At 34.9% G+C, this 72,089-nt stretch overlaps 1 non-coding gene across 1 annotated transcript; it reads left to right on the top strand.

The window, feature by feature from the left end:
* Positions 1-32,044: 32,044 nt before the first annotated feature.
* Positions 32,045-32,151, top strand: LOC117066332. Its single transcript, XR_004430292.1, has one exon. It is a non-coding gene; the product is annotated as a U6 spliceosomal RNA (small nuclear RNA).
* The last annotated feature ends 39,938 nt before the right edge of the window (positions 32,152-72,089 follow it).

The raw sequence follows: 72,089 nt of genomic DNA, 5'->3' as shown, positions 1-72,089 counted from the left end.
AAAACATTAAGATAAAAAGCAACTCTGGGTCACAGACATCTTCACTGTACACCTTGGTAAGCCATACAAATACTTGAAAATGGCAAATTTGGCCTGTTAGACTCTCCACTTTGTTGCTGCAACAAACAAGCAACAACAACAAATAAACTTTTATTCTTTTTTGTTAGTTTTTCTGTCTCTGCCAACGGGCAGACACGATCAGTCAGAAACAAGTAAAAGAAAGGATCACTTGCATAGAAGTTCTTTAGTTTTAAGAAAAATCTTAAACTACTTTATTATTGATATCAAAATGTTTTAATTCTTAATTAACCATTTGCTTCTAAATTATTTGGAGACCTGTTACATTTACTAAATGTTATCAACTGTACAGAGTAGCACACAGACTTCATCGATTTTCCTTGACTTTGAGGTTTAGGAGCTCTTCCTTTATGCCTACCAACCAGTCTCCCCTCCTCCCATGCAATATTCAGATCCTTAATCTTTTATCAGAGAAATGCCATTCATGTTGGCAGCTTCTCCTAAAAGAACGACGATCAAAAGTTGTGTTCAGTTTTTAGTAATGTTTTGATCATTCTATACACAATTTTTTGAAAGTCAAATTAAAAACAGAAAGATTCATATAAAAATCTAGATTTCTACCTTATTTTGATAAACAGAAATCTCTGTTAACACTTTCTCCATATTCTGTATGGTAATGATAATCTCAATGGAACAGAAGCTGCACTCTTTGACACCGTGTTAATTTTATCATTGACTACATTCTTCTTATCCCACACTTCATAATTTATTTCTGGGACCTATGTGGTCATCATATATATATATATATTTAGATTATGACGCAAAATGATATAATCTGAGATTGATACAAGGTCCTTCCTTTCCCCAAATCTCCCCTATCATCCTCCGCAGTGCTTGGGATTCCCTCAGTAAAAAACATGTTTGTAAATAAAGTATCTCCAATGTGCCTTTGAGAAGCTGAAAATGAGCAGTATTGAGTCAGTAGGATGTATTTAGTCAGTGAGGCTTGTATCACAGGTATTATTGCTTTAACAGACTCCTGAAGAAATGGGGGCCTAAATAGGAAATTTTAGATGCAGATGTTTGAAAGAAACGTTTCCTTCAAAAGGCTAAACAGAGAGATTCTGAGAGGGCTGGATCTTGAAGATGATGTGTGAAGGAAATAAACATTGCTTTGGGGTGCTGGACTCAGATGAAAGATTTAGGCAGAGAGTAGAAAGGTATCTAGATGGATGATATTTTAAAGAAATAGAATGTATTCACTGAGCCTGATTCACTTGCATTAAATATGATCTGTCCCAGCAGCCCTTTGATGTTTTCTAATCAGCCTTTTAAAACTGTTTTCTTAGAAAGAAAGCTATCTCTTTGGAGCACTTATTGTGGAAAATCACAAATTCATTCTCACTTTCAGAATGAATGGATTTCAAGGGGCTCGTAAAGTTGAGAATACGTACTCTACATCAATTAAATATTACTTGCTGTTATTTATTTTTTGTAGGTGATATTGTTACTAAATTACTAGGAAGGAAGCCTTAATCTTACCATTGTGTAATAATTTAGTAAAAGCTTATGAGTAGATATACTCTATTTCCTTGGCTGCTTGCAATTATTTGAAATTGGAATGTACGTTTTTTCAGAATCATGACTAAAACCTTTTATTCTCTACTATTCAATATTGTTGAGCAGGGCAAGGGAGCCGTTCATATAACTATCTGAGTATCATGGCACCATTGCTTCTTAGATCGGGCCTCAAGAATGATTAATGTACTCCTTTCTGGTGTTCATGTATCTAGAGTATCTAATGACATTGCTTGATATAGCTGTTATTTTCATATATACTTTGGTGAAGTTCTACCTAAAAGAAGTAAAAATGGGCCAAGGCCAGGACTATTTTTCACTCTTTCCTTATAGTAATTATCCAGGGAATTTCAGCTTGCCAAAAATTTTTTTTATGAAGTCCTTTTCCTTTTTTCGTTTTGAATGATTTAATCTTCTTATTTAAATAGTCTTTTCCCAACCTGTCTCCTTTCCCTAACCTAAATGAAGGAAGAGATCTTTGAAAAACCTTTCATTAAAAAGATGACTGCCTAATCCCTGAGTATTCTCAGAACTTTTCATGATGGAGCCTTTGAGAATGTTTGGCGCCATCTGTGCCTCGATTTTCCTTTCTTCTGATTTTTCTTTTTTTTTTTTTTCTTTTTTGTCTATTTTTTTTTTTTTTTTTTTTGAGCTGAGGTGCCAGCCGAGCCAGCCTGTGCCTCTGTTTTCTGCCAAAAAGGAAAAAAAGAGAAATGCCATGAATACTAAAATAAGACATTTTTTTCAGTGTTTCTGGTATAAGCACTGTACATTTCAACTGAGTTTTCTGTAAGAATCTGTTTTTATCATCCTTTACAATAGAAAACCCACAAGAAAACTTGTGGTCTATTAGCAGAAAACAGAGGCCCTGGCAAGCTCCAGAGCAGCACAATCCTACAGTTGGGAAGCTGGGCAAGAACCCAAGTTTGTCCACGCCTAAGAACAACACTGTCTGCTAAAATTACAGTTTTCCCTTTTCACAAACCTCAAAGTTGTGAAACTTTACTAACTTTAAGAAAAGAACAGTTGGCCATACAAAAGATACACTTCCAAATCCATCGAGCAACTTACTTATACTTGCAAATGAACCACTTGGAGTGAGTCTTAAAATGTATTTGTTCCAATTATTCTGCTAAGGTAGCAAGCAGAAAGTAATCATTTTCTATGTATACTGTGAATAAGAGACTCCAAATGTTGGTTCCAAAGAAAGAATTTGACCAATAGTTGGTAAGTGGGCGTGTAAGAAAGGGTGCTATAGAAATGATAGCCACATTTTAAAAAGTACAAAGTGTTTTCTCGGTTCTTATATCTTCAGGATGATATAATGCAATGAAGTTAGAAAAGTGTCTTTTTTTTTAAGCTCTGATGTTTTCTGTTTTTGTGATTCTTATAGAGACAAGTATTGGTAATTAAGCATTGCCATGTAACTCATCAATTCAGATACGTCAATGGAAGATACAGGTCGATGTAGGGTGACACTCCATCAACAAATTGAATTACATTGCAGAAAGTTTTTAGCAAACCGGAGCCAGTTATTAAATATTTGTATCAGTTAGAGTTCAAACAGATGACTCAAACCACACTGGTTACTGAAATAGAAAAAAAAAATAATAGAGAAGATTGTGTTCCGGTAGAAGTTGGTTAATTGATGAGAGGAGGGAAAAGGACACTGGAGGTCGAGAGATGTAGCAGATGCCAAAGGACAATTATTATATCTAGGCCAAAGAGGAGAGGACAGCAAAGGAGCTAAGAACTGGTAAAATCCCTTTATTTATATGCTGTGCTTCAGACCTCTTCAGAAAGAGCATGGCTTCTACAGGGAGCTGGGCTATGCATGTTTTCATAGGGTGTGGTTGACTCTGGTCAATAGAAGTAGTGTACTGTTGTTCAAGGATGTGGGAGGAACAGACCTAGAAGTAGCTACAGGTGGGAAGAGGGTGTTGCTGGAGCTTCTCAGGGTCTAGCTGGAGCTTCTTAGTGCAGGCAGCAGGACTCTCATGCTGAGTCACAATAACTGAGCGCCAGACTTGCAAGAGAAGTATCTTTTTGCTGATAGTGGCTTGCTGAGTCAATACAGGATAGACTTGATAGCTTGGCCTCATGGCTTTAAATAGAAGTTGCAATGTTCATGAACTATAACATGAAAAGATACTGCTTCCATAATAACAAAGCATAAAAATCTTTATTATGAATAATTCAGAGATTAATTGCAGAATTCATTTTGCTGGCAACTTGTGACTTATAATAAGAAATATATTACTTACATCCAGTATATTATAAGTTAGTCATGTTACTTTTTCACTGTAGAATTAACAAAATCATCATTTTCTACCTTTATATATTTTAAAGTACTATTAAGGATGGTTTTAGGGTTTCAGTCTTCATTTAAATTACTCCAATTTCCTTTTACTCTTCACCAATCTCGTATTACAAATAACTAATCTTCTAACTTCTCACATGGAAACAGTAGTGCAGAGAATTACTCTATTGTGGCCTAAATAAATGTAGACTTTTAAAATAATGTTTTCAGGAGACTTATTGTAACAAAATGCCATAGGCCATATTATAGTAGATAATTTTCTACAACAAAATATTTTCAATCTGTGAGATAACCCATTTATTTCCAGTATGATTCAAACAACTAAATTTCAGTACAACTGGGTAATTTATTTAGCAAACACTTATCAAGTGATTATTACCAGCAAAATACTCTGCGAGACTCTTTAAGACAGAAATATATAAGACCTTGGTCTTAAGAAATTGTATATAATAGATATTAGTCAGTATCAGACACATTTGATATCTTAAGACAAATTTATACTAAAGATTTTAATTTTAATTCTATTTTAATGTATATTCAAAGTGCTGGATCCCACCCATCACATTCTCAAGCATTATCCTGTTTTGCAGTTCTAAAATTTGTGCTTATTAAGGGTATTATTCTGATTCAGGCTTCCGTGAACATTATTTTGTTAATTACTTTTTCTCTCATATTTTAAAGTTGAGCGTAAAAGGTGCATCGTACCTCGGCATCAAAACTATTCATAAAATCATCAGTCTACTGCTCTCAGGTCAGACTGTTTACTCTTCGTATTTTAGTGAGTCTTCTGAGCTGACTTTATTACTGAATCTTATATTTTGAGCAACTATTCAAACATCAAACATCTAAGTGTTTTTATAGGCATTGTTTGTACTTTTTGTTAGTAAATCTATAATACCAGGCAGCCTTCTAAACTAATGATAAATCCATTTCTTCTCCCTATCTACATGCTAGAGTCGATTATGTCAATCAGTCTTACTGAATGTATTTTTCAGTAAAAATACATTTAAGAAATCTAAGTCAGATTTGATAAATTTGTTAAATTTAAATAAGTTTAACAAATCTAAGTTAAACTAAAGTTTTTATAAGGATTTAGACAAAAAAACTTTATTTCCACTTTCCAATATTTCTGTCAGTATTAGAATTAAGTTCATTTGCTTTTACTTTTTTTTCTCTTGTTACTTAATACAGTAACATTTGAGTACAATAGCTTGTATATATTCTTAAAAGTATAAGAGCTAACTCATTTTTCAATTACATTTAAGAAATAATAGCTAAAGGAAAACTAAAGTAATTAAATAAACTATCTGCTATTTTCTAGAAAGTTTCAATGACCTATTTTTTTCTCTGCAACTTTGGAATAGCCTGTAATGTGAAGGGCACCATTCTTAACATTAGAAGAAAAATTAATGTTAGCTCACCTTTCATAATAGCCCTGCTACATACTAGGATCAATACAGAAAAACAAAAATAATAATCACTGTAAAACTTTATTGTTTTATATGTGTGTGGTTCATATTGTTGTCTTTTTGAGTAATCACAAAAGCACGTCACAGATTCAACATAACACATTCAACATTAATTGGATGCTGACTCTGTGCAGGACACTCTGAACCAGGAGATACACAGAAAAAGCAAATGAAGATCTTGATCTTGAGGAGTCCTTTCTTGGAGAGTGTAAATTATCACAATGAAATGTTTGTTGCCAAGAATTGAGCCTGCTTATCCAGTGCTGATGCTATAATGGTGCTGTAGAGGTTAATAATGAGAGTAAAGAAACATATGGGCGACTAAGGAAAGGCTGGATGTTGCATTTGGGCTTGATTTTAAAAGATGATAGATACTGATCCAGGAGAGAAAGATTGGCAAAAGCAGAATAAATGGAAAAGCTTAGAATCTGGTGTCAGAGGAAGGTATAAACATAATGTTAAAAGGGTAGTTTAAGGACATGTAAGAATTGGCCTTTATAGCTGTACTATTTCTAAGATGGTATACCTTAATGTGTAAGGAATTATGGAGGGCTTCTTTTATACAGCATCCTGTTTATGAGGCTCATCCACGTTGTTGTACACATTGTTTTAATGTGTCCTTTTTATTTTGAGTAGTATTCCATTGTGCAAATACTCCATTACTTGCTTATTCAGTCATCAGTTCATAAGCATTTTGGTTTCTTCCAGTTTTAGAATAATGCTATTATGAATATTTGCTTACAGGTATTTGTGTAAACATGTGTTTTCATGTATCTTGGGAAATGTCTAGAATTAGGATGAATAGATTGTATGGTAAGTATATGGTTAACTTTATTAAAACAAAACTATCAAACTGTTTTTTAAGATAACTGACCCACTTTGCAATCTCCCAGAAAAGTATTCAATTTTGAGTTTTATATCTTTGCCAACACTTGGTATTGTGAACCTTTCCAATGTTTGTAATTCAAGTATAATGACATTTTATTATGCATAGTTTAGTCATCCTGGAGAGACATAAAGGGATATGGAGAAAACATGGCAGATCAAAATTTGTTCAGAGGTCCTGAGACATCAAAATGTAACTAAACCAAAGGCTAGGTCACAGTTAGCTGCCTGACCCCAACATTACTTGGAGAAAGATTAGATTCTTACTAGGCTCTGAAGGTTTACTGCATAATTTCTGAACTTTCCATGTTTGCTTTGACTATGTATTCACTCTGGGACTGGATTTTTAGCTTTCAATTTTAAACAAGACACAAAACTGTGAAGAACAGCTCTCTGGGATTCTTCCTTCCCAATGACTAGTCTTTTTCTTATAGGACACTGCCTCTGCTTCACAGGTCCAGCCTTTATGACAAAAATTTTAAATTCTTAACTCAGTCTGTCTTTATCAGGGAGAAGGGTACTAGGTGTGGGACTGACCCAACACAACTCTCACATTACTGTTAAGGACCTCTGACTTTCTCAGCCATGCCCACCCTCCATATCGGCAGGGATTTTCTCCCTCCCTGCAGTTAAGTTTCCTCTGCTACTCCCTCGTATAGTACCCGTCCATTTTATCTGTGCATGCCTGAATCCAGATTATGAACACAGATCAAGGTCCATTTCCCTTCACATAAAATGTCTTGTCTTTTATATAAATATCCCTTATCATTTTATAATATCTTACAACATTTATAAAGTTTCCCCCAAACAGATGTTTCTTTGTAACCCAAAGAGGACTGCTAGTCTTCCATCATAACCTGGGTATAGCTTGGTCAAACTAGTCTGCTACTGTTTTCTTTTGACCATTTCTCATGTCTCTTCCAACAACAGGAAGTCAGATTGTTGTCCAAGCCCAAGGAAAACTAACCCTCAGAAATCTAGACTAAGGTCAGTTGATTAAAACAAATTTCAAGATTAATGTAGCACAGAACAGCAACTACTGCTCTTCCCTTCCAACATGACGATCCCCACTATTATACATCTGTGATATTTGTCATAGAACACTGTAGTGACCAGGTTTATCTTCAGTAAAGTCTCCAAATCATAGATAAATATTTCCAAATACCTAGACTGAGTTCCCTGGCAAGCATTCATACAAGTAAATATATCAATCTTACTTTCAATGCTGCGAAAGAGTATGGGAAGACCCACTAATAGTAGGATATTACCTTCTGATCACCCCACAATTTACGCATATCTAGAAAGGCACTGTTCGATTAAGTTGTTAATCAGAACTTACGAAGAAACACACAGTGTGTGTTACAAGTCTGATTGTTAAAAAATATGAAGATTACAGGATTGTGAGAATACTAGTCATTCTTTCTCTCTAAAAAAGAACATTCAAGATATTATATTTTTTTCCAAAGTCTTGGGTATTTATTTTGTGCTTTTATAGTCATATATTTAGAAAAAGAGATACAGCTTGATCTTTTATATTTCGATAGCACTATAAATTTTATAGAGCACTTGTCTGTACATTACCTCCTTAATCGATTATAATCTGAAAAATATTGGCACATTTCAGAGTCACAAGTTCTAAAAGTGTTTCTGATAAGACTATTGATTGACTTTCAGAATTATAAATTAAATTCATAATTTTTATACCATTGCAAAAACATTTTGAACATTTTTAGTACATATTTGTATGTTTTCACTTTGAAAAGAGCTAGAGTATATAACTATTACTATTGACTACTAACTTTGGAACAAAAATAAGTTAATGCAGCAGTAGATTTTATTTGGCATAATAAAGCATTTCTATCCTTCATTATTTATAATTTTATTGGGAAATATGTGCTAATGCAAACAACTTTCATACATGAATAAAACATAAGGTGGAGCAGTAATTAATATAAAAGGATTCAACAGCACATAAAGGTGGTTAATATATCTACCTCTTCATATATCAACGCCACTTATATTTTGTTGGGAGATACTAAAGATCGAAAATCAAGCATGCTAATTCATTAGTTTCATTCTCAGTTAACTTGAAGCTTTCATATAAAAAGGAAATCAGGTTGACTGTGAGCAAGGAGAATGAATAGTTCAGATAAAAGGATCAAGAGGAGAAGGGACACAGGAAGGAAAGGGAAAGAATGTCAGCATACTTAGCAGAATAAAATGTCTCCTTTAATGACTCAAAGTGGAACAATTTCCCCTATCCTGTCACTGAACACAGGGAGAGCTAGAAGGCAGAATGCATTATATACATGGAGACTGTAGGATCTGCATATAAACTTTTATAGAAAACACGTGAATGTATAGTAAGATAGAGAAGAAAAGAAAACTTAGAAGGATATTCAAAGCTAATGTTCTGGATGGCATTGAACAGGCATTTTAGTGAGATTCTTTTGGATATATAGAGATAGGGCTTACCAGATTTTTCAATAAAGGAGGATACAGATATTGTCACAAAAGGACCAGAGATCCCATGGGAAGGACAAAAATACAGCAGGACCAGGCCTTACTACATCTGAGACTGGATCCAGGATTCTTTCCTGGGCCTCAACACAGGAGTTCATGAATCATCACACTAATGGTTTGTCTTTGATGAGGTTTGGCTAACTCTGTTAGTGTTTACCTCTATGTGTCTACTCTTCCCTGTGCCAGGTAGTTTCTTTTCCCTGTAGTCTACATGTTTTCTCTAGCTCATGGCTTCAGTTCGCTTTCAGTTTTAGCTTATTTATAAACTGCTATGACCTGTACTCTGTATTTGTGGAAAGCAATTCACCTGTCTCTCACAAACTGTCCAATTATCCTTATACTTCCTAACTTCTCTTCCATCAGCTCATACAACCTGCTGGTCTAAGCAGCTATGACTCAGTAGAAAGGCTGAGGTCACATGGCTAGGCTGGCCTGGCCCTCTAGCAAGGGCTTCGGGTGGGACAGTTTTCTTTAGAAAGGGCTATTGGAGTAGCACATTTTATGATGAATAGATCAAGAAAAACAGGCATACTCGAAAACGCTCTGTTGGTTTTCTTATCCACCTGTGATATCTGAACTTGTGCTCTTATGGTATAGTTTTCAGCTTTATATTTCCACCTAAAACTCTTTTCATATCAAAGAATAGGAAGCATTATAATTTTGTTTTCATTAAGAAAAAAATCTATATAAGATGATTTAATATATGGATGAATGAATAGATTTCCTTCACAATTTTGTCCAGTAGATTGGATGATAATAGTGCTTGACATTAATCATTTTACTTCAAATGTCTGACTTTATATGGTTATTATTTCACAACACTCAAAATTACACATCATGTATTTCTTTTCTTGGATATTCTGTTATCATTTCTCCCATATAACTTACTAAAGTTAAATAGCAAAACTTTCTTTCTAGTTTCAATGCTTATGTTCTAATTCTCTGGTTTCAGTGATTAGTTTTGGTCATTTAAATATTCTCAAAATTGCATTGATAAAAATACTGATATAGTTAACTATCAATTTTATATTAACTCAAATTCTTATAGATAGAGTTATGTACCTCTACTACACCAAGAGGACTTCTTAAAAGTTGATGAAAAATTGTTTTACTGCATTTTAATCTTGTCTGTAGATAACTTCCTGAATAACCTACATAAATAAGATTGTTTTCTCTTCTTATTAGTAAGTGACAATATTAGAAGCCTGTAGGTACAGTTTATATGCATTTTTAATGCCATATTAGTAGGAAAATTGTATGAGATTTTTATGGCAGGTGGCTTAATCATCATTTCATTGTGTCACATTAAACCACAAAGTTACTCATGATGTTTTGCATGCTTTGCAATGAGAGGTGAGGTATTAACATAGTGTACTTCTTGTAGTACACACCAAAATTTTTCAATAATTTTGTAGAGTTGAGAGGAGATAATTCATATCTTAAAATTTCTAAGATACAATTCAGATCTTAAAATTTTAAAAATATATACAAATATTGCAAGGAAACCAGACTTTTGTATTTAAAAGCTGCTACTCTGAAGTGGAAATTTGTGTCTAGCAGTTTACATTTTCTTTATAAGATATTCTGAGTTCTGCCTTATGGTAAAGATTCTGTCATGATAACATCAATCTAAGTTTTAGTAACAAGGAAATTTATTAACTAAGTGATTATTGATTGGAAATAAAATTTGTGGAAATTTTAAAGGGTAATAGATGTTCAGAAGATACTAGTATTTAGAAAATAATAAAAATCACATAATTCATGAAATCTTTAGTAGGATGAATTACATTAACTTGAATGATGATTGCAGTACATATGCCATACCCAAACTAAAGAATGGTGCCACTCGACGATTACAAAAGTTTCTATTCATGTTTCATGCCATTTGAAAAAACACACTTTTTGCATCTATTGATAGGAAAATCAAGATGCTTTTCAATCTCCCAAAGCATATTGCTACATAACTCTTTGTTTCTTGCAATGAGTCAAGGCAGGAGTTAGAGATAAGTTCAAGATTATTTGTACCCTTTGTTAAATATATGAAGCCAGAGATTCTTTGTGCCATAGGAACATTAGTTCATTAGTTTGTCATTTAAATACTAGTGTATCCCATGTTTTATTTCAGAAAATTGTCAGCCACAGATTTAGCTATGAAGTTAATATTATGAGTGAATAATAGCAAGGACTTTGCTGTCCTTTCCCTCCACTGTTGTTTCAAACAAACACAAAATCAACAGCATATGCAATCTCAATAAAATAATATAGAGATGTGATCAATCTGTTGCTTTTCTTGAAATGAGATTAAGTCTGTCACACCGTAAATCCACCTGTGTAATGTTTGAGCTTAATGTTTAAACTTGAAAAATATCTGACATTAGAGTAAATAGTGTAAAGGAACAATTGAATTCAGTTGACGGTTATAACTGTCTCTTAAGTTTTAACCTTTGGAGACTAGGCCTCTTTGCATAGGCTTCAAATATTTTGAATAAATATTTATCATAGACTTCTTTGACAAATATTTATTCAAAACCTATTCTATTCAAGGCAGAGGAAAGGTATTATGGGGACTACAAATAACTATAAAACAAGATAGCTAGAATCTAAATGCATCAAAAAATTAGTTTACCCAACAGTAAGACTTTTTAGCCTGCAAACTCTATATTCAGTAAGAAGAAAGGCAGGCTGAAATTTTAGCCCCTTACTTGCCATATATGAGGAGCCATGCTGTACATATGGGATTGAAACGTCTCGATGTGGAGCTTCACCATTCACCATTCAGAAAGCAATGACATAAAAGAAAATCATTTATGATTATTTCAATTATAGAAGATCATGTTGTCAAAATTTGAATGTATAATTTGTGGGCACGAAACTATACCTGTTATATAGACATAGTCATCAACTATAAGGAAATAGTGTAATAAGAAAATTGTGTGATTCATTTCTTTTATGTCTTAACTTTTATCTAAGCCTGGATTTTTATGAACATACATAGAGCCAGGAACAGTGCTCAACGTGCATTTTTTTCTGAATTATTGCAAAGGAGTTTCTTTCCCTCATTTAAGCTTATCAGTGTTCTTTTATATATTCAAATGGGGGTGTGTTTCAATGTCCTACAAGATACCTGTATTAAGTTATCTATATTTTCTCCTGGTTTATTTTTAAGAGTGGATAGGAATGATAAAACCAAAGAATCATAGTAGGCAAACAAGAAGTGGACAGTTTGGAAATTCATATATTTTATTGATATAATATTGATATCCTTTTGCTTTATAGTAGCTTTTGGAAAGAGATTAAATTATCTCTACTAATTGCCTTAATTATCTTCTTTGGTTTATCATGTCTCATTGTTGTGGTAATATCCAATAATTGAGTAAGAAAATATTATTACTTACCAATCTTTTAGGTACAAGTATGTGTCATAGCCAGATATAATTTTAACCCAGGCATGATTTTTTTCCAAAAGCAATTAACATTCTATTTAATGAAATTATGTTGTATACTAGATATAATAACAAAAAAATTTTTTTTTGGAAAGGAAAGTATAAATACAACAAAAATATAAAGTATTGTAATATTATACTTATACATAAGTAATTTATAATAAAAATAAATATGAAGTATTTATTCCACAAAGTCATCTGACATTGAAGTATTTGCAAACTAAGATTTTATCACATTAATAATGATTTTATTATTTTCATATAGCAAGCAAAACTGGAAAAGGATTGATAATATTCATCATCAAAAGAATTATTAATTCAAAATAAGACAAAATTTACAGATAGAAAGCTGAAGCTAATAAAAGGTTAATAATTACATTAAATCAAATTTCTACATATAAAAACTGTCAGTCATTTTAACAAGCATAATAAAGAGCACTAATAATATTGAATGTTTATATAATGTATAATATATTTACATATAACAATACTGCATATTTTAGATAAGGCTCTGCTTTTGCATTTCACATGTCTCTAGATAAAATTTCTTGGCTGGGTGCAGTGGCTCACTCCTGTAATCCCAGCACTTCAAGAATCACTTGAGCCCAGGAGTCGAGACCAACCTGAACTACATAGGGATATACCATCTCTACCAAAAAAATTATCCAGGCCTGGTGTTTAATTATCCTCTCACCTATGGTCCCAGCTACTTGAGAGGGTAAGGTGGGAGGCTCTCTTGAGCCTGGGAGGTCGAGGAGGCTGCAGCAAGCCATGATCTAGCCACTGCACTCCAGTCTGGGTGACTGAGTGAGACCATGTCTCAAAAAAAAAAAAAAAAAAACTAAAAAGAAAGGACACATTTTATTGCATTTATTCATCAAAATATAGTTCATTTGTAATACAATAATATTAATGTAACAAAACAATTTAAATTTTTCTTCTGTTCGAAGCATCACGGAATGTATTGCTGATATAAATAATTTTCAGTTTTCTACAAAGAACTTATTTTTCTATTAGAAATTTTCCTAATAAAGGTATTTGGTGAAAGTGAATTCATTATTTTGGTTATAAGAATCTCGGATAATGTGTTTCAAAGGCATTTCTAACAACCACAATAAGAAGAGCAATTTAGCCAATTTCCTATTATATTGAAACTGTTAAAACAGCTATTTTGTTGTTTTCTATAAGTCCTCCTATAGATTAACATTTCTTTGCATAGTTTAATCCCAACTTTGCATAATGTACAGGTTCACATTTGTCTCATTTATTATCACTTTTCAATTTTTCTGTTAAAAAATTAAAATTTAAAATGTAAAATACTCAATAAATTAGAAATACATAGATAAAAAATCAAAATAAAAAATTGAATATATTTGATGGCTTTGCTAAACTTCCAAAAATAGGACTAAAATGTGGCTTTCTATACATGAAAATTACACTTCTTTTTAAGGTTCAAAACTAGTGGATTACACTCTTGCAAGAAGATTCCTTTGATTTTAGTTAAGTTTATCATTTTAGAAGAAGCAAATCTTATGTTTTTTCCCTGTAAAATTGAAGGTATGCAGATGACCATATTATTTAATTTAAAAGGGATCATCTGACCACAGTTTACTTGATGATATGACTTCTTAATTAAACTCTTCAAACTTGTTTTTTCTTTCTACCAATTAAGCTGTAACAATGTTATGAAAATTGGTAAAAACTAATCAGTAAATTGAGATGATGTTTGACAATTGTGTTTCAAGGCCTGAGAGCAGAGACTCTTGAGGATAACCCTTTGTGTGGTGCTATATATGGCAGGCATTGTTTCTCAATATAAAATTTTCTCACTTATGCTACATATGTTTTTTTAAATTGTGTTTTGCGTTTTAGATCTGTGACGTTTTTGTATGAAATGTTGCTCTCCTAGTAGCATATTTGTGATTGTTTGTAGCCTTGATCCAGCATTGTAACTTAGATTTTGTTTGTTTGTTTTATGATAAACCTCCAATCTCATCTGGACTATCAGATTTCAAAAACCCGCTGAAAATTTGGATGTGAATTCTGGATGTTAAAGGAGTTGTTCAGATTTCATCAGTACCAAAAGAAATTCCTTTTTCTTAGAAGTGGATGAATGAATTCTACATTCTAGGTGTTATATGAGGAGAGATAAACATTTGAGTAATATATGGCAATGAGTCATCTGATTACAGCTATTACCGCGGGGAAAGTAGAATATCTGTTTCAATCTCTTTCTAATTTTATCTCTTCCTCTTTAGAATATAAAAGGAAGAAAAAATTGTCAACTAGTATTCCTAAAGTAATTCTATAATAACTTTGAATTATTTATCTTTTATGCTAATTGGTATATTTGCCAAGATCAGATTACAAAAATATAAACCAAGACCACTTTGCAGAAAATGTTTTTTCTTTGGTTAGTATGGATTGCAAAATCTATTGGATATCTTGAGGAGGGAGAGAGAAGTGGAGAGATGGCTTGAAGCTAAAGAAGATTACTTCCCAATCACCCCAGCCCCCCAGTGTATAGTTAAAAAAAAAAAAAAAAAAAGGAAAAGCCCTTGACTATTCTTGACTGTTTTTTTCTCTCCTTTACAAGAAAATCACTCTTTAGTTACTCATTTCCTTTCCCCATGATCAGGTTGCCTGCATCTCCAAACACTTGTAAGTACTGTATGTTCTGACATATCCTGAAGTCATGCATTAGCACCTTTTCATTCAGCAAAGGGTGAGAACAGATATCTTTTGGCAGCTGACAGCAGGGCGCAGGCAGCAAGTCGGGAAAGGAAGCGGACGACCGAGGACACTGTGGTGGCCTAGTGGCTAGCAGGACTAATGCACCAGCTGTGAATAACCCCTTTTTCCCCTCCTATCTACCCAACAGATGTCTCTCTGTCATTGTCATGTCCTCAAGCTATCCCAGTAAATGATTTGTGCATTGCAACTGAGTCACCAATGTGGCAATTGAGCCTCTTCACAGCTCAAAATTGTTGATGTGTGCACGGAGGGCCCTGTGGTTGTACTGAACGCATGTATGAACAGGGATGAACCGGAGAGGGACTGGGGGCAAGCACCCGAGAAAGAGTATGAGAAAGGGAAGCAGGAGCCAGAGAGGATACTGAAATGTCAAGGTTACCTTGCTTTGCCTGGAGAATTAAAATGAAGGGCATATTATTACGTCTGCCTCTATTTGGTCTTTTGGCTCTCTTAGGCTGAAGCAGCCCCTTGCTGCTCTGGTAGATATACATATCACTTTGAAAGATTAAAAAATGAAGAATGCAGTGATCTGTATTGTATATATGCTTTATTCTGTGGAAAGAATGTTAATAAATATACTGAGAGACTGCAAAGTTTGCCAATATAAATAATGTGGCATTTCAAAGTCTGTCAGTAAATGTAATTGAATTTTTCAATGTAAAAATATAGTTCAGTTATAAATTGGAGTCATGCTTGACATTAGTTGGGCATTAGAAGATATTAATTAGATACTGCTCACTTCTCTCTGATTTCTTTATATTAAGTGAATTTTCAGGAAAGAGGAATTTGCAAGCATGCAGTTTAGAGATTTTTATTCTCAAAAACAAGCTGCTTGGTAATTTTTAGTGGAGAAATAAATGCTTTTTTCAAAAATCATGTCAGTGAGCTGTCTAAAAATGCCCTTCCCAATATGAACACAATATGGAGAAGCTAATCCATTTTAATACTTTGTAATGATAATAAGCTACAGTGAACAAGTAGCCTAGGGAAAAGATAGTAGTAGTCACCTTTAAACAGAAAGAGAATAGCAAGTAATTGTACATTTTTACACTAGGCTGATGACAACATTTCCTGTGACTTTGAACTTACTTTGGCTGTCACCATCCTGGCAAACATTTTGCATATCAATCAGACAGTTGTATTTCTTGCATGACATTTGCAGCATAATGCAGAAATTTACTTATGTGATCTTTGTATGTAAGCAGACAGTTTATAAGTAAATAATTGTGCTCCTTCATGCTACAGATGAGGATTTAACCTGCATGTGAGACTGCTAAGACCTTTTAAATATCAACAAAACATACAATTTACATTTAATGTTCTGATCCTTGTTTAAATCAGTCTTCATCTTTGTTTGGCATGATTCACCCTATGTGATTTATGTGGTTGTATGGTGCTGTGTGTCAGGCCTCTGAGCCCAAGCCAAGCCATCGCATCCCCTGTGACTTGCACCTATAGGCCCAGATGGCCTGAAGTAACTGAAGAATCACAAAAGAAGTGCAAATGCCCTGCTTCGCCTTAACCGATGACATTCTACCACAAAAGAAGTGAAAATGGCCGGTCCTCGCCTTAAGCGATGATATTATCTTGTGAAATTCCTTTTCCTGGCTCATCCTGGCTCAAAAAGCTCCCCTACTGAGCACCTTGTGACCCCCACTCTTGCCCACCAGAGAAAAACTCCGTTTTGACTGCAATTTTCCTTTACCTACCCAAATCCTATAAAACGGCCCCACCCTTATCTCCCTTCGCTGACTCTCTTTTCGGACTCAGCCTGCCTGCAACCAGGTGAAATAAACAGCCATGTTGCTTACACAAAGCCTATTTGGTGGTCTCTTCACACGGACGTGCATGACAGTGTGTGTGTGTGTGTGTGTGTGTTTTCCAGCAGTTAATACTTGGACTGAGATTCCAGAAATAGTTTTTATAATAGTGTTTGAATCTTAATTTCTTCAAGACTTGTCATGTTAATTTTTTGTTTTGTATTTGACAAAATACTGTAATTAATCACCAGAAAAAGAAGTATACCCAGATAATTGACTTTTAAAATTGCATAATTTTAATTTATTGGGCTTGTTTGAGTATTTTTTTTTCTAGTCTGTACTATTTTACATTTTGAGGACACCATTACATAAAAACAGATTTTTGAAGTTTTCAATTTAATATGTCAAAGTATCCAGGATCTTTGCTCTTTAGTGTCCTTCTGAATAGTTTTCTTCCAAATAAATAATAATATTTAAATGGTATCTTTATTTTAGAAAAAAAAGTAAAGTGCCCCTACATTGCATAATGTATGTTACTCAAAAATATTTTTATGATACCATTTTATAGTTAAATTTCCCTTCCGTATTCTGCTTGGAGATGAACTTTTTTTTTAGGATTCATTTTTGGAGGCAGGTGATCACTTACCTGGTTTGAATTAAGACTCTTCAGATACACTCTGCTGCCTATGAATAATCTCTCAGTAAATATTAGTACTTGTTACATTAATACAAAAAAACTTTAAAAATAAATGTTTTTATTCTAATATAACTTTAGGTCTTGTACAGTCTAATAAAATATGTTCCATTGTGCTACGTGAACACTTTGCCTACTTCTGATAATTGTATGGGTTAATTGATAATTAGCTTCCGAGGTTACAGAGAGAAAATAGAATGCAGGCTGGCCCCAGGAGCTGGAAAGAAAGAATAAAAATTAGAAAATGAAAGAAAAATAATGAAGAGTTGGAGCAAATTGTAAACTTTATTTCTTTAGGGAAATAAAGAATTTTAATTTTATCACTATTCAATGCAATATTCTCCTTTCATGGCCAAGAAAACTGAGTAAAAGGAAAAAGTAAGTGCTAAATTGTGTCAGTGATGGCTAGCTGACTCCTACTCATTCATGCTTAGCTGTCAAGCCAGAGACATTCTGTACACTCTGCATTTAAACTTAGTCATGTGACTAGTTCTTACCAAATTCATATGAGATGAATTGATGTGTTTCTCTTCTGCGTTGAGGTAGATATTTACGTAGATAGAGACTACCACTAAAGACAGTCCCCATTTCTGACAGATAAATAAATGTGGGGCTATAGTATAGGAGTAATTTGGATTTCTGAGTTACTTCTTTGGAGGAAAGCTCTAAACACATCAGAAAGAGATGAGAAATATATATTTAATGGTTTACCTCCTGTAGTTGGCAGTTTGTTTCAGCTATCACCCTCCCTATTATAGATATTAATTAACATTTATTACCTTCTGTGTACATTTATTCAATCCTCACAAAATCTTTACAAAATAGATATTATGATATGTATTTTGCAGTAGAGGCTTCTGAGACTTGGTGTATTTGATTGACTTGTTCAACACAACAGCGTTAGAATTTTAGCTTCCTGTTTGAGATCTACATTTATACTGTTTCCAGCATACTTCTTAAATGGTCTACTTTTTAAATCCTGATAATTCTATTAATTTGACGTGATATGTATGCATTAGTGGCGAAGAGTAGGGTTGTATGGTTGTATGTTCTTTATAATATACTGACAGATTGGGAAGTTAGGAACTGCTCCACAATCTGAAAATACCTTCAAGTGAATGGGATGAAAGCAAAGTATACCTCTCTTTATAAGATGATAAATTATTTTAGTGTCAATTGGCTTTATAGAAGATGAAAAAACTAAAAATTAGTCCCCAGGAAGGCTTAAAAACATTGTTTATGTTATGAAAGACATACTATTGGGCTTTATAAAACCAACTGGGTAAATGCTAATGCTGTTGATACTACTAATAATTCAGTTTTTCATCTGTCTTTTTTTCTCCTTAGCTTACTTATATATTCATATTATTTGAATTTTCTGATATCTATGTATTCATCCTCTCTTGCTGCCAGAAGTGATATTTAGAAAATACAGATCCTGTATTTCTAGAAATCAGAGTACCTATGAAGCACTTGAATATTTCTCAATTCAATACACTTACCTGGGAATGTATTTGGGTAATGGAATTTTTTGGTTATTTGTAGTTTTGCCACTAACAGGCAACTATTGTTCAATCTTTTACATTATATCACTTTCGAGAAGGAGAGTAAGGAATTCATTTATCAGAATGTTTGATCCACATTTTTCTTATTAACAAGAGTCCCATAGGCCTCAGTTTTAGAAAAATTTATATGGTTCACTGGTTGTTTCAGAAATAGATGAAGATACATTAGTAATTCAAGCTTGTCCCAGTGGTTCTCAAACTTTTAACAACATTGGAAATATCTGATGGGTATGTTAACGCAGATTACTACAGCGGCCCTACCACCAGAGTTTGATTCAGTAAGTGTAGACTAGGGCTCATGAAACTGTAGTTTTATAAGTTTCCATGTGATAATAATGCTACTAATCCAGTGACTACACTTTGAGGATCATGTTCTAGAACAAAATGCTTTCAGGTGAATTTGTTTAGCAATGAACGCATATGAAAATATGCTATATCGAAATTCTTTCAGGATCACCTTGGAAAAGTTAAAAAAAAAAAAAAAAGAAGAGAGAGAAAAGACAAAAATCCAAATGATTGGCCTTTGACATCTTCTTTCTTCAGTTACTGGATGAAGGGGGCCCAGATAGGCACGCTCTTGGGTGCAGTGTTGCTCTGCAGCTGAGGCAATCCCTGAAGAAGGGGCTCCCAGCTGAAAGCTCTCTGTGGACACCACTCCCAATAGCTGGAGCAAGCCCTTCCTTGAAAGGGATTTGGGTAGACATCTACATGTCCGCCACACCCCACTTAAAATTTTCAAAGCCTTGTATTATCTGGAGTTGACCTGATTTTCATATCTCAAGCATGTAATTCTCCCTTTTGTTAAACAAGTTTCACTTAACCCCCAGCACTTTGGGAGGCCAAGGCAGGCCGATCACGAGGTCAGGAGATGGAGACCATCCTGGCTAACACGGTGAAACCCCATCTCTACAAAAAATACAAAATATTAGCCGGGCGTGGTGGCGGGATCCTGTAGTCCCAGCTGTTCTGGAAGCTGAGGCAGGAGACTGCAGTGAGCTGAGGTCGTGCCACTGTACTCCAGCCTGGGCCACAGCGGGAGGCTCCGTCTCAAAAAAAAAAAAAAAAAGAAAGAGAAAAGATTCACTTACCCACACATTGCCGTACACAAGCCAAACTTTTTTCCTTTTTTCAGTTCAAAGTTTTTCCCATACTGTTACTCTGAAATGCTATTCTTTCACTCTCCTCACCAGTAATTCTCCTAACTTGTTTCTTATATAAGACCCCTGACAAAATGTTTCATCTCAGGTTTATCATTCTGGCTAATGCGGGTCCCCCTGAAAAATCTCTGTAACTGCCTTCTTTCCATTTCACTCATAGCACTTACCACTTTTTGCAGTTTTCTCTATAAACTTGTGTTTGTTTGTTGTTTGTTTCCTATGTTCTCTATAGATCTCAAGCTCAGTGGGAACAGAAGCTATGTTGTTCACCAGTGTAAACCCAAAATCATGAAGAACAAAGGCTGGTAGCCCTAATGCAGGCTATCTTTAAATATCTGCTCTAAGAGTATGGTAGAGATAATCACCAAAAGTTCCTGACTCTTCCATAGTATAGAGTTACTGTAGAGGGATGGGTAAGTGCGTGGCCATGGACCACTTCCCTTGCCCCATCCACTGCTTGTAATGGTTCTTAATCATTAATAATTTTAACCCAATGGATATCTGGCAATCTCTGGAAACATTTTTAGTTGTCACAACTTGGAGGAAGATGGGTTGCTACTGGCATCTAGTGAGTATAGACCAGTGATACTGCTAAAGATTCTAGAGTGCACACAGTAAGTTCCTACAACAAAGAATTTTCTTGCCCAAAATACCAGTAGTAGCAAGGTTTAGAACATCTGTGTTCTATTTAGTTTTCTATTTCTGCTTTAATAAATTAGCATACACTCACTGTTATAAAACAACACAAATTTATTATCTTTACGGTTCTTTTATGGGTTCACAGAGCTAAAATCAAAGAGTCTGATTGAATTCTATTCATTTCTTGAAACTTAAGGAGAATCCATATCCCTCCTTTTTTTTTTTTTTTTTTTTTGAGACGAAGTCTCACTCTGCCGCCCAGGCTGGAGTGCAGTGGCATGATCTTGTCTCACTGCTACCTCTGCCTCCTGGGTTCAAGCGATTCTCCTGCTTCAGCCTCCCAAGTAGCTGGGACTATAGGCATGTACCACCACACCTGGCTCATTTTTGTATTTTTGTAAGTAGAGACGGGGTTTCACCATGTTGGCCAGGCTGGTTTCAAACTCCTGACCTCAGGCAACCCACCTCGGCCTCCCAAAGTGCTGGGACTACAGGCGTGAGCCACCGTGCCCAACCCATATCCCTCCTTTTTTCTTTTTTTTAGCTGCTAGAGGCTTCCTGCATTTCTTAAGCTTGTGACCTCCTTCCTCCATCTTCCAAGCCAGCGACATTGCGTCGTGCTGGCCAGTCTTCTATAGTCATACCTCCCTCTGACCATGCCAGGAGAGTTCTCCTAGATAAAGAAATGATTAGATTGGGTTCACCTGGATAAGCCAGAATAATCTCCTTTATATTTAGGCCCTTAATAACATCTGCAAAGTTCCTTTGACCATGTACACTAATTCAGAGGCTCTGACCATCTTATGGTTGGCAGCAGAATTTTGTATACAACACGTGGGATATGTACGTAATTTTTGTTAATGGAAAATTAACATTAGCAATGTATATTCATTCTGAGCTAATGGGTTTAAAAAGTGAGTCTGCTGTCTCTCCTCTTTTTCCTTTCTATAATAATCTTGACTCCAGATATTCCAAAAGTCAATAATCTTGAATCTAAAAGATGCAAGATAACAAAATCACTATGTAGAAGTCAAGCCACAAAGAATAAGTGTGAGACTGTTGTGTGAGGGAACTATATATATATATATATTATATATATATATATATATATGTTCTATTAATTTCTACAAGCTTCTGGTATTATATTAAGCCATAGGGCCTTGAGTTTATCTATTATAGCAGCTAGCATTCTTATTGTTATTATTATTGAAAATGACACCTTAGGTTATAACAAAAGCCTAAAATAAGTTGTATTGTTTTAGCAGTCAGGTGGCAGGTGACAAGGAAATTAACATCAGAAGAAACACTTTCTTCTGAAGCCCTACGCTAAACTTATTGAGTGAGATACTTCTATTGTGCTATGCCATAGGGATTCCATAGTTTATCTATTATGGCAGCACACATTACCTTAACTAACACTGTGAGAAACTGGCTGAGTGAATAAATTACTAGGTAAATAGAACAATACATTTCTGAGTTTGTATTGCTCACTTATAAAAATAAATAGAAATTACTGTGTGTATGAGCAACAGTAAATAAGTATCCTTGGCACAGATTCCAAGAACATCAACTGGATGAACACTGGAATCATGAAGTGTTATTGGCATAAAATATAAAGGCACTCTTCTGTACCTTCTGAACACTATGTAACCTGTAGATAGTGACAAGGAAGTATGAAAAACAATCCAAATCCTGAGGCAAAGTAATCTAAACTGTAACCACTGATTCTGGTGATGTGGTTCCCTTCTCCCTCCCATCAGGAATCAGGATTGCAGAGGGTGAGGGGGCTTTGGTGTTTATTTGCACTATAGGATGAGGGACTGCAGGTGATAGAAGACACAAGTGTTCCCTGGAAGCACTCTTACTCCATCCTAAGAGAGGAATTGATTTTTGCCTTTCCACATCTCTACTTGGTAACTGCACAAAGATATGCTGGTATTTTACTCCAGTTAATTTTGCCTTCTTTCTTCTAAGATAAGTGTATATTAAGACAGTGAGTCTCATGTAGAGTTGTTTCTTCCTTCTCAAAATTCAAAGTTTAGCCATATAGTTAATTATTATATAATGACTCCCAGTGTTAAGTAAAGATGAGAGTCATGGAATTCAAAGGCGACTTTGATACTTGTTTAGAACACTAAAAATACTTCATGTATTTCTGAAGAAAAATAAGAATTAAGTTATTAGTACCCAGAAACATTGGTATAATTCTATCTCTTCTCATCAGAGTTCTGTTCCCCAAGTCTGGAAGATACTGTCACTGACTGGTAGCTACCATTTCATTAGAAGTCCCAAAGAGATTTAATTTTTAATTTGCAACTGAATTTAACCATTGAAAGCACCATAATAGGAGATTAATGACTGATGAAATAGTGCTATTAGTAGCATATCATAAATATATTTTGAAAGTGAGCCTCAGTAACAAAAATATTTTCTTTATAGGAAACATAAATTTCACAATTCAAAACTTCCTTATACATGGAAATACATCACTCCCTAAACTATGTGTAACTTGAGGGCAAAGACAAAATTTGTGTAGATTTGAGGAATTTTTTTAAAAGGTGAACTTATTCTTATCCACATATTTTGTTCTTACACATAACTAGTTCAAGTCGCCCTCTCATCTACAAAATTAGTATAAATTCATGTATGTAATTCTCTACCTTTGCTATATCTCAAATACTTTTGTTAATCCAGTATGTCCTCTGTAGGAATTCCTATGGTTTTTATTCTTGAGGCAAGTGATGTATTTCTGTGTCGTTGAGTGGTGGTATATGATATAAAGAACCCCATGAGATTAATTTGGGGCCTGTGTAAATACAACAAGAATGTTGAGAGGTTTAGAAAGAAAAAGTAGGCTGGGAGTGGTGGCTGACACCTGTAATCCCACCACTTTAGGAGGCTGAGGCGGGCGGATCACGAGGTGAGATCAAGACCATCCTGGATAACACAGTGAAACCCGTCTCTACTAAAAATATAAAAAATTAGCCAGACGTGATGGCAGGCGCCTGTAGTCCCAGCTACTCAGGAGGCTGAGGAAGGATAATCGCTTGAACCTGGGAGGCAAGAGGTTGCAGTGAGCCGAGATCGTGCCACTGCGCTCCAGCCTGGGCAACAGAGCAAGAATCCATCTCAAAAAAAAAAAAAAAATATATATATATATATAAATCTCTTTAAACAATAGCGTGTGTATAGAGATTGTGTGTGTCAAAGGAGGGTGTTGTAACATCTGTTCAACTTAGACACTTTGTAGTTATAAACATTTTAGAAAGTTATTTATGACAATAGAAATCTTAAAATCTATATTCTTATTAAAAGCTATTTCCTACATACCTCAAAAATGACCACCAGATACTGAAAACCCATTATAAATGTTTGACTAATATCTATAAATATTCAAAGGTTAAATAATTATGAAGATATTACTTTAGATATTTAAAGTGTATCTGTATATGAAAGAATTACCTAATATTCAATGAATATATAAAATTAAGTAGGTAAACATTCAATTGAAAGTCAATAGGAAATGCTGAATATATGTTTTCATAGAAATCATATCTGTAAAACTAATATGATTTAGGGTAATTTATCAGCTGTGTCATTTTAAAAAATGTAATATTTCATTGGCTTCATGCCATTGAAGTTTTATTTCTTGTCTATGTAACAGTAAAATGTACATGTTCCTGGCTGGTTTGTGGTGTTTTCTCTTAAGATAATTCAGGCAATTTGACTCCTTTAGCCTTGTGGCTCTGCCATTCCCTACAGGCCAGCTGTTATGTACAGAAAGAGAGGATGCAGAAGATGTATTTGCTTCATAACCATCTTCAAGCACATCATTTCTGTTAACATTGCTTTGGCAAGAACATAAACACAGGCCTACCTAGATGAAAAGTGTTTTGGTAATAGACTCCCTGAGTGGAAGCTGCTCCTCAGCAACAACTTTATATTTTGTGAGTGGGCCATCTCTGCCACATTATTAATAGAAAACGAGAAATTCTCACAAAATGCAAGAAATTATGCAGAATCGGTAAAAGATAGAAGGTAGATATAATCAGATTGGAGGGCAGAAACAAAGTTCAAAACCTGCATAGAAGAGGACTTCTATAAGAGGAAGCAGGATGTATAGAGGCAATCAGTCCATGTATAAAAGAGGGGTGAGAACTGGCATGGTAGCTAATGTGAACTGGTAATGACTAGAGTAATGATAGCCAGGCAGTTCAAGACTCAGGGCTGGGCCCTGGGAAGGCCAATAAGAGCCAGGATGCAGTCAGAGTGCTCTCGCCCAGACACCTTCTCACCAGATTGCCACCAATTACTGAAAGCAGTATATCTTAAATGGACACAATTGTCACACATAGGAGAGCAGGAAATCTGAAGTAAAGGTCAACTCTAAAACAAACAGCATCATTTAAAAAAAGTCCATCCAGCTTATGAAATAGACAGAGACACAAGTTTAACAAACAGAAGAACCAAACCTAAGGAAATAAAGTTAGTGTGATAAGACTTCTTAAAGTCTTATATTTATGTCAGTATAAAATACTTATATAATAAATCCCCAGAGAACTATAACAGTACAAGTAATTGTTAATTTTATTTATCAGCTTGACTGGGCCAAGGGTACTCAGATATTTTGACCGAACATTATGCTGGGTATGTCTGTGAGGGTGTTTCTGGATGAGCTTAACATTGGAATCAGTAGACTTCATACCGCAGATTGCTGTTCATAATGTGGATGGCCCAAACAGATGAAGGCCTGAATAATGCAAAGACACCAAATATCTAATCCCTCGACAACTAATGGAGAACTTCCATCTGACTGCTTTGAGCTGGGACATTGTTTTTTTTTTCCTGCTTCTACTCAACATGAAACATCAGTTCTTCCTGAGTTTTCAGCCTTTCTAGCTTTCAGACTGTGGTTCTCCTGGCTCTCCTGGCTCTAGAGACTTTGGACTCAGACTGGAACTACACCATCAGCTTTTTGGGGTCTCCAGCTTGATGACTACAGGTCTGTGACCTCTTGATACCCATAATCATGTGAACCAATTTATCATAATTAATTTCTCTCTCTCTCTCTCTCTTTCTCTTTCTCTCTCTCTCCACACACACACACACACACATTTTATTGCTTATGTTTTTCTGGAGAACCCTAACTAATACAATACATAACATACACATGGAATCAACCAGTTATTTTGTAAATTAAAGTTTGGATTGTGACATAATGCCAACAGATATGAACAGAAATAGGCACTGTGGAGAAACTGGGATCTTCAAACTAAAGCATTATCCCACCTCAAAATGAAAAGGAACTCAGAGTAGGGAGAAATTCCAAACTTATACTGATCACAAGAAGGCACATATACATACTAAAAACAATAACATTGGAGAGTTGGGAAAATAGGATCAGAAAAGACTTATAAGGCACTATGTTAACAAAAATCAAGATGGTGCAAAAATATTCATCAGAAAATAAAAATAAAGGCAATATCACAAATATAAATAAAGATACATATTTCATATTTATAAAAGTTAAAATTCACCAAGGAATGTTGGTTTTCTCCTGCCTTCAGACTCAAAATGAAGCATCAGTTCTTCTCAGGTCTTAAGCCTTCCAGCTTTCAGACTGGAAAATACGCTATCGGCTCACCGGGCTGGCAGAACTTTGGACTCAGACTAGAATTATATCGTCAACTTTTTGGGGTCTCTTTATAAAAGTTAAAATTCACCAGGAATATATGAAAATAAATAAACTTTAATATGCTTACAATGTCTTTAAAACATACAATTTAGGCTTGACAGAATTACAAAGAGAGATGAAAAATAAACAATGAGATTGGATATACACTCAGAAATGGACAGTTTGAGTAGAAAAAAGTAAGTACATGCAGTATTTAAATAGGACAATTAACAAGCTAAAGCTAGTAGATAATAAAAAATAAAGAGTACTTTACTCCATATATATATATACACATATATAAATGGCAAAACCTGCAATTACTTTTGCACCAACCTAATATATAAGTATATATTTGTGTGTATATATACGTAGATGTATTAATAAAATATTTCACAAATATCTTGAAATTTCACACATTTGGGCTTCTATAGACTACAAAGAAAATATTGATAAATTCTAAAAATTAGCATTTAACCCATTATATTTAATTAATACATGTGCAAAATTAGTAATTAGCAAAAATTATATATTACTACCCCACAAATGTTTTCATGTTAAAAACAATGTAGGTAATTTGTGAATTATATGGAAAATTGAAACTAAAATTACGAACTACTGGGAAACAACCGACAATTGAGAATATCATTAATTAAAATCTGTGATGTGTGGTCAAATTGAGACTTAAAGAAAATATGCAATTTCAGAAATATTTAAAAACTAAGAATTTCTTTCAAATGAACTAAGAGTTTATTAATAAAGCTAGAAAAACTCAAAAGTAAGAAATAAATTAGAAGTACATAAAATAAAAAACAGAATACACATTAGAATTTATTAATAAAACAAGAAGATGGTTCCCCTAAAAGACCACTGAACAGGATAAACCTTTGGAAAGTCTGACCAAATCATCTGTGGAAAACAGGGATATATAAGTATAGTTTCAGATAGTTCAAAAAGTGTAAGGTTAATACAGACAGCTTTATATAAATTTATTTCAACATATGGTTAAAATGAATTATTTTCTAGGAAACCTGAAATCACCAATTCAGTACACCAATACAAATTCCAAATAGGCCAACAGTTATAGCCAACAATAGATAGAAGACAGGGATATAGCCTATCAATAATACAAGCCCAATGGCTTAGTTCTAACAAAATGTCAATGAATAAAATAATTTTCTGTTAAGTAAATTTTCTAGAACAGAGAATAAATGAAAGAGAGAAATAGAGAAGGAGAGAGACCTAGATAGGAGAGGTTATTCTGCAAATTTTCTGAAACTATCATAATAGTAATTTAAAAGTTGGGGGAGAAAAATACTCAAAGAAAGTTAATTTTATATGAAGACGGATGTGAAAATCCTTAACACAACATTATCTAGTAAAATAGTGTTATTAAAATGATACTCTTGTTTATTAAAAGAATCATACATTATGACCATTATCATAGCATGATCTCAGTTTAATATCAGAAAATTTATTAATATAATTACTCACATGAACAGATTAAAGAAGAACAATTATGATCACCTTAATAAATCTTACAAAGAAGTTGATAAAACTCAATACTTATTCTTTATTTAAAAAAAACTCCTAACTAGTGATAAAAATAAAATTTTCTTGACTTAAAAGCTATTCACCAGAAATCTTCAGCATGTGTCATTTTAATTAAAATACGTTACAAGCATTACCATTAAATTCAGGAACAAGATAGGGCTGCCCACTTCAAAACTACCATTCAGGATTGTACTAAGGTCTTACCTCACCAGCAAGAGAAGTTAAAGAAATCAGAGGTACAATATTTAAAATAATGTAACTTTCATCGTTACAGATAATGAAATTATCTACTTGGAAGATACAAGAAAATCATCTAAGAAATTTCAAATTAATAAGAAATTAAGGCTAACATAAAAACAACGAATATGAGCTACAGTCAAAATGTGATTTTAAAAGATCTTACATTCACAATACCCCGGTTTGTCTTTGTCTAGTTATTCACTCATCTATCTTTTTCAATAATTTACAAGTAATAATAAAATATGTATTTTTCAGATTTTGTGTTTTTGGGTGGTAACAGGAAATTGTATTGCATATGAATTGATTAGGCAATAATGGCCAGTATTAATGTGTTTTTTACACTCTCCTGAATAAAAACAAACAAAAAAAATACAATTACTGTTGTTTTTGGGAAAATAAGAACGATACTGATAATGGTTCTTTAGAAATCTCAGATGTTCTGTTTTTATTTATCTGTTCTCAAACTTGAAAAAATTCATTGCTATACCATCTCATTTCAATACAATATAATTTATCTTTATTCCAAATATTGCAATTTTCAGGTGCCTCTTAAAAAATATTATGTGACAGAGATAACTAATTTGTATTTATTCTTATGTTTATATTAAACAATGGACATATATTAATTTTAACATAGGATATTCTGGTAATTTCTAGGAACACCTTATTATGTGTAATTCACAAACATAACTCTAAAGTTTTAAATGTAAAGCAAAGCCTTGCCCTAGAAAATAAGCACTGATTAAAGTCACAATGTGCTCTTGTGGTGATGTTTTTAATAAAATATTATCAGTGGTAAAATGTAAATAAAAAAGCAAATTGCTTCATTCATCATGTATTTGAAGCAGTTAAAATGAATGAACTCTCCTTTGAGAAAACATCTGACTAAGCAAAATAATGGTTATGAGTTTGGGAAAATGTTTAATGAACTTACTGGTTAAAATGCACTTGTTATTTTAGAGCCCATTATTGTGTGTTTTAAATTAACTGAAGCTTCTTTGCTGAAAGACTTTATTTTTTCTTTTTTTACTTAATATACTAAAATAAGTGACCTTAGTAACTCATGTGGATGCCAAGAAGTTACCAGGTTGGGAAGGCTGGTTGACATAACAATGTGTACCTAGAAGAGTGTGTATCCAGGAATCTTTATATGTATTTATCTCATATCAGTTCAAAGGCAAAGTGATCGATGATCAGACACAAATGTGCTTTAAAGAGCTCATATTGTGAACACTCTGGCTGGTAATCTCTTTCTTTGTGTTCTGTAACACACTTATTTATTGTAGATTGGAGGTTGAAATAATATTTCTGTCTATATATTGAAATATTTTAAACAATATATGTAACCATTTGCTTAAGGCAATGAGAGAAAGTATTTACTTTAAAAATGCAGCTTTATTCTTTTTTTTTTTTTTTTTTTTTTTTTTTTTGAGACGGAGTCTCGCTCTGTCGCCCAGGCTGGAGTGCAGTGGCTGGATCTCGGCTCACTGCAAGCTCCGCCTCTCAGGTTTACGCCATTCTCCTGCCTCAGCCTCCCGAGTAGTTGGGATACAGGCGCCCGCCACCTCACCCGGCTAGTTTTTTGTATTTTTTAGTAGAGACGGGGTTTCACCGGGTTAGCCAGGATGGTCTCCATCTCCTGACCTCGTGATCCGCCCGTCTCGGCCTCCCAAAGCGCTGGGATTACAGGCTTGAGCCACCACGCCCGGCCTTGCAGCTTTATTCTTAACTGCCAAAACTTGGAAGCAAACAAGGAGTCCCTCAGTAAGAGAATAGATACATAAACGGGATCTAGGCACATCCAGACAATGGAACATTATTCAACACTAAAAAAAAAATCAGCTATTAAGCCATGAAAAGACATGGAGGAAACTTAAATGCATATTATTAAATTTAAAAGGTGAATCTAAAAAGGTTATGTACTGTATGATTCCAAATACATGATATTCTGGAAAAGACAAAACCATGAAGGCAGTAAAAAAATATCAGTAGTTGCCAGAGGTTAGTGGAGAGTGATGGATGAACAGAAGGAGCACAGAGGCGTTTTAAGACAGTGAAACTACTCTGTATAATACTCTCACGGTAGATACATGTTATTATAGATTTGTCCAAACCCATAGAAGGTACAACACCACGAGTGAAACCAATGTAAACTATGGACTATGGGTGATAATGAAGTGTCAGTGTGGCTTCATCATCATTTGTAACAAATGTGCCACTCTGGTGGGAGATATTGATAATAAGGGAGGTTATGCATGTGTGGGGAAGGGAGTGTATGGAAAATCTCTATTTTCCACTTAATTTTGTTGGGAACATATAATCTATTACTAAATGAGTTAATGATGACAAGTCAATCTGTGTACCATGGAGAATACTATGTTCCTGCACATGGTAGACATTTAGTAAATATAATGTAATGTTTAATTAAGCTAAAGAATAAGTAAAATAAGAGCTTAGACTAAGGAAAGATGAAGTCATTTTGGCAGGGTTAATCTTAAAAAGAAATGACAACAACAACAGATCACAGCCAGAGACATTTTGAATGAGTTCCTTCATATGAGAATGGGTTTGGGAGTCATGGCATTTGTCATCTGAACAATGAATTATTCTACCTTTTCATTTATAAGGTCTATATGTATATTTACTTTATAGCTTTAAGGTGAGGAATAAACAAGGGGGTACATGGATATTATTCAAATGAATATAACTGAAGTAGTACTTAGACAAAAATTAACTCACAGGATCAAGATTTCTGAAGCATGAACTTGACATTCCATTGTATTCCACATCCTATGGGACCAGTGCATTATCTGATGCATAGTTAGAAACTAGTTAGCATGTGTTGAATGAATAACAAGGAAAATATGGTGACAAGAAAGTACATGCTGGGTAAGAGTGATTTTCTAAGCCACATTGTGAGGAATTGTGGTCAGAATCTTCTGTTTGTTTGTTTGTTTGTTGTAGTTTTACATGACACCCTGCACGGTGGCTCACAGCTGCAATTCCAACACTCTGGGAGGCCAAGGTCAGTGGATCATCTGAGCCCAGGGTTTTGAGAGAGAAGATATGGTGAATCTTACAGGTCCAAAAATAAATAAAGGGAAACTAGTATTGATACCTACTGTGTGTCTTTATAGTTTAAAATATGTGGTAAAAAAATTTGTATATATTATTCAAAAGTGTGTTTGATATTTTGACTGATGAAATTGGGCATTTTATATATATGACAGCCATTATTACATATCCTATAATGTTCAAGAATTAATTAATTCATTCACTCAATGACATTTCTTGAGTGTCTATAATGAGCTAAGTATCAGAACAAAGCATAAAGACAATGGCTTGTTTTCATGACGCTTATATTCTAAAACAAAAAGGTGATAATTATATTGATAATTCTGATTTCATATTTTCTTTATCTATCAGATATCTGATAGACATCAAAATTATATGATAGTATATTCAATTATCTTTTTAAAAAGCATACTTTAAGAATACTTTTACAGTGGCTCACGTCTGTAATTCCTTTGGGATTTACAACTTTGGGAGGCCAAAACAGGCGGATCATGAGGTCAGGAGTTCAAGACCAGCCTGGCCAAATAGTGAAATCCAGTCTCTACTAAAAATACAAAAATTAGCCTGGCATGGTAGTGCGCTCCTGTAGTCCTAGCTACTTGGGAGGCTGAGGCAGGAGGATTGTTTGAACCGAGGAGACAGAGGTTGTGGTGAGCTGAAACTGCGCCGCAGCACTCCAGCCTAGGTGAAAGAGTGAGAGTGCTCACTTCGGCAGCACATATACTAAAATTGGAACGATACAGAGAAGATTAGCCTGGCCCCTGCGCAAGGATGACACATAAATTTGTGAAGCGTTCCACATTTTTGCACATATACACCATGGAATACTATGCAGCCATAAAAAAGGATGAGTTTGCGTCCTTTGTAGGGACATGGATGCAGCTGGAAACCATCATTCTTAGCAAACTGTCACAAGAACTGAAAACCAAACACCGCATGTTCTCACTCATAGGTGGGAATTGAACAATGAGATCACTTGGACTCGGGAAGGGGAACATCACACACTGGGGCCTATCATGGGGAGGGGGGAGGGGGGAGAGATTGCATTGGGAGTTATACATGATATAAATGATGAATTGATGGGTGCTGACGAGTTGATGGGTGCAGCACACCAACATGGCACAAGCATACATATGTAACAAACCTGCACGTTATGCACATGTACCCTAGAACTTAAAGTATAATTAAGAAAAAAAACAAAAAACAAAACAAACAAACAAAAAAAGCAAAGAAAAAGATGAGGGTGGAGCAGAGGAATAAAGTATCAGCTGAAGATTGAGGGGTATAGCTTTAGTTTGAAACTTTGTTAGAAACTGAAAGTGATTTGTGGTTTAATTTGTTAATCCTTGGAATTGGTGGGGGGCAGGGTAATGATGTAAGTAGTTACTTTATAATTCATTATGCTTTTAGTATTCAGTGCACACTTTTATTTGTTCTCCAAATGTGGATTTATATAGTGTTTTTAATTAAGTAAATGTAAATTTTCATTTAAAAAAAAAAGAAAGAGTGAGACTCCATCTCAAAAAAATACATATATATTAAATTAAATTTGCATACAGTAAAATTAACTATTTTTAGCATACAGTTCTATAAATTTAGGCAAATGCATAGAATTATATAACCACTCCCATAATCAAGATATAGAACAGTTTAATGAACCCCCAAAGTCCCTTGTGAAAACAAACTGTTGATAAAGCTTTGAAAATTTATAAAGAAAATAGAAATTTAACCAAGAGTAAACCAATTAACTCACAAATTGTAAAAGTATAATTAAGCTCCATTAAGTGTAGTCTTAAGGCATATTTAACCTCAAGAAACAGAAATCAGTGCAAAGTAATTTAAGTTAAAACAAGGAAAAAACACAGGATACAGTCTTTGTTAGTGAAGACAGCAGTGTCTTTCATAAATGAAACGCAATGTCAGTACTCATGGGAACTTTCTATTTGTTAGTCCACTACTCACTTGATCTTCCTTTTGTGGTCAACATAATTGTTTATCTTTGTAGTTCTCTGAGCAACTGTCCACTCGGTAGTGATGGCTGTTCCAAAAAGGGATCCTCAAGCCATGAGTCCCTGTAATCTTACAGAATCTGTACTCACGTGGAATACACATATGCCGAAATCAGGTCCCAAATTTCAATAAAAAGAATATATGTGGCCAGGGAAGCAAATCAGGTTGCATACAGAATTACACAACTTAGGACCCACAGGAGGGATTGGCAACCTCCTGCTTCATTGCAAAAGTAGTAGTAAGTGTAGTCGAAGTAGAAATTATAATAGTAACAACAATAGTAATTCAAAAATACCAAGGTGGAGAGCATACTTTATTTTAAAGGAATGTCTAGAGTATAGCTATTATTAAAGTGCACTAAGATGATATCTCAAACAAAGGAGGAACTATCAGATCTATGAAAAGTGAGAGTCTCTATGAAGGTAATACTAAAGTAACTAAGTGAGAAAAAAAAGTTGTAGTAATAGTGATCAGTGCTAAAATTAACACAGTCAATGTTTAGAATCTGGGTTATTGAACAAGGGATATTCTCAAAACATATTCCCTGAAGATGATTTGGAGATATGTGTTTGAATAATATTAATACAAATACTCGTATTATAGTCGTTTGGTTGATAGTTTAATCTGAACACATTAATAAACACAATTTTAAGACACTGACAATATAAATAAAACATTAATACATAAAAGTGAGTTCTATACAATAAAACTTAGTTCATTACACTAAATTTTAGATTGCCTGCAACAGTTGATGAAATTATTTGTTTATATTCCTATAATGACATACGTCAGTGATATTGGACTAGAATATTTAGATCATCTACAATTAAAGTTGTGTATCTCATTTATCCTAAAGATCTTGATTTAAAAATCAATGGTATAAATGTAATTACCAGTCACTCTGTCAAGTGTCCAGGAAAAAAAATAATACTGAAAATTTATAAACAAGATGGAAAGAGAGGGATATATCTATATATTGCTTTTCATTTTATTTTAAATGAGATCCAAGATGATAGAGAGAGATTCAAAGCACACCACACCTTTTCCACAAGCAAAAAAAAAAAAAAAAAAGGTGATTCAGCTTGAAAACTGGAAAAAAATCTCAGAGTGGAAAACAATAAGAACTAGAATGTTTGTAGAGTACTTTTTAGGGTCAAAATTGTATCCAAAAATTGTAACTATTAGTTTTATGCAAGTGATTCCTGACTCAGCAAAATAGAAATAAATAACATTTCTAAGGAGTCCTATTTCATATTCATATTTGCATTAATTATGGAGAGCAAATATATTTTAAGCCATCTGCCGTGTTCTCTTCTTTTAGCCTCAGTGGTTCTTGGTACCACAAAATGAAATCTATTCACACACACACATGCATGCCCATGCACGTGCTCACTCACACATAAACACAAAGCAATAAATTGTAAATTTTGTAATTTTCTAAATATAAGACTGATAAAATTTGAAATTAATTGTGGACTAATAGATCTACAACTAACATTTATACCTATATTGATAGGATCACACAAAGTAATAACGATCAGTATAATAAAAATCTTGTGCTGATATGAAGAGTTTAGATACAGTGTCTATAACTTCAGTGTAGATTAGATACATATCTGTGGAAATAATATATTCTACAATTTGGAATATGATTACTTGCAAAATATTTATATTTCTTATATCATCTAAGGATCTTGCTTTCATGAAAGGAATGGATATATATTCCATTCTAAACCTGTATTGAGGATTCTGAGTGTGTGGGTCTTTTCAGCTACAGTCAATGAAATGGACAAAGTCTTTAGAACTTCTGAAAATAGATTTTGAGCTACATCTCCAGAAATTTTTAATTTAAAAAAAAGTGCACGTAGCAGGTAGAGCCTTAACGTAGTTAAATTCTTCATTATTCAATGGCTAATTACTCATTTTGTGGTGACCCAGGTCTGTGACTTCTCCTCTTTTTTCCCTCTGGCTGTCTGCCTTTGGCCATTTCACAGTTGATTAGCACCTTTAACATAGGAGGGGCAGGAGAAGAACATAGGTATGGCTCAAATCAGTCAATTTTACAATTTTGTATTACTGGGACTACAGATTTGGTGAGATTTGCAATTGAAACTAACACATAAAATGGAATTACAGAGGTATTTCTGAATTTCAAATAATTGTTTCCACTCAAAAGTTGATTACACTGAGATGGTATAACTAAGCATTTTTTAAGAATTGATTTTTTGGTAGAAATTTCCTCTGTTCTCTCTTATATAATTACTGAGGGTTCAGTAGTTCACTGTATAATGTAGAGACATGACAGACATAGAATGTGGCTGGATTAAAGCCATGGAAAGAACACATTGCACTAAATTTAATATTGACCACACATCACCAATGATCCCTTATCTTCTTAATGACTTTCTCTCAAGTAAATGAATAATATAATAAGTAAATGTAATACATACATAACATACTGTGTGGTATAACTGTATATGTCACTGTTATCATATTTTGTTTAAGATTCATATTTTTTCATGTATCTATTGTGATTTAATGAATAGATACACAGTTATGGCATAGTTTCTTTAGAAAATCTATGGAGAAATATTTACGTATTGAAATTAAGAAAACAGATATATAAAAAGAACAAGTGATTTTACTCATTTAAGCTCTGTTTCCAACAAATTTAATGTGAGATTTAAATAAGAAAAATATATATTGTGCATGATAATGCCTGGAGCATAGGAAATGATCAACAAATAGCATCATATATTGTTAAGCTTATATAAGTACATATGTATTTATATAATAGTTGTCTTTGTTTATGGTTTCAGGGTAAGAAATCCTGACCTCAGTGCTACTTTTACTGTTGACATGCATGTCTCTCTAACAATCTCCCAAGGGATATTTTCCATTTATACCATGTACAAGCCTCACCCATGCACTATAGAGTGGGGAAACATCTACATTCAAAAGGCAAGAGTTAATAACTGAGTTCTAGTTTTTACTGTGTTTTTATATACTGTGTGACTCTGAGTAAGACGTTTGATTTTTCAGAACTTCAAAACTTGATTTATATAATGACCAAGGCCGAACCTACATCATCATTTGCTGTATCTACTGCTGAAATATTTTGTTACCAACTTATCTCTGATCTTACTGGACCAGTTTTTTTCCCATCAGTGTCTTACATTCCATAATGGTGTAATTCGAATTCGATGTTTTCTTACTTTGCATTGCAGTAATCTTCTTTAATCTGTCTAAGTTTGGGGAGTTTTGGTGTCTTATCCCTTTATTATGGTATTAGTTTATAAAATTTTGTAAAATGGGACCACTCTTACTTTAAGACATGGTAAGATAGTCACCCCTCTGTCACTTACATATCCTATTTTATCTTCCCTTGAAATTGTCTTGCCCTAGTCCAGTTTGTATATCTCACTTTCTTGTCTTTATAGACATTATCTCATATCCTTACCTTTCCCCGTTTTTTGGTACATAAGCAAATTATATTTATAGGAAAGCAAAAATGATATCCTATTTTGCCCTTCTGGAGTACTCTATTTTTTTCTTTTTTGGATCCAGGAACTCCTTACAGAGTCAAGGACATAGTGGGGGGTCTCAGGAAATAGTAGTTGAATTGGTTGGTTGAGAAAGACTACATGATCTGAGTTGGACCATATGAGAAAGTATTGAACACCAAAGTACCTTGATGGATCATTGGATAATTGGAAAGAAAAGAACAAGCGAAAGATGGGGAGACTGAAAGAGAGTAAGTGAGCATTATCGGGGGAAAGAGCAAAATGATCAACGTTAAGAAATGAGAGGTTCTCTGAAAGAAGGGGAGTCTCTTCCAGGGTGTCATGTAGCACCAGATAATCCATGTACCTTCTTTTTTGCTTCTGTTTTTAAAATATAGCACCTTTCTCTAGTCTATTATTTTGTTTTAAACTTATTTGATTAATCCATGCTATGTGCAGTAAATGATAATAAGAAATGTTTGAATGAAAAGTTTTTAGAAAAACAAGAAAGGCCAGTTGGATTAACTTTTTTGTATGTGACTTTATTGTCATACTTTTTCAAGAGGGGAAGATTAAATTAAATAAGATTTTTGTAAAAAATGCATTTTTTTGTAAAAAAGGAAGCAAATTGCTGAGCACAGGTAAATATCACCACAGAACACAGATATTCATGTAAGAAAATCATTCTAATTATAAAAAGAGAGAGAGTACATGCATGCATATACACACATATATGTGTGTGTGTGTATATGCTCTAAAGTATAAACTCATACGTTTTATCCATACACACACAACCACAGAGAGAGAGAAAGAGAGAGAGAGAGAGAAGTCTGAAAATCCAATCTCAGGTACATATTATTATTATTACAGAAAAATAAACAAATCAGTACAAAAACCAGGCTAAATTTTCTATTTCAATGAAATAGCAGATTTGAAGCATTTTCACAATAACCGTGTGTGCTGACAATGAGTAGTAGAAGAAAATGAGAAGTGTTTTCTTATGAACACTTTGTACCTTTGGTTTCTGTATTTAAAATAAAATAATTTCCTTCTTATATTAGATGTTAATTATGACCTTTGACTCTAGATACTAGTGTATAATGACTACTAGGCTTCATAATATCTCTGCTTCTAATTTATCTAAATATTTTGAGCCTATATTTTTATATTTTCAAAACTTAATATGAAATTAACACATCTGATTTCTGAGTAATATGTGATCCTAAATCGTTTGTTACTAAAATCTTATATATAAATAGGATCAAAAATGCAAACAGAAACAAAGAGAAGCATCACTCTACAAACAACTATACTTGACAGGTGTTTGTTTGAGTTTTGTTGTTATTGATAAGCTTTTAAGAGCATTTTTTTTGGGTAAAATTGTATACTCTTCTACCTGCTGTCTCATTTCCAACACAAAAAATTGTTTGTATTATTTCAATTAAAATGATATTTTGGAATTACCATATGTCCCAGGAATCGAATCCTATGTGTATACCCAAGAGAATCAAAAACATATGTTCACACCAAAATGTACATGAATGTTCATATCAACATTATTCATAATAGCCAAAAATGAGAAACAACAGAAAATTCTATCAACAGATGAAAGGGCAAATATAATTTATTACATTCATGAAATGGAATTTTATGCAACATAAAATGGAACAAAGTACTGATATTCTATATGCTGCAACATGGATGAACCTTGAAAATATCGTGCTTAATGAAAGAAGCCAAATGCAAAAGGTCACATATTACGTGATTTTATTTACATGAAATATCCAGAATAGGCAATTACATAGAGAAGGAAAATAAGTAAACTGTTGCCAGAGAATGGAGGAAGGGAATGGAGAGTAGCTGAAAATGAGTAAGGGTTTATTTTTAGGGTTACAAAAAAAAAAAATCCTTCAGCTAGAGGTGATGGTTATACAACATTGTGAATATGCTGAAACCATAAGTTGTACATTTTTAAATGGTGAATTTTATGGTAAGTGATTTATATATTAGTTAAAATATCTAAACACAGTAATATTGGGGTTTGGTTTTATTTTTTAATTTGACTATTTTGGAGTAAAGTTTGCAATATTTTTCAACTTTGGAGGTTTCTCAAACTTAGGAGATAAATTTTATCACTTATAACATTATCAATTCTTTGCAGCTATTTCTTGAATAGTCTTTATTATGGCCTTCAAGCAAGTGCTCATGGTGTTTCCCCTAAGTAGACCTTTTTTTTCTTTTTGAGACTGAGTTTCACTCTTGTTGCCCAAGCTGGAGTGCAGTGGCACAATCTCGGCTCACTACAACCCCCGCCTCCTGGGTTCAAGCGATTCTCCTGCCTCAGCCTCCCAAGTAGCTGGGACTACAGGCGCGAGCCACCATGCCCAGCTAATTTTTGTATTTTCAGTAGAGACAGGGTTTTACCATGGTGGCCAGGCTGGTCTCGATCTCCCGACCTCGTGATCCCCCACCTCTGCCTCCCAAAGTGCTGGGATTACAGGTATAAGCCACTGCACCTGGCCCCCTAAATTGACTTTCCAACAGTAGCAAAAGATGTTGATCATGAGCATCTCATATGCCTACTCCCCAAACGTGAAAATATTAAACATTATCTGAATTTACGAGTGAAAAATGTAAATTACTGGAATGTTGCATCAAGAAAAGAAAATACAATAAAAGATTGTTATAAGTACAGATTTAGGAATACAGAAATAAGGTGAAGTTACAACAAAAATGTTCCTTCCTAAGTTTATTATCTTACTATTGATCATATTTGTATTTTGTAAAAAGTAAGCATATTTAATTGCAGAAGTCTAACGTGACACTTTCCAAAATTGTACAAATTTATCCTTAGAGCCCATTATGAATGGGGTACTGATAAAATGTAATGAAATACGTCCATGTCACAAATCTGATAAATTACTTCCTGCACAATTTTTCATAATATTTCACCTACGAATATCTATTCACAAGCATCCTGGATTTCAAAGAACATTAGTATACTACAAAGTGACAAAACAGTCAAAAGAGGGAAATTCTAAAAGACCTACATTTTTACCTTAAAGCTGGTAATTAAATAGTAGGATAATATAAAATAATGTAAACGAAGATAGAGTATAAGTATCAGTTTGAAATTCCATTTTCTTAGAAATTATTCATCATTTCATAGAAATATATAAGTGCCTAAAGAATATTCACAAGTTTCTGTTTTCCAGACAAAATGTATCTTATCCCATTCCTGTGCAAATCTTGCATACCAACCAGGTTTGTCTTTTAGCAAGAGTCTAAAAACTCAAACATATCTAAAAGCCATGAAACAGACGGCCTGGAAACTGCCTGGAATGATGAGGACCACAGTGAACTCTGAAGTGCATACTCATGTGAAACGAACAAGTGCTATTCGGAAGAAGCAGATTGTGTTAATGTGGATATCTAAGCCTAGAATCCTGAAATTCTATTTTTAAGAGAAAAATTACAATGTGAATTTTCATGTTTCATCATTAAAATGCTTTATTAAAACACTAAACATGGCCACAAAGCTTTATGGATAAAACAGACAATATCTGGATATTTTGCATGAATCATAAAACAAGAAAAAGGAGTAAGGAGTTGGCACCATATGAATCATTATAAAAAGGGAGAAAGTGCAAAAATTTATGGTGTAAAACTGAGAAAATATCTCTGTAATATATGTGCCTACTGTTTTTAAATAAAACTTAAGTTTTTGTATTAAATTATTTTTAATGATTATAATGTTTGTTATAGTATTTCAAAAGATATTTTAAATGGTTTGCAATTAAACTTGATTATTTAAACACTAGGAAAAAAACTTAATGTTCTTCTGTACGTTACAAGTCTGAAGGTGATTTTAATACCCCACATCTTTATGTTTGAGCCGGCAGCCAGCAGTTGAAATTGACATGTAAGAGTTCTTCTAAGTCCCAGATGCTAGCTGCCAACTGCCTTTTTGTTCTTGTTTCCTTGGAAACGGAGGTTGGTTTCATGAAAACAAGGTAAGTACAACTTTTACAGCAGAGAAGTGGAACGCTCCTTTGTCAGTTTCAGCTTGCTGGCTGAGACCTGTAAGTACAGCCTTCCAGAATAGACTGAAGTTGGAAGCCAGTTGAGGCACATCAGAGTTTATGGCAAAACATCAGTACATATGTTCTTCCTATTTAAATTTAATGTGGGAAAATGATCCAATAAAAGATTAAAGTGATGAAAATTAACACAACAAAACTTTATCAAGTCAAAAACACTTGGAGCCTAAAGTGAAAAACATGATATAGCACATTTAATAATGAAATGCTTTTAAGTCTTCAATAATCTCAAACATACTCTTTCTGAGCAATTATCTGGGTCAGTTGTTCTCAGATATGACATACTTCTCAGTGGCAAGAATGGCTCACCCTGCATGACTCTGGGGAGAGATAAGGAAAAAAATAAGAAGTGAAATGAGGCATTCTCCCCCAGCAATGTTTTGCAAAAGTTCTTCAGGTGATTCTGATTGGTCTCAATTCCTCTTCTTTTAAAAAATCACTGACCTGATCTAATCAGCTAATTTTAGGGAAAAGGACACCAAGGCACAGAAAGATAAAGTTAGTCAGCAAACTTGAAGTCCAGCTAATGGTGAGTCAGGCAGAGAATCTAGCTCTGTTTCTGCTTCAAACGTTTTCCTTTTTATACGATGATACAGATGGTTCCCCTTGTAATTATTTCAAAATTCACTTGGTCACGTTATTTTTCTTTAGTATCATCAATTGAATGTAAAAAAGTGTACTCATGGTATCTGTAATACCATGTATACTATATGTATCATAAGGTAATGATACATATAATTATGTATTATAAGATACAAGTATTTCAACAGTTATTCTGGATTTCAACAGTCACCCTTTTTTAACACCATAGTTAATTTGTCCATGCTATATACATAATGAGCTGGAAAATGTAGCAAAATTAGGAGAGGGCATATCTTACTTTTTTAAGTTTTAACTTAATCAGTGGTGGTAATTTTGCTTGACTTCAGTTTCATCCACAGAATTTATTTAGGAAAAAATTCACCTTCTAAGAGTTGAATCATATTGTGTGAAGATTCTTTGTATCCCTGAAGTGAATTGCTGGCCAAAACAAAGGCTGTAAAAGCCCGTGGCTACATCTGTTACCTGTTTAGGTGTCTTTAAAACATATTTACATTTAAAAAATTGGAATTCCCTTTCCTCTCTTGGTCATCACTTGGTAAATTGTCAGTATGGTCTGATCTTTTAAGAAAAACTGTCTCTTTAAAATCATGATAAAACCCAGAACTAAAAAGCTAATTTCTATTTCAGTGAATCAAAGAACAGCGATTAAACACAAGGTTCCTTCAATGATGTTCTATCACAGCCTTCATGTTTCCCATCACACTACATATGGTCCAATTGTTTACAGATTACAAAAAAAATCCCTGCTCAGATGTTAAAACAAGATGTTTTCTTCACTTTCAAATGGCAGGCTGACTGCCAATTTTTACAATTAGTTATTCTGTGCAAAGAAAAAAAAAGAAGTTTAATTATCACAATTTCTCATGTTTGGACATTACTCTGTGATGGGCGATCAACCTGAGAACTGACAGAAATGAACTCTGGTTCATGACATTGGTGGAAGGCTCTTGGGAAGACAGCTTTTTGTAAGAGAGAAAATAGCAAAATAGAAAGGGGAAAGAAGCTTCGCCAGAAATAGGTATCGAAACATCAAGGCAAACCAGCCACCTGCCAGTGATGCTGTTTCCCTGTGGCACCGTCTGGCAGGCAGAATTTCACAGTGTTAAACAATAGTGCTGTGTACACCATGAGTGCACCTATCAGTGGGTCACTGGCTCTCTAAAAAGACTTGCTGATGGAGGTAGAGTGATTATAGGAGAGCAACAAACTGGTGGTAGAAAGCCTCCTGTTCAGATGCCAGATTCCTCATATTGCATGAGCTCAAAATTGGCATTCTCATTTTTTAAAGGAATTATTTGCATCTGCATTAAATTATGATAGAATTGTTAACAGAAAGTTGAAGAAAATAGATTAATGAACTATATACCTAGAATTCCATGCCCCTCCCCGCCACACATACATCAGTATCCACTCTCCCTCAAGCCTCAAACATGCAAGCCCCCAAGCTGTGCATATAATAGTCAATTTAGAAATTACTATTTGGATAAATAGTACATCCAAAATGATAACCAGTGACCACAGACAGAGGATCATTGCTGGTGGAGTTAAATCATTTTACTTCATTTTGATTGCCTTCTAATAGAGTTATATGTTAAGAATCAGAGTTTTAAGAATTATTTGGGACAGTGATAATAAATATTAATTTCAGGAAGAGTTGGGCTAATGCAGTGCCCACCAGAGCTTTTTTTTTTTTTTTTTCATCCTGTCTCTTTTTGTAGATGGAAGTAGCTGGATGCCAGTTTTCTGAGATTTGCCCAAACATGGATGACTCGCATGTTACTAAAGGATTATGCTGTGTCAAATGTTTTCGTTTCATTTATTAGTTAAGACATGTAATTCAAAACTCTTTGGCCACCTCTAGAGGTAAGTATCTCATTAAGATTATGTAAAAACTATTAATAGTTTCACAATTGAAAACATAAGTATGTGCCTATGTGGGGAGGAGGGGGCATTCAAATGACAATTAACAGAAACAGAGTAACAGAAACTGCAATCTCTCCCCTACCTCTAGGTCCGTTCCCAAGAGTAACATTGTTAGTCTCACCCCAATTCTATTTAGAATTTAGTGCTATTCATCTATATCCTGATTTAATCATTGTTAAAACAATTAATTTTGCTCTCATTAGGAAAAAATAAATAATTTATCTAAAACCTATCTCTTTTCCTCTTGTACATTGAAGGTTTGTTGTAATTTTCCATTCTACTAATGATTCTCATTTTAAAGCATTCGAATTGATGTTAATTGCATAAGGAATACAGTAATATTTCTTCCTAATAAAAATATAAAATGTTGCAAATAAGGCTATTACCCCTTTCTTATTTTGATCTACACAAACAATTGAATATTTGTAAGGCTGTGATACAATAATCACAAATAAGTGATACAATAATCACTTTGGCCTCCCAAAGTGCTGGGATTACAGGCATGAGCCACCGCGTCTGGCCAACATTTACTTTTAACATGTTACTGAAACCACTGTTCAGGTTGAGTATGTACATAATGGAAGCTGACTCAAAGTTTAACTACTCCTATCGGAAAAAAAACTATGCATTCTCATATTGTTGCCCATCCATTCATTTATTCATTCATTAAATTGTTTATGTATTAATGCAGAGCCAGATATTATGAATACTCAGATGATTAAGAACCATATATTACTCTCAAGAATCCACTGTGAAGTGAAAAGATCAATGGTCAGTCACAAACATCAATTCCCAAGCCAATATTAAGTCATTAGATCAATAGTAGCCAATAATAGGACCAAGCCTCCTTCCCTTTGGACTCCTATCCAGCTGTTGCCTCTGTCAGCAATGCAGCTTCCTAATGTATTTGGTATACAAGCTTTTCTAGTGTTTTCTTTACTTTTTTTTTTTTTTTTTTTTTTTTGAGACGGAGTCTCGCTCTGTCGCCCAGGCTGGAGTGCAGTGGCGCTATCTCGGCTCACTGCAAGCTCCGCCTCCCGGGTTCACACCATTCTCCTGCCTCAGCCTTCCGAGCAGCTGGGACTACAGACGCCCGCCACCTCGCCCGGCTAGTTTTTTGTATTTTTTAGTAGAGACGGGGTTTCACCCTGTTAGCCAGGATGGTCTCGATCTCCTGACCTCGTGATCCGCCCATCTCGGCCTCCCAAAGTGCTGGGATTACAGGCTTGAGCCACCGCGCCCGGCCTTCTTTACATTTCGAAGGCCTCTGCCACCACTTTTTAAAATTTAGTTTATTAATTGTCACTACTTAAGTTAATCTTTGTTCTAGGAGACGTATTTTCTCAAAAAGATCTAGAAAGAGATAAGTTTCATTAATAGAGACATTTTCTTCTTAAAAAGTTGCCGGAAACCGTTTTCTCATGCTTCTAAAAATAATTATTTTAAGAATAAGGTGGTATTCCAATAAAGGTCTTAATTAACATAAACTTAATAAAATTTGACCTAACGAGGGTTTACTTAATGTAGGCTTCATTAGAAATGTCTTTTATTCTAAAATATTAAACCTAATCAACCCAAGCAAAATTACTCAGCATGCTGAATATGATACTGAATGTAGTTCTGTACAGTGTTTTCTTTAAATTTGAAAGGTCAATCCAGACTATCAAACCATGACCAGCAATTACCCATTACAGGATTGTCAACAATTTTAACTTTGAAAATAGTAGACAGAAAATAGGAGTTCACAATTCTTTGCTGAATGAGTGAATGGGAGCTGGAACAGGACTCAGGCAACCTAGTATAATTACAACTAGTTTGTATTCCCTGGCCCGAGTACCTCATCTGCAGAGTGAGATACTTGGATACCTTTCGATTGTAACATATTTTGTACGTATTAGGTTGGTGCAAAAGTAATTGCTTTTGGCCTTACTTCCATGGGCAAAAACCACAATTACTTTTGCACCAATCTAAATACTTTCTATATACTGGTGAAGACAGAAATTCAATGATTCAAAAATATAATAGGAATGTTTTTCCCCTCCAAGTACATTCAGTTTAGAAAAATTGCCAAAATTTCTGTCTGTGATAGTTCTAATATTGAAAAAGTAAAGGTAATATAAACCATAACAAACAGCAAAAGTATATTTTATGTGATTATTTTGCTCATTTATTCCCCAATAATACATGACTATTTCCTGTGTGACACGCACCCCACCAAGTGCTTAGTATGTAATATAAAAATATAGACATACCTCATTTCATTGCACTTTATTTTATTTTATTTTGTATTATGCTTTTTACAAATTGAAGGTTTATAGAAATTATAGAAATTCTGCATCTAGCAAGCCTATCAGTGCTCTTTTTCTAATAGCATGTCCTCACTTTGTGTCTCTGTGTCACATTTGGTAATTCCCACAGTACTTCAAACTTTTTATTATTAATATATCTGTTACAGTTATCTGTCATCAGTGATCTTTCATGTTGTTTTGTAATTGTATTGTATTGTAATTGTACTGGGGCACCCAAACTGTGCCCACAGGACATATAAGATGGCAAACTTACACAGTAAATGTTCTGTGTATTCTGACTGCTCCACCAACTAGACATTGCCATCTCTCTCCATCTCCTTAGACCTCCCTATTACCTAAGACACAATATTATGGAAATTGAGTTAATTAATAACCCTACAATGACCTCTAAACATTCAAATGGAAGGAAGAATCTCATCTCTCTCACTTTAAAGCAAAAGCTATAAATTATTAAGCTTAGTGAGAAGGGCATATCAAAAACCAATATAGGCCGAAAGCTAGGTCCCTTGTGCTAAAAAACCAATTTGTGAATGCAAAGGAAAATGTATTAAAGAAAACTAAAAGTGCTCCTCCAGCAAGCACACAAATGATAAGAAAGTGAAAAACACCTATTGCTGATGTAAAGAACGTTTGAATGGTATAGATAGAAGGTCTAACAAGCCAGATTTCCTTAATCCAAAGCCTAATCCAGAATAAGACTCTAACTCTCTTCAGTTCCACAAATGCTGAAAGAAAGAGATGAGGAAGCTGATGAAGAAAAATTTGAAGCTAGCAGAGGTTGGTTCATGAGGCTTAAATAAAAAAGCCATTTCCAAAACATGAAAGTGCAAGGTGAAGAAGCAAGTGCTGATACAGAAACTGCAGCAACCTATCCAGAAGATCCAACTAAAATCTTTGATGAATGTACCTACATTAAACAATAGATTTTCTATGTAGTCAAAATAGCCTTCAATTAGAAGATAACGCCATCAAGAACTTTCACTAATAAAGAGAGGTCAATGCCTGGCCTCAAAGCTTCAAAGGACAGGCTGACTCTCTCATAGGTGAAAGGGACTTGCCTCGTCTCATCAGACTTTGGACTGTGGACTTTTGAGTCAATGCTGAAATGAGTTAAGACTTGGGGGACTGTTGAGAAGGGATGACTGTATTTTGCAATATGAGAAGGACATGAGATTTGGGAGGGGCCAGGATTAAAATGATATGATTTGGATTTGTGTCCCTGCCCAAATCTCATGTAGAATTGTAATCCCCAGTGTTAGAGAAGGGGCCTGGTGAGAGGTAATTGGATCATGGGAGAGGATTGCTCTCTTGCTGTTCTTGTGATATTGAGTGAGTTCTCAGGAGATCTGGTTGATTAAAAATGTGTAGCACCTCCCCATGTGCTCTTTTCCTCCTGCTCCAGCCATGTAGGACGTGCTTGCTTTCCCCTTACCCTAAGACTTGATTCTAAGTGTCGTGAGGCCTCCCCAGCCATGCTTCATGTACAGCTTGTGGAACCATGCACCAATTAAACCTCTTTTATTTATAAATTACGCAGTCTCAGGTAGTTCTTTATAGCAGTGCGAGAATAGACTAATACAATAATTCTATAACTACAGTTCTTTGTGAATTGGGATTTACTCTCTTCATTTTTTTTTTTAAACTGAAACAAATGCAGAAATAAATCAGGAACTTCTGCTACCAGTCATGATTGAAAAACAGGAATGAGATTTACCCTCCTACCTTAAATAACTAGAAATCTGAGCAAAATATATAAAACAGTGCTTGTCAGGCAATGGACAACAGACTGCTGACTGCAGAGATTCCTGAAAAAAGGAAAGTAAATGATTAAGAACATTGAAATTATTTCTAGTAGGAAATCTTTTGTTTCAAAGCTAAGTCACTAAAATATCTAAAAGCAGCTCATATTTCTTTTCCTAAACATAAATGTCACATGATAAGCAAACAAAACTTACAGTATAGTGTTTCTTGCATAATATTTTCAAAATGCCACATACTACTTTTTCTATTGCATACATTTTTGTGATTCTATTATGTGAGACTCTGCCAAGCCAATCTAGTTGGCATTTAATGACTTCTGACTTATATAAGTACTAGTAGAATGTTTACCTTTAAATTTTAACTGCATGTATGTGCATATGTTTGAATTAAGGAATAAAGAATGGAAGAAAAAGAGAGGAAAGAGAAAGAGGATTGCTGAAGAAGAAAGATTATTTTTTGAAGGTCAGAGGCAAAATTCTCAAGACAGAAAATATTTAGAAGTACATTAAATATATCCATAAATGTAGCCAAGTAAGCTTCTTGGAGAGCTCTGAATTATCTTTGCAACACAATTAATTCATTACAGATATTCAATAATTTTTCTATATAATTTTTTCTTAAGGCTATAATAATCATTACAATGATGAAGAAAAACTATACAAAAGAAATTCAACTCAAACTAAAAGAGTTTGAAACTAGTTGGTGTAGTACAAGGGGATTATGGACAGAAGTAGTATAGAAAATTAGTAGGAAAGAAAAAGATGAACCCTCATTCTGGTCCTAGAAAGCAAGGATGTGGGGTTTAAAGTTTATTCTCTGAGTCAGTCATCTCCAAAAAATGAGTTGTTTTCTATTTGCAAATGATGAACCATTGAGGAAGCAATCGTAAAAACAAGTTTTTAGCATTTATTTTCCTAAATATAACAATCATATGATAAACAAATAAAACTTTGTATTAACTGCACATACCCAGTAGCTACAGATATATAATTTAGAGAGAATTATACATCTGGATGTATGTTTAATATATATATATTGTGTGTGTATATATATATATTTTTTTCCCCCAAACTGGAATTAAATGATCAAAAATTATCAAGATCATAGTCCTAAGCAAAGAAGGAAGGGGCAATTGAAACTTCTTGAGCAAAGGGATAACAGGATCAAAGCAATGATTTAGGAAAACTCTTTCATTTTTCGTTTGTGGAGTTGTTCCCAGTTTCACTACTTTAGGCAATTAGAATGATTCAACCTTTAGAAGTCTCATCCTCTTTTGCCACAGCTGTCACAGCCTTTCTTGCCTCCATTGGTGCAAAAGGAAGAGGCTGTCCTGAGTGATCATTTGGGAAAATTTTAAAGGGCAATAATTTGAAATGTTATTTTATAAGAACAAAATATGAAGAGCAGACCTTTTCATCCTTTATGCAGCATTGATATTCAGGCTGTGAGAACTGCAAAGGATAATCAGGCATTTGTTTGTGGGATAACTACCAAAATACATTGTGTGCTTTATCCTAGGTAGGAGAGGAAGCTGGCAGTGTTCTTTAGCTTCTGAGAATGCTGTCTAAAGGCATGGCATGGAAGGAATTTACTTAGCTTTCTGTTTTGGAGGGGATTTCAGCCTGCTTCAGTTGACTATAATGTGTAAACTACTCTCAGTATAATATCAGTGTGTGTGTGTTTCTAAGTGAATTAAAGTTACTTTGCCAGAGTGAGGAGGGCCTGGTATTTACTCTTAACAATTAGCAAGCTTGAGAAAATACTTAAATATCAAGGAATGATCATGCTAAACGTATAGTAAATTTGCATATTAATGCTGCTAAAAGAGAATGAACACAAATACAAAGACTAAATCAAAGATATCCCTCATCTTTCAGATGCTGACTCGAGTTAAGACATAGAATTTAAGAATGCATGATGGAATTAAAAGCTAAAAAATGTGTATTTCAGTTTATAAACATTTCTATTACTTGAAAAAATATGTAAAGCTAGGCATAGTGGCTCACACCTATAATCCCAGCACTTTAGGAGGACAAGGCAGAAAGATTGTTTGAGCCCAGGAGTTGAAGACTAGCCTGGGTAACATAGGAGACCCCATCTCTAACAAAGAAAATAATGATAATTACGTGGGTATGGTGGTGTATACCTGTGATCCTAGCCACTGAGGAGGCTGAGGTGGGGGAATCTCTCGAGCCCCAGAAATTGAGGCTGCCCTGAGCCATGATCATGCCACTGGAATACAACCTGGGCAACAGAGTGATACCTTGTTTTGAAAAAAATTATTTTTTGAAGTTTCCTTTTAAAATTAAGAATTTTAGAATTTCTATATAAAACAAGTGCTGTGAAAATAGTGATCATATATTTTTGATATATGGTTCTAAATCTATGGATCTGTGCTGGCCAATATAGTAACCACCAGACATAGGTAGCTAATTACATTTCCAGATAAATTATTCAATTAAAAGAGCCTACATTTAATAAAATTAAAAATTTAGTTCTTCAGTAATGCTTGCCACATTTCACATGTGGCCAGGTGCTACTGTTTGGGCAGCTATATCATACCATAGTATTAGTATAGACTAACATTATTTCTAAACTAAATCTGAAAATAATTTGGGATCTTGTGATAATAAAATACTTGATATTATTGTCTACGTTTACATTTGTGTATGGTTTCCATAAACAAGAACTATTTCAATAATCAAAAAGACTACTAAAGTCCTTTTTATTGTAGGAATGCTGAAATGAAACCATTTTATAGTTTTACATACCAGAGTGGTGCTGTAGATAGTAACAAATTATTATCATCCATTTGATTAATTCATAATGCATGCCACTTGAAATAATGGGATTGCTACAATGGTCTGTTATCATTCTTTCAATTAAACATGAAAATAATACATTTCACAAGCATCAAAATTAATATTCATTTGGCATTCTATCAAATTACTTCATAATTATTGTGAATTTCTCAATTAGAACTATAAACCCTTGTCTTACTCAGAATAATATTAACAGAATTTTAAAAATAAAAGTACAAAGCAGGTCATTTAAAACACATCTGTTATAAGTTTGATAAGTAATCATTATAATTAATGCTTTTACTGAAGATTTTACTGCAGGAGTTCAGTTTGTTTGTGATTTAAAAGCCTGTCTAGAATAGGTATGTTACTATTAGGCAAGTTTAAACATAGGGAATTTAATATATGACCAAAAGACAACAGGATATGACTCAGAAGGATATAGTCAGTAGTTTAATCCTATTACATTTTAGGTATAATTTAACCCAACCACCCAATTTTATTGATGAAGTGATTAAGATGTATGTGTGTGTGTGTGTGTGTGTGTGTGTGTGTGTGTGTGAGAGAGAGAGAGAGAGAGAGAGAGAGAAAGACAGAGAGAGAAAGAGAGAATGTGTTTGTATAAATTAATTGGCTAACCCAAAATAGAGCCTAGTTTTCCAGACTACTGAGACAATGACAAGATTCTTTTATTTCTGTACCCTTGTCAAAGAGGCTGAGAAAGGTGACATTAGCTTAGCAAAAATAAAAAGAAAAAAGAAAAAAGAAAGAAAGAAAAAAAAAGGAAAAAAGAAATCCAGTGCCTTGTCTTATCATTAGCCATTCGAATATGGAACATAGTAACTCCCAAGGTTACACATAATTCATATCTGACATTCATGACTATAGGAATAAATGTCCAGTAAACTGCACATAAATCATTATAAAATAACTCCTTCACACATTAACAATTAGAGTGGTAGTCAAAATGAAAACGATAAATTCAAAGTCTTGACTTAGCGTATCAGATCCTGAACAATCTGGCTCCAACCTAATTTCTATTGCTTATATAACTAAACAAAACTTTGCTTTAATCAGTAAATTTTCAATTCAATGAACATTTATTATGGTTGCCTACTATGTGTCTAGAATTGTTCCCAACATCAAAGATGGCCCAAGAAAGAAGGCACTGTTACTCTCTTCAAGAAACTGAGCAGGATGGAGAAACAATTATTTCTCTCTTCCTGGAGGATATTAACTTTATTATAAGAGAAAATAAATAATTCAAAAAGATAGTAAGAGCTGTGACAAACATCCCTCCTATGGAAAACATAAAATGGAGTTAACCCAGGGATTAAAGAGATAATACAAAATTTGAATTTTAAATAGTGAGGTCTGAGATGGGTATTCTAGACAAAGGTCACCCACATTTCTCCTAAGGTTCAGACCCATTTACTGAATTGCCTCCTCCATGCTTCTTAGATGTTCGATAGTTTCATTAAATTTAATATACTATAATTTAACTAACTACCTCCCATTTTTCCGAAGCCTGCATTTCTCCCTTCTAAACTCCTGAACAAGCTAGACATCTGATGTCATCCTTCGCTCCTTTGCCCACATAGTTTACTTCCCTTCAACTACAAAATACTTCTAATTCCACCCTGAAGGATCTTTCAAATCTATTCTGTTGGCACCCATCTTCCCTATCCCTAATTTTGTTCAAGGCCCCATCATAGTTCACTTGGATAACTGCAATTACTTACAGTAGGTCTCTTCCTTTAATGTTACCATTCCTCCATCCCCTTTATGAAGATAGAGTAATATTTTGAAAGGCAAATATGAACATGCCACCTCTTGCATAGAACCCTTTGATAGTTCTTTATTGCCCTGAACAGAATGAGCACTGCTAATCTCTCTACCTCATCTCAGACACCTGCTCTGCTATCTAGCAATGAGGAAAGTGTCTGAGTTCCTTCAACCCAACGTTCTCTTTACCTCTGGGGTCTTCTATATCTATAGAAGGCAAGGGGGAGCCAGTGTATCATATGGCAAGAGATGGAGCAAGAGGGAGAGAGAGAGGAGGTATCAGACTCTTTAGAACAAACTGATCTCACATGAACATAGAGTGAGAGCTCACTCATTACTGCAAGAACACCACCAAGCCATTTACGAGAAATCTGTTCCCACAATGCAAACACCTCCCACTAGGGCCACTGCCAATATTGGAGGTCACTTTTAAACATTAGCTTTGGAGGGGACAAAACATCTAAATTATATAAACTAGATTCAAAGATATTATATTTTTAGCAATTCTGAATAATTTTTTTGAAAGCATCTGATATGAAGCAAGTGCAATTCTCAAAAACTTCTTATCTCCTTCACCATCTTATTAGAGAAAGTCTCCAAATGTCAGAAGACGCTTTTTGAGTATTGCTGGAGAGCTTATATTTTACCCATTTCTTTGACTAGAAAGAAAATGAGAATATTCAGCAGAGTAAAAGTGGTAGAAAAAGTTGTGATTACCTCCCAATTGCCCTACATCCCCAACTGCTATTCACTAAACAGACTGAAATCTCCCTCAGCTGCAAACCTCAAGAAGTAAAGACATATGTCAGGAAAAGGCTCACATCCATGTACCCATAGTAAATTTTGTGTATGGGAGAAGCAGAGAACCATCTTGGAGAAGAAAATCAATGCTCTCTTAATTGGGTGTTCTAAGAGGTTAGAACACTGAATGAAGGCTGGGGCTTGTTAGTTCAAATTAAAAACAATGATTTTAGTGTGAGTATCAGTTGACCTAGAAGGAGGGAAGTAAGAATGTGAGAAGGAGAGTTATAATTGTATTGTGCTGATGAGCATGTATATATCTCTCATATGTAAAAGCATCTGATATATAGATGATTCTTTACAAATACCCATTAATCATATTCACTCCCAGAATACAACTTTTTGTTCACTATCTAAATGCATTTGTATGTGTTTGGCTATGCTAAGTACTTAAGTTATATTCTGCCAAAGGAAGTATAACATATGTGATATAAGGTTAGAGATCGAGAATATTCCAGAAACTAAGAATCATTTCTCTTCCTATGTATCTCAAAATGCTCTCTCTGTGTATGTAAAAAGAATCCTAAATGCATCTGTTTTGTTCTGCTACTCACTGGCACTAGCACTCAAGAGAATCGTGTAACTTCCTTAGATCTCATATGTAAAATGAGGCACTTCATTATTTCACTTATAAACTTCCATGTGCACACACCTAATAAATTTATCATGCTCATAGAACAAGATGTACTCATGATAGAGATGTGAAATCAGCTTCATACATCGTGACATGTTTATAGTATCAACCTTTAAGTGTGTGTATGTAGATTTATTTTTGCTTGTAGCAATAGTGCAGTACCCATACCTTTAAAATAAAGGGGGTCCTGCATTGTTTATATTCTAAAAGCCAACTAGTTAAGATAAAATTAATGAACTTGTAACTGTATTTGGGTAAAATTAAAATAAATATCAAAAATATAAGGAGTTGTTCACATGTCTCTTTTCTGGTTAAGCGTGTCGATTTTCAGATGGGCCTGCTGAAAAGCTTGAATTTTTTTTTTTCCTTGCCCAGTCTTTAAGACTATTGATTCTGACTTGCATAATATCATACATTTAACTGTAGTATTTGTTGAACTAATCAATGGATAATGAGCAGAATACACTACTTTTACACTAACAACAACTAGTTTTATATTCTTTTCTCTTTCAAACTCTGTAAAGCTATATGTTCAAAGATAACATATTTCAAAAGAAACCTTTAAGGGTTTTTGTTGTTTTTTAAATTGATCTAACCCTAAGAATGCATTCAATTGGCCACTGCCGCTCATAAGAGTGTGTTTAAATGTTAATTATCTCCTCTTGATCCTTGATATTTTTTTTGCATCAAGAATGGGTCAATGCACACTTGTATTTATAGAGTCTCTCTTTGAGTGATTCATTGATCCTGATATGTTTTGGATTCTAAGATGAGAAATTGTCAAATATTACATTAGTTTATTTATGATATTTTTGGAGAAAATAGGCATTATTTTTTAAGGAAGAGTGTACACTGATTCTAAGAAGGACTCACATTTATAATATGTGGAAATATAGGAAGAAACACTGTGACTTAGAAAAAAGGAAAGACATATATGCATATTTATTTGTACATATATGTACATGTATTTCCATCTGTATGTAAATACATATATACACACACACACACACACACACATATACACCATGTTAACAACTTCAGACACAACTTACTTCTTTGTGGTTTTAGCATTTGATGCCTAAAATAACTAACCTAGGAAAGATAGTTCAACAGATTGAATTTTGAGAAAGAAAAGAAAAATTAGGGTTGCAGATTTTAATCCCAGATATGCCACTTCTTTCTAAACTATATGGCCTTGGAAAGTTACCTAGTTTATCTTACCTAGATTCCTCATTTGTGACTAGGTTATATTAATAATATTCCATATAGTGTTGTTATGAAATAATACATAGAAAGTTCTTAGGATAAAGAATGTATTGTGTAACTGCATATATAGGTAACACAATTTTAAATTGGATCTTTTCTCTTTCTGTTAAAGCTGAGGCCTTTGAGATACTATGTCAACTGCTCCAACATTCTGAAGAGAAGGTCTGGATCATTTAAGTAGGACTTGCAAAGAACGTGGCCTAGATCCTTAGCTGAGCTGATCATTTCCCTCCAACCTATAAAGAAGTGGAGGGGCCAAGAATAGGTGTTGGATGTCAGTGGGAGAGTTTCATCAAAGAGCTGTCAGTTTCATCTCAACCTTACCCTCCAGGAGAGGTAAGATGTCCTCTCTCTCACAATAGATGAGTTTGACTTTTGGTCCTGGGCATCTGTGGTACTCAGAGCTTAGAGCTGGTTCCATGCTTTAAAATATGTCTATGTGAGAAGTGCATGAACTCGCCAGTGGGGAGATGAAAGAGAAAGAAAAAAATTTGGAAGTTCCAGAGCTTTCTACATTTCTATTTGAGATAAGGACAAGGATGCCTGAATGTTTTTCTTGAAGAAATTGAACAAATGGAACAGAGAACTGTATTTTACTGGAGAGAGGAAAGAGAGTGCATAACTGTTTCTCATGAACCATGGTGAAGTTTGAGAGCATAGGCTCAGAACCAACTCAAATCCTCTACACAAAGATTGCCTGGAGAGTCAAGGTGAACACCCCTCCCACGCACACACCTGCCAACACACACACACAAAAGACAGAGAAAGACTACAGGATTGCAAAAGGAGAGAGAAGGAACACAAGTGGCTAGCTGAAGGAAAAGTATTGCTTAAATTTGGGGACAACTGCAGAAGGTTTCCAGTAGCACTCCAAAAAAAAAGGAGGGCACATGAATCATAACCAATCCCAAAGGAATCCATCATAAACAAATACTCTATTGGTGTCTGTCCTTGTTCATGTACTTGTCTCCCCACCATTCAGACCTTCATGCCCACTCATCGCTGAAGCTGAGTCTCTTGGGCGGTATGCAAAGGAGATCAAATCCAGCCAAGTGACAGGATGAAAGAGAATCTGACCACAGTCTCCATCCTTGCCACAGGCTTCTAAGCTCAAAGGGTCCTGTAGTGAGAGAGGAATGGCTCTTTGTTTTTTTGTTGTTGTTTTGTTTTGTTTTGAGGTGGAGTCTCCCTCTGTCACCCAGGCTGGAGTGCAGTGATATAATATCGGCTCACTGCAACCTCTGCTTCCTGGGTTCAAGCAATTCTCATGCCTCAGAGTCCCTGAGTAGCTGGGATTACAGGTGCCCGCTACCACACCCAGCTAATTTTTGTATTTTGAGTAGAGACAGCAGAGATAGGGCTTTCCCATGTTGGCCAGGCTGGTTTCAAACTCCTGACCTCAGGTGATCAGCCCATCTTGGCCTCCCAAAGTGCTGGGATTACAGGCGTGAGCCACTGCACTCGTCTGAGAGGCTCCTTTTAAATTTTAAAATATTTAATTGACAAATGAAAATTATATATAATCAAAGTACACACATGATGATTTAATATGCGTGTACATTATATACTGACTACCACAGTATAATTAACATATCCTTCACCACCTATAGTTACCATGGTGGAGTGTGGGGCAGAAGTGAGAGTTGAGGACACTTATAATCTGCTATCTTAACAAAGTTCAAGTAAACAATATAATATTAGTAACTATGGTCACTATTCTATACATTCGATGCCTAGAAATTATTCATCTTATAATAAAGTTTGTACCCTTTGACCAAATTTCCCGAGACATTCTGTGCTCCCCACCTCCCCTGTCAACCACCATTCTGCTGTCTGCCTCTGTGAGTTTGACTTTTGACATTTTGGACGTTTTAAAGATCACTCTGGTCTAAACCTGAACTAGCCAATTCAGTAGCCACTAGCAGCATGCAACCACTTAAATTTAATTAAAATAATTAAAATTAAACAAGGTTAAAAATCCAGTTTATCAGTCACACTAGTCAAATTTCAAATACTCAATAACTACATGCAGCTACTTTATTGGACAGTGCAGATATTAAAAATTTCTATTAGACAGCACTGGTGCCATATATTTTAATCAGTGAACAGAGAGTTTGGTAATGTGTTACTGAAAGTTATCAGAGGACTTTTGTTATTACCTGAGTGTTAGCAGATGACATGATTGCACAGGGTAAGATTAAATGGCCCAAAAAAGAACAGAATGGTTGATCTGATTTCAAATGATGAATTGCATCTCTTCAGTGCTCTCTTTCTACACCCAGGTAAAACTCGTTGCCCAGGCAAAAGTATTGATTATTATTGAAAACAATACAGATCAAATTTAGCGCCTTGGCATCTATCTGGCTCCATATTCAACTTTGTTTTTTCTTGGAAAATTTCGGGTAGAGTGAGGGAAGAATATAAAAAATCCGGGGAAGACATTTAAACCAAATAAAATGATGACAGTTGTGATACTGTGATACTCTAAATGTGGATTCTAGATTTTAAAAATGAATGTAAAAAATAAAAACACCACTGAAGTGTTATAAATATTGTAACATTTGTGGGGTTGAAAATTTGAAAATTACTTATCAACTTATTTCTTCAAACTTTTGTAAATTTTATTTCATTTTTAAGTCTTATAGTAATCACTAGCATGCATCATTTAGATGCTTGAAAATCTTGAACTCTCATGTGTTTTGGAATAACAATTATAGTTTTCTTTTTAGTCATGTGCATAACCTAGAACAGAAGACAATTCAATTTAGTCTCCTTACAAGATATTTGTTCTCTTTTATCCATTACTTTCTCAAGATTTAATGTGACATATTAAAAAGGTAAAATTACATGAAATACTTTATCATAAACACCAACCTACAAAAACATTTCTTAGTACATTACTCCATGGGGAAATAAAGGTAAGCTTTCTGCTGAAAACATATGGCAAGCTCACAAATAGTGCTTTTGCAGGTGTTTTATATGGGAATAATGTTGCTGTACATCTCCAGAAAAATTCATATTAGTGCTAGGGACACTAAAACACTTAAAGTCCGATCATCCTCTTTGACAGTTGTGGAAATTGAGGCCTGTTGCCATTTTCCTCGGGTGGCAGAATAATATGAGAATTAAGAACGTGGATTGAAATTGAAAAAACTAAATCCATGCCCTGACCCTGGCCCATATCTACTGGGCAAATTTGGACAAGTAGCTTAACAGCTCTAGGTTTCAATTTCTTCCCATGTGAATTTAGAGTAATAATGCCAAATAATATAATTACAAACTGACCAATTTCTTATGAGACAGATGATGTTCGTAACATACAATTTATGGTAGCAATCATTTCTTTCTCCTCCATTAGTGCTTTAAATTTTTCTGTAATTACCTGCTTAAAGTCACAAGACAAAGTGAGTAAAGTCCCCAGGCATTCACTTTCTTCTGTTGCCCCCTGCTCAGGGATCCCAGGATCTCAGGTATTGGCAGCAGGGGTGAGCCCTGCTGAACTATTTTTCCCAAAGTAGGCCTTTAGCACCAGAGTAGGATTAGGAGGGGAAATTGAGGTGGTGTCCAGTCTCAGCTACATTTGCTTCCAGAATCCTCTTTCACATTTTCCTGCCCCCAGAATGAAGAAAATTCTGACCTTCTCTCAATCCCAATTCCTTTCCCATTTCCGTTCTCAGAACAAGTGCAAATTTTTTTCAGGGAAAAATACATTTCTTATACATGAGTTTCATGTGCAGGATTTTGCATATAGACTATCCTTGGAACAGTCAAGGGACAAACTGGAAACAAATCAATACGTGCAGAGCAGGAAACTAGAGGATTTTGAGACTGAACCAAGAACCACTCACTACAGTATATAGCCTATGTTGGGGAAACAAATGGCTATAAAAGAGGACACTGGGGCTTTTCTAAATTTAGCTTCCAAAGTACTTAACAATTCTAGGCATACTTCAGGCAATCATCAATAATTAAAGTAAAAGATACAAATCTGTCAAATAAATGAGAGATTATAACCAGATCCATTATATTCTGGATAGTGCACAGGGATCTGACTGGGCTGGGTATTAGACTTTAGGAAAGGACCCTCGTTCTGAAAATGTAAAATTTATGTGCTGCGTGACAATGGGAGCACTGGCCTTCGTTCTGTCAGGAGCTGGAGTCCAAGTTCTGCAATTAGAGTTTGTGTCATGGGAGAGCCTTCACCTCACTCTTTGTTCTTATACCAGCAGTGAAGTGCAGTTGGTCTCCATCCCCTGCAGATTTTAGTTCTAAAATGATCTGTTCTTCAAGAACATCCCAAAATCCCAGCTGAAGTGTACAAAAATAAAAAAATATATAATTTTATATTTATATAAGAGAGAAATATATTTATATAAATATAAAATTATATTAATTTAGATAATTTTATAAATCATATTTTATGATTATAATTATTATTTACTTTAATAATTATATTAATTTTATGAAGAATTATTTAAATTATAAATTTATATATACATAAAGAGGGCGAATTGAGATTGGACACCACTTTAATTTCCCCTCCTAATCCTACTCTGGTGCAAATATATATACATATATATTTCTTTTGTAAATTTTTTAAATTATCAAATCCAGTATCTATATAACATTGCCATTTATTTCTTCAGGTAGCAAAAACAAAATATCAACCAATCACACATTTCCCATACTTTGTGTTTATATTCTGAGGCACTTTGAAGTAGCATGGTTACTGAAACACCAGGTGGTTGTTCCAGGCCCTGCTGCTTGCCACACAGAAAGCCAATCACTGAGACAATGAGTATTATTGCCTGGGAAGAAGGCTTTAATCAGGTGCTACAGATTAGATGGGGGAACAATCTCAAATCTCCCAACTAACTGAAATTAGGGGTTTATAATGCAATGAAGAAATGTAACTATGTGTGGGAAAACAGCAGTTAGGGAGGGATAAGGAAGACATACATGTTGGTCAACAGGAAGCAGATAATCGATTGAACAATTATGACAGTTGAGGGATCTGGTGACTTACTGTCTAGTTTCAGTGATTTGCCAATTTATACCATCTGGGAGTACTGACGGCTGTTTTCCTGAGAAAGGAACTCAGATTACACAAATGAAACTGTCTCAATTTTTAATACTGGGAAGGTGAATTTCTATGTTTATTCAGAAGGAATTGTAAAGACTACTTCTACAGGACAATTGGGCTGATTTCAGTCTCCCCTTTTCTATTTATTAATTCCTCAATCATGGAGAATCTGGTATCAATTTCTCTGACTGCTTTATGATGAAGAGAGGTGTTGTGGACAACTCCAAATGTGGCCACCCATGAATTAACGGTTAATCTAGTTCTATAGTTTTCTTCTGCAACACAATCGCTCTCTTCAGTCATATAAGAATACAATATTCTTAAGGATAAGGTCTATCTTTCCTGAATATTACAACATTGTAACCATAACAGTTTTTCCTCATTATCTAAAGGAGAAGATCTGAATCCAATTCAAATTGCTGATTGAATTAAATTATCTTGGAAATAAACACCATTTAAGCATTTCTACTCTCACCTACTTTTCCAAAAAATAGAATATGTGTACTATTTCTGTTCTGTAAAATATATGTACTATTTCTGTTCAGAACTTATGAAGATAAGCCTATTTTCTTTTCCAAGAACCTGAAAGCATTTATAGCTCTCTAGGTCATCAGAGGTAAGCAAAACCAATCCAATTTTAAATAGCTGGTGTATTGTATCATTTTTTGGAGGCTTGACAAAGGTAACTTGGGAGTGTTACATAAATAGAGCAAGTGATGAGTTGTTGGAAATGCATAGGACACAAATGACAATTCATGGAACCAAATACAAGACTTCCATCAGAAAGTTAAAAAAAAAAAGTGGTTTTATATATGTATATATAAGTAAAACCCAAAGGAGATCAAAGAGTAAATAAATGAAAATTAAAAGCAAAAATCAAATAAACAGAAAACCAAATTTTTCTCCCACTCAGTTTACCTTAGAGGCTACAGTGTTACCCAGAGTCTAAAAAAGAAAATACAAAAAAAGATGAATATTTTGTTCCTGATATATAAATTAACATCTTTAAGTCTACCAACACCACATACATTTTGTGCAATTAAGAAGTTTACTTCAAGCACATAACCAGTAAACATTTTAGTGCTAGTACCATCTATGCAGAATAGCAAATACAGGATGAACCAAAACAATGAAAGCATCTATGTGAAATTTGTTTCCATGGTAAATCTGGCTTTGTGCTTACCTATACAAGCAAGGAATCTTCAAACACCAGCATATTTATTTACATTATTTCATATTTTACCTTTATCAATATTAGGAGCTTTGATTATGACCAATGTTAATTAGTTGAATTTTTCCAATTTTCTATCTTGTCTTAAAGAATGTTTTATTAGCTAAACTTTTTCAATTTCCTATTTTCTCTGAATGTATATGAAGATAAATACAGAGAGAAACAAGAATAAATGTGCATACGACTTACACAAATCATCTATGACCTGCTTTGACTTTCCATTTTGTCCTAAATTCTCTCTCTTTTTTTGATAACCAGTCATTTTACTTTATTACAAAAAAACTTAATTCATAATTTGAATAAACAGATAATTTCTGAATTAGACAAAATTATTCCTTTCCTCAATAAAAACACATCTTCTTTAGCACATTTTATATACAGAATTATAACCTTTAATTTTAGTGAAAGTCTAGGAAGCAATAAATCTATCAGATGTTAGCATTTGATAGCTGAAAACATTCCACAATTTTTTTAAAACATGCATTCCCATATTATAACCCTCTAGTAATTGGAAATGATCCAAACATCAGAGCAACATTAACAATAATTTTAAGATTTTTAAATTATACAAAAAGTTTCCTTATGTTAAAAGAAAAACCTCAGCCCAATTAAAGAGTTTAATTGAGCAAAGAGTGATTTGCAATTCAGGCAGCCTCCCACACCAGAGTAGGCTCAGAGACTCTGGTGCAGCCACGTGGTAGAAGATTTATGGACAGAAAAAGGAAAGTGATGTACACAAATCAGAAGTGAGGTACAGAAACTGATGGATTGGTTATAGCTTGGTGTTTATCTTATTTGAACACGATTTAAACATTTGATTGGCCAAAATTCAGTGATTGGCACAAGAGTACAGTATAGTCTGTTTACACTTCTATTTAGGCTATGATTGAGGATGTACAGAGAAACTTTAAGGCCAAAGTTAAAATACGTAAGGAGGCAGTTTTAGACTAAACTTGATTTAATAATTCCCTCCTTTTGGTCATCCTCTCAATTTTGAGAGATTGACCAAAAGTTTAGTCATTGATGGCACTATCATCACTGTAATTGTACTTATTTGCTCTTGAAACCCACTGGAAAATAGAACTATGGGTTCTGTAAGATGAGAACAAGGACTTCAGGTCATTTTTTTAAACGAGGTCCAGTAAAAAAAACCCACAAAACTTGGTCTTTTCTAGGATCTATGTGTTTTCTTAAAGTCTTAATTTGATTATGTCACATTTAGCATAAGTGACTCCATTTTGGTTTGATCTGGTCTTTTGGGGCCTACTGCATGAGCTCAGTCCAAAACAATGGCCTCTAATAATTTTCTTTAAAAAATGTCCCCCCTTTAGTTAAGTTCTCCTTAAGTGAGAGTGTGACCAAAACTTACGGTCTTAGTGCCACTCTCAGTTACCATCATTTTGGGTTTCCAGGCTCAGAATGCCATTTACAGGTTATGGTGCCCTCATGGTCACATCTTTTTTCACTCTAGTCATTATAGTTGAAGCGAGACCATTTGATACTCTAGAGATGGCTGCATGCAAACTTTTAAACCTTTTCAGAGACCACAGTGCACCAGCGAGACTACTATTATGACTATCAGGAAGATAATAACAAGATAATGCTCCTTACCCAGGGCCTCCATAAAGCAAACAAACTAAAATCAGTAGATCAAAGAATGAGCTAGATAAAGAGTCTACTTGCTTTAACTAAGCAGTCTCTTCATTAATCCCCTACTATTTAATCTCTGTGCTACCAAATGTGATATATTTCTCCATGGGCAACAAGTGCCAGCAACTGCATGGTTACTCCTCTGTTTAACCAGGAAGTAATCTAGGGCAATTCTATTATTTAGCATCACTTTTGTGAGAGAATTTAAATTCTGTTGTGTAATCATAACTTTTACAGGAGAATCTTCTATGGAGCCTATGGTGAGGAACGAATTTCTAATCATTGCCTCCTTTACTTATGGAAAAAAGGACCTAACAAATGATACCCTTCTAGAAGAGTGATGACCTTCTGGCAATGTTCTTTTTAACCCACACTGTAGGTTGAGAGGAGTAGATAAATGTTCTTTCTGACTGATTATAGGGCAATGTACATACCATTAAAATTTCTCACCTACATTGGGCCTTCATCTTCCATCTGTCAAGGCATAAGTTTATTGTATTAGTCCTTTCTTGTATTATTATAACGAAGTACCTGAGACTGGGTACTTTATAAAAGAAAGTGGTTTAATTGACTCACAGTTCTGCAGGTTGTACAGGAAGCATGGCTGGAGAGGCCTCAGGAAAATTACAATCATGGCAGAAGTTGAAGGAAAAGCAGGCACATCTTCACATATCAGAGCAGGAGAAAGAGTGAACAGGAAGGTGCCACACACTTTTAAACAACCAGCCCTCATGAGAACTCGATCACAAGACAGTACTAAAGGGATCATGTTAAACCATTAGAAACCACACCCATGACGCAATCACCTCCCACCAGGCCCCACCAACACTGGGAATTACAATTCAACATGAGTTTTGGGTGGGGACACAGACCGAAACTGTATCTGTTATCCATGTATAAGTCTGGCTGCAGCATCCTTCACAAATAAAAGTATACCCCACGAGTGCACACAACAGATTCCATTTTTACTTCTATTGTTTATAAGAAAGGAGAAAAAATTCAAAGATAAGAGTCTCATGGTACTAGAGAAGTCTTGATCTGTGATCTTGGGAAAAGCTTCTGTGATCTTGGGAAAAAAGATGCCATCTTCTGGGAAGAAAATCTTCCTTGGTTAGCTTTACCTTAAGTGTTCCCAAGGGTGTCCAGTTTCGAGAGTATGGAGGGATGCTTCTGAGTTGTAAGATTATTAACCCAAGGTTCAAGGTCCTGAAGTTTTGTGGCAATGTGGATGGCAGGAGCAGTCTTTCTCTGGTGTTCTCAGAAAATTCAGTCTTTGGGTTATGGATTATGAAGGGGTTGATTGTCCTCATTCAGTGAACCATGAACAGCTTTCTGTACCTGCTGAAAACACACAGTGGCATAATAAGCTACTGTTATAACATCAGCTCCCTTGAATGGAAAATCTTTTATAGAACCAGAAAACATGTGTTGAAAATGACAACTGAATGATATCCCTCTATAAATGTTTAAGGGGCCTATCACGTTATGGAATGTACCTGAAACTTTGTCTTCCCAGGAATATTGGTTTGACATACCGAACATTGGTCATACACTATTTTAGCAGTTTATAAGCTACCACAGCAATATATATATATATAATTTGGGTCATTTTATCATTTTTATGATAAGTCATGGAATGCAAAACTCAGGAAGGATAAGGCAGCCATCCTGGCTCTCCATGCTTGACATTGGACTTATGTCCTTTTGAATACCAGTTGTTTCCCCAATTTAAGTGCATAGAACTGATAACTGATGGCTTATCATAGACAATTTAACTTAGACCATGGAGTTCATTCAAATTGTATATCTAAACAATTTCAGTATTGGCTGATTTAGCATGAAAACTGGCAAAGTATCTTCTTGGTATTTAATTAGTTTCTGTTCTACTTGGGTTAGCAGATTTACAAAGCAGTCAGTCTTTTCACTGAAGTTCCAGGAATTCAGCCAGATGTGGTAGCTCACACTTGTAATCCCAGCACTTTGGGAAGCTGAGGCAGGTGGATCACTTGAGGCCAGGAGCTTGAGACCAGCCTGGCCAACATAGTGAAACCCCATTTCTACTAAAATATACAAAAATCAGCCAGACATGGCGACACACACCTGTAATCTCAACTACTCAGGCAGATAAGGCACGAGAATTTCCTGAACCCTGGAGGCAGAGGTTGCAGTGAGCCAAGATCGTGCCATTGCACTCCAGCCTAGGCAACATGTGTCAATAACATAAACTTCTGACATTTAATTGTACTTATCATTCTACATGCCATTTTTTTTTTTCATTAAAGTTAAATTCATTAGAAGTTTCTCTGGCTACATGATTACACATCTTTGAAAATTGTTCTCTTCCAGATTGTTCTCCATAATACTTTGAGTGAAAATGTTACATACATTTGTAAAATACAGGATTATATTAAACTAGCAATATGAAATTTCCATGAATATACACTCTAGGAACATACAATGTTCATGGAAATATAGTTTTGCTTACTTTATATTCTCAATATCCTGCACAAAATGCATGACATCTAGTAATTCTCAGTATATAATTATTAAAATAATGAACAACTATTGCTAATGCAGGACTTTGGTCTGTTCTTTTCTCATTACTGAAATATTTTGCCCTACACACTCTCCACTTACGAAGATCATATTCAACTTCTAGTGGTAGCGTAAATAAGACTCTCTCCATTAATCTTGGCCTAGTCTCTAAGCTAGAATTTACCTCTTTTGCTCTTGAATATGAACAGTATATATATTTTTTAATATTTTAATGTTGAGATAATTATAGATTTATATACCTTTGTAAGAAATATGACAGAAAAAGTCTATGCATCACTATGTGGTAATATTTTGTATAACTATATAGCAAAGTATTACAACTTGAAAATTGTTATCAATGAAATCCATCAACCTGATTCAGACTCACCAGGTTTACATGCACTTTTATTTATTTATTTATTTATTAATTTTTATACTTTAAGTTCTAGGGTACATGTGCACAATGTGCAGGTTTGTTACACATGTATGTATGTGCCATGTTGGCATGCTGCACCCATTAACTCCTCATTTACATTAGGTATTTATCTTAATGCTATCCCTCCCACCTCCCAACACTCCACAACAGGCCCCAGTGTGTGATGTTCCCCTTCCTGTGTCCAGATGTTCTCATTGTTCAATTCCCACCCATGAGTGAGAATATGCGGTGTTTGGTTTTCTGTTCTTGTGATAGTTTGCTGAGAATGATGGTTTCCAGTGGTATCCATGTCCCTACAAAGGATATGAACTCATCCTTTTTTATGGCTGCATAGTATTCCATGGTGTATATGTGCCACATTTTCTCAATCCAGTCTGTCACTGATGGACATTTGGGTTGATTCCAAGTCTTTGCTATTGTGAATAGTGCCGCAATAAACATACATGTGCATGTGTCTTGATAGCAGCATGATTTATAATTCTTTGGGTATATACCCAGTAATGGGATGGCTGGGTCAAATGGTATTTCTAGTTCTAGATCCTTGAGGAATCACCACACTATCTTCCACAATGGTTGAACTAGTTTACAGTTCAGTGTAAAAGTGTAAAAGTGTTCCTATTTCTACCAACAGTGTAAAAGTGTTCCTATTTCTCCACATCCTCTCCAGCACCTGTTGTTTCCTGACTTTTTAATGATCGCCATTCTAACTGGTGTGAGATGGTATCTCATTGTGGTTTTGATTTGCATTTCTGTGATGGCCAGTGAGGATGGGCATTTTTTCATGTGTCCGTTGGCTGCATAAATGTCTTCTTTTGAGAAGTGTCTGTTCATATCCTTTGCCCACTTTTTGGTGGGGTTTTTTGTCTTTGGTTTTGTTTTTTTCTTGTAAATGTGTTTGAATTCATTGTAGGTTCTGGATATTAGCCCTTTGTCAGATGAGTAGATTGCAAACATTTTCTCCCATTCTGTAGGTTGCCTGTTCACTCTGATGGTAGTTTCTTTTGTTGTGCAGAAGCTCTTTAGTTTAATTAGATCCCATTTGTCAATTATGGCTTTTGTTGCCATTGCTTTTGATGTTTTAGACATGAAGTCTTTGTCCATGCCTATGTCCTGAATGGTATTGCCTAGGTTTTCTTCTAGGGTTTTTATGGTTTTAGGTCTAACATTTAAGTCTGTAATCCATCTTGAAGTAATATTTGCATAAGGTGTAAGGAAGGGATCCAGTTTCAGCTTTCTACATATGGCTAGCCAGTTTTCTCTTAACCATTTATTAAATAGGGAATCCTTTCCCCATTTCTTTTTTTGTCAGGTTTGTCAAAGATCAGACGGTTGTAGATGTGTGGTGGTATTATTTCTGAGGGCTCTGTTCTGTTCCATTGGTCAATATCTCTGTTTTGCTACCAGTACCATGCTGTTTTGGCTACTGTAGCCTTGTAGTATGGTTTGAAGTCAGGTAGTACGATGCCTCCAGTTTTGTTCTTTTGGCTTAGGATTGTTTTGGCAATGTGGTCTCTTTTTATGTTCCATATGAACTTTAAAGTAGTTTTTTCCAATTCTGTGAAGAAAGTCATTGGTAGCTTAATGGGGATGGTATTGAATCTATAAATTACCTTGGGCAATATAGCCATTTTCACGATATTGATTCTTCCTATCCATGAGCATGGAATGTTCTTCCATTTGTTTGTGTCCTCTTTTATTTTGTTGAGCAGTGGTTTGTAGTTCTCCTTGAAGACATCCTTCACATCCCTTGTAAGTTGGATTCCTAGGTATTTCATTCTCTTTGAAGCAATTGTAAATGGGAGTTCACTCATGATTTGGCTCTCTGTTTGTGTGTTATTGGTGTATAAGAATGCTAGTGATTTTTGCACATTGATTTTGCATACTGAGACTTTGCTGAAGTTGCTTATCAGCTTAAGGAGATTTTGGGCTGAGATAATGGGGTTTTCTAAATATACAATCATGTCATCTGCAAACAGAGCAATTTGACTTCCTCTTTTCCTAACTGAACACCCTTTATTTATTTATTTCTCCTGCCTGATTACCCTGGCCAGAACTTCCAACACTATGTTGAATAGGAGGAGTGAGAGAGGGCATCCCTGTCTTGTGCCAGTTTTCAAAGGGAATGATTCCAGTTTTTGACCATTCAGTATTATATTGGCTGTGGGTTTGTCATAAATAGCTCTTATTATTTTGAGATACGTTCCATCAATACTGAATTTATTGAGTTCTTAGCATGAAGGGCTGTTGAATTTTGTCAAAGTTCTTTTCTGCCTCTATTGAGAAAATCATGTGGTTTTTGTCTTTGGTTTTGTTTATATGCTGGATTACATTTATTGATTTGCATATGTTGAACCCGCCTTGCATCCCAGAGATGAAGACCACTTGATCATGCTGAATAAGCTTTTTGATGTGCTGCTGGATTTGGTTTGCCACTATTTTATTGGGGATTCTTACATTGATGTTCATCAGGGATATTGGTCTAAAATTCTCTTTTTTTGTTGTGTATCTGCCAGACTTTGGTATCAGGATGATGTTGGCCTCATAAAATGAGTTAAGGAGGATTCCCTCTTTTTCTATTGATTGGAATAGTTTCAGAAGGAAAGGTACCAGCTCCTCCTTGTATCTCTGGTAGAATTCAGCTGTGAATCCGTCTGGTCCTGGACTTTTTTTGGTTGGTAGGCTATTAATTATTGTCTCAATTTTAGAACCTGTTATTGGTCGATACAGGCATTCAACTTCTTCCTGTTTAGTCTAGGGAGACTGTATGTGTCCAGGAATTTATCCATTTCTTCTGAGTTTTCTTGTTTATTTGTGTAGAGTTGTTTATAGTATTCTCTGATGGTAGTTTGTATTTCTGTGGTGTCAGTGGTAATATCCCCTTTATCAAATTTTATTGCATCTATTTGATTCTTCTCTCTTCTCTTCTTTATTAGTTTTGCTAGTGGTCTATCAATTTTGTTGATTTTTTCAAAAAACCAGCTCCTGGATTCACTGATTTTTTTGAAGGGTTTTTTTTTGTCTCTTTCTCCTTCAGTTCTGCTCTGATCTTAGTTATTTCTTGCCTTCTGCTGGCTTTTGAATGTGTTTGCTCTTGCTTCTCTAGTTCTTTTAATTGTGATGTTAGAGTGTCAATTTTAGATCTTTCCTGCTTTCTCTTGTGGGCATTTAGTGCTATAAATTTCCCTCTACACACTGCTTTAAATGTGTCCCAGGGATTCTGGTATGTTGTATCTTTGTTCTCATTGGTTTCAAAGAACATCTTTCTTTCTGCCTTCATTTTGTTATGTACCCAGTAGTCATTCAGGAGCAGGTTGTTCAGTTTCCATGTAGTTGAGTGGTTTTGAGTGAGTTTCTTAATCCGGAGTTCTAGTTTGATTGCACTGTGGTCTGACAGACCGTTTGTTATAATTTCTGTTCTTTTACTTTTGCTGAGGAGTGCTTTACTTCCAACGATGTGGTCACTCTTGGAGTAAGTGTGATGTGGTGCTGAGAAGAATGTATATTCTGTTGATTTGGGGTGGAGAGTTCTGTAGATGTCTATTAGGTCCGCTTGGTGCAGAACTGATTTCAATTCCTTCATATCCTTGTTAACTTTCTGTCCTGTTGATCGGTGTAATGTTGACAGTGGGGTGTTAAAGTCTCCCATTGTTATTGTATGGGAGTCTAAGTCTCTTTGTAAGTCTCTAAGGACTGTATTAGAGACTCCTGTATTGGGTGCATATATATTTAGGATAGTTAGCTCTTCTTGTTGAATTGATCCCTTTACCATTATGTAATGGCCTTCTTTGTCTCTTTTGATCTTTGTTGGTTTAAAGTCTGTTTTATCAGAGACTAGATTGCAACCCCTGCTTTTTTTGTTTTCCATTTGCTTGGTAGATCTTCTTTCATCCTCTTATTTTGAGCTTATGTGTGTCTCTGCACGTGAGATAGGTCTCCTGAATATAGCGCACTGATGGGTCTTAATTCTTTATCCATTTGCTAGTCTGTGTCTTTTAATTGGTACATTTAGCCCATTTACATTTAAGGTTAATATTGTTATGTGTGAATTTGATCCTATCATTATGATGTTAGCTGGTTATTTTGCTTGTTAGTTGATGCAGTTTCTTCCTAGCATAGATGGTCTTTACATTTTGGCATGTTTTTGCAGTGGGTGGTACCAGTTGTTCCTTTCCATGTTTAGTGCTTCCTTCAGGAGCTCTTGTAGGGCAGGCCTGGTGGTGACAAAATCTCTCAGCATTTGCTTGTCTGTAAAGGATTTTATTTCTCCTTCACTTATGAAACTTAGTTTGGCTGGATATGAAATTCTGGGTTGAAAATTCTTTTCTTTAAGAATGTTAAATAATGGCCCCCACTCTCTTCTGGCTTATAGAGTTTCTGCCGAGAGATCTGCTGTTAGTCTGATGGACTTCCCTTTGTGTGTAACCCGACCTTTCTCTCTGGCTGCCCTTAACATTTTTTCCTTCATTTCAACTTTGTTGAATCTGACAATTATGTGTCTTGGAGTTGCTCTTCTCGAGGAATATCTTTGTGGCATTCTCTGTGTTTCCTGAATTTGAATGTTGGCCTTCCTTGCTAGTTTCGGGAAGTTCTCCTGGCTAATATCCTGCAGAGTGTTTTCCAACTTGGTTCCATTCTCCCCGTCACTTTCAGGTACACCAATCAGATGTAGATTTGGTCTATTCACATAGTCCCATATTTCTTGCAGGCTTTGTTCATTTCTTTTACTGTTTTTTCTCTAAACTTCTCTTCTTGCTTCATTTCATTCATTTGATCTTCAATCACTGACACCCTTTCTTCCAGTTGATCAAATCGGTTACTGAAGCTTGTGCATTTGTCACGTAGTTCTCATGTCATGGTTTTCAGCTCTATCAGGTCATTTAAGGACTTTTCTACATTGGTTATTCTAGTTAGCCATTCGTCTAATCTTTTTTCAAGGTTTTTAGCTTCTTTGCAATGGGTTTGAACTTCCTCCTTTAGCTTGGAGAATTTTGATCATCTGAAGCCTTCTTGTCTCAACTCGTCAATCATTCTCTGTCCAGCTTTGTTTCATTGCTAGTGAGGAGCTGCATTCCTTTGGAGGGGGAGAGGCACTCCAACTTTTAGAATTTTCAGCTTTTCTGCTCTGTTTTTTCCTCATCTTTGTGGTTTTATCTACCTTTGGTCTTTGATGATGGTGACATACAGATGGGGTTTTGGTGTGGATGTCCTTTCCGTTTGTCAATTTTTCTTCTAACAGTCAGGACCCTCAGCTGCAGGTCTGTTGGAGTTTTTGCTGTAGGTCCACTCCAGACCCTGTTTGCCTGGGTATCAGCAGCAGAGGCTGCAGAAGAGTGAATATTGCTGAATAGCAAATATTGCTGCCTGATCATTCCTCTGGAAGCTTAGTCTCAGAGTTGTCAGTCTGCCCCTACTGGGGTTGTCTCCCAGTTAGGCTACTCAGGGGTCATGGACCCTCTTGAGGAGGCAGTCTGTCCATTCTCAGATTTCCAACTCCATGCTGGGAGAACCACTACTCTCTTCAAAGCTGTCAGACAGGGACATTTAAATCTGCAGAGGTTTCTGCTGCCTTTTGTTTGGCTATGCCCTGCCACCAGAGGTGGAATCTACAGAGGCAGGCAGGCCTCCTTGAGCTGCTGTGGACTCCACCCAATTCTAGCTTCCTGGCCACTTTGTTTACTAGTCAAGCCTCAGCAATGGTGGACACCCTTTCCCCAGCCTTGCTGTCACCTTGCAGTTAGATCTCAGACTGCTGTGCTAGCAATGAGGGAAGCCCCGTAGGTGTGGGACCCTCTGGGCCAGGTGTGGGAAATACTCTCCTGGTGTGCTGTTTGCTAAAACCTTTAGAAAAGCGCAGTGTTAGGGTGGGAGTGACCCGATTTTCCAGGTGCTGTGTGTTACAGTTTCCCTTGGCTAGGAAAGGGAATTCCCTTACCCCTTTTGCTTCCCAGTGAGGTGATGTCTTGCCCTGCTTCCACTGCACCCACTGTCTGACATGCCCCAGTGAGATGAACCCAGTACCTCAGTTGGAAATGCAGAAATCATCCATCTTCTGTGTCACGCTGGGAGCTGTAGCCTGGAGCTGTTCCTATTTGGCCATTTGGATGCCTTTTTTCTATTTATTTATTTTTGAGACAGGGTTTCACTCTGTTGCCCAGGCTGGAGTTCAGTGGTACAATCATGGCTGACTGCAGCCTCAACCTCCTGGGTTCAAGCAATCCTCCCACCTCAGCCTCTCCACTAGCTGGGACCAAAGGCACACACCACCATGCAAGCCTAATTTTTTGTAGAGATTGGTTTCACCATTGCTCAGGCT

This window comes from Trachypithecus francoisi, unplaced genomic scaffold, assembly GCF_009764315.1.
Source record: "Trachypithecus francoisi isolate TF-2019V2 unplaced genomic scaffold, Tfra_2.0 Lachesis_group2, whole genome shotgun sequence".
Classification (NCBI taxonomy): domain Eukaryota; kingdom Metazoa; phylum Chordata; class Mammalia; order Primates; family Cercopithecidae; genus Trachypithecus; species Trachypithecus francoisi.
This window is presented reverse-complemented; position numbering and strand designations above follow the sequence as displayed.